Consider the following 72,089-nt stretch of genomic DNA (forward strand, 5'->3'; position numbering starts at 1 on the left):
GAATTTCAATGGTGATTGAGAGATTGAAGATGCAAGTGTGACAATTGTGTTGGAGATATTCTTAATTATCAATGAGCATTTCTAAACTCTATCTCATTCAATTGCTTTGTTTAATTTGATGTTTGTTTGGTTTGATTTTGATATTTGATGTTTGATTAGAGTAATTGTTCTTGATATTTTGTTGATTCTTGTTCTCTATAGTTGATAGTTGATAGTTGATAGTTGATTTGATGATGTTGTTTGAGTAGTTGTTGGCTAGGAATTGGGTGAAACTTGTATGATTGATTAATTGTGATTCATTTTGGAATTGTGTTGATTAATTGTTGAGATTAAAGTGATTAATGAAGGTTTGCATGTGTGTAATTCAATTAGGCCTTGAGAATTATGCTAGATTGCATTGTAATTGCTAATGACACGAACAATTGATTTAGTGATTGCAATTGTCTATTGGTTTTGATTGTGATTCTCTTGATTTGTTATTCATAGTGAACCCTAGCTTAACAATTAGGAGATAGCTCTTTGATTCCAATTGATTTCTCTTTTCATTAGTCCTCACAACCTTTGATTGGCATACTCTCCCAAGTTGTTGCAATTGACATGATTACTTGTTGATCCCCGTTCCTAGTGTTTTATTTCCTTGGTTACTTGTTTTGTTAGTTGTTAGTATTCTCTCTTACCTTCGTCTTTGACCTAGCTTAGGCGCATAATTGAAAGTGCTTGAACATTACCGTTCCTTTGGGTTCGACCCTTGACTTGCTTCTATACTCGTATTTAGGTTTGTTAAGTGTTTATAAATTTAGTTTGACCGAGGGAAGATTAGATAACGACCTAGTTTTCCCCTCGTCAATGGTTTGCTGTGTTATCGACCAGAATGTCAATGTGAGGTAGAGGGAACCCATCTTTTGGGCTTACTTTATTGAGGTCCCTGTAATCAACACACATTCTGACCCTTCCATCCTTCTTTGGAACTGGAACCACATTTGCTATCCATTCTGGATACTTGGATACTTTGATGAAACCTGCGGCTAACTACTTTCTGATTTCTTCTTTGATTTTGAGAGCTACATTCGGTTTCATACGGCGCAACTTTTGTTTGACATGCTTCATACCTGGAATGAGTGGTATCGTATGATGAGCTATATCCCTGTCAATTCCTGGCATATCTTGGTATGACCAAGAAAATACATCAACAAATTCACTAAGCAAGTTAATTAGCTCTTTGCGTTCATCTTGACTTAGTGTTAATCCAATTTTTACTTCTTTAACAGTCGTATCAATGGAAATATTAACTGTTTCTGTATCTTCAATAACTGCCGTTTTATTTTCATGTTCTTCCATTGCTTTTATTATTTCTTTGTCATTTTTATCATTAGCAAAGCAATATTGATCAGGGCTAGGGGAATGACACGCATCGTAAGCAAAGGTACTCATTTTATTGAATTCATCGGCTAATACATCAAGAGGGGCAAGGTCAGCTGCGACCTCACCGGAAAGAGAAGATTCAACAAGAGACTCAAGATTGGACTCTATAGCAGAAAGAGGGTCGGCCTCAGACTCTAAGGACTCGTCTACAGACTTAGACTCAGACTCGGACTCGGACCCAGACGACTCAGACTCATCAAACATAGGACCTTCGCCAGCGGTTATTTCCAACTTCTCTCCGCTTGGCGTAGTGATCCTCAATGTCTTGCGCCATCCCTTTGAAATATTATCAGCTTGGATGATTAACTCGGAGGGGTCAAAATCCTTGTTTGTTATAACAGCTTGAACAAGCTCGGAATCATCATTGCAGACGGGCTTAGATTCATTCTTCTCCATTCCAAAAAGAAGGTTGATGCCTAGATCATCAGAGCTTGGGCTAGCTGGTTTCTTAGCTGTGAAGAGCTCTTCGTCTTCATCAACAAAGTCACAATCGAGGAACATCTCGAATCCTGGTTCACGCTTCCCTTCGTGGACGAATGGCTCAGGGAATTCATAGCATGGGAAGTCTTCCCCTTCTTTGATGTACTAATGGATATGGATCCATGGCCATTTCTGTCTTCATGATTCGAGCGTTATTGCGAGCCTTCATCTTCAAGAGGGCTTGTCTCACATCTTCTTTTGTCGGTTTGAATCCTAAGCCAAAAGTATCCTTCTTGAGTGCACCAGGATGGCCCCAAAGTTCAGCCATTTTCTTTTTGAGCCCGAGGGTCATTCCAGGGAAATGCCCTTGCTTCTTCAAAATGGCATTAATATTGGTGTTTGAATAGGGATCGAAGTCGAGATGACACTTCTCCTCTTCTTCGATCACGAGAACATCATCGAGTGAAAACCCCCAAAGATCTTCGTCTTCTTCGTCATGTTCGACATGGATGATAGGAGTGTCGATAACTTGAATGCGCATAGGAGAGGCATCAATGGTAATTGGAACCCCTCCAACTATGGCTTTCACTTTCTGGTGCAGCGATGATGGAATCGCCTTTAGCTCATGAAGCCAAGGGTGTCCTAACAACAGATTAAAGGAGGCCTTAATATATACCACTTGAAACTTGGTGCGACGTTCAATGACCCCAGTAGTTATGTTTAGTGTGATAGTACCCACGGCTTGACGGCGGGTATTATCGTAAGTGCGAATCCCTTGAGTAGAGGGAGTCAGTTCTTCATTCTTTATGCCCAACTTCTTTGCAGTGCGGAATGGGCATACATTGATTGCAGAGCCGTTATCAACCAGGCTCATAGGAACATTCATCTACCTACACACCACAGTGAGGTGTAAGGCCTTATTATGTTGGTCCCCTTCCGGGGGCAGATCCTTGTCAGAAAACGAAATCAGATTGCTAGTACTTGGCAATTCAGTAGTGAGAAAGTTGACCAGTCCTTGAGGAGTCATGTCATCATCAACTCCTATTTTCACCAGATCATTCATCACAGCCTTTCGATGCTCGTGGGAGGTGGCCAAAAGCTTCCATACATTCATCTCCACCTTGGTCTTTTGCAATTGTTTGACCACATCGTTGTTCACAGGGTCGATGGGATCAAATATCGTATGTGATTGTGGTGGAGGTAGAGGTGGACTAGGTTGTTGCAACCGTCCACTTCTGGTGAGAACCTTGACCTCAAGGTCTCCCCAAACATCTTCACTTGTGCCAAGAGATGAACAGGCTATATCCTTGAGATAGACGTCTTCATCGTCACTATCCCAAATTCCATTCACTTCTTCAGAACTCGAGACAAATACAACTTACGGCAGAGGTTCATTCACAGGTTGAATGAGTATTGACAGATCAAAGGAGATTTTCATCTCCCATGATAGCCAAAGCATTAGAAAGAGGACCTGTTTGAATGTTAGGCTTCTTGCCCCCTGGAGGGACAGGAAGTTGATTGGCATCAATTAGGTCTTGGATCGCATCCTTCAACCTCCAACACTTCTCAATATTATGACCCTTGCCTTGATGAAACTTGCAATAAGCATTTGGGTCATAGCTAGCGGTCCTATTTTCTGGTCGAGGTTTTGGAAATTGTCCAATTGGCATAATCAGTCCTTGACCATGCAAACGGTCAAAAGCAGCATCATAAGTCATTCCCAAAGGCGTGTAAACCCTTCTTTGCCTTTGGAATCTTTGAGGAGGAGCATTAAGGGCCAGCACATCATTGATATTGATATTGATATTGTTGGTAGCATTATTGGGCTTGGAAGACGAAGAAGAAGGAGTGTCGTTCTTCTTGTTTTTCCAAGTGCTATTATTATTGTTGCTACCAGCAGTCTTCATCAGTTCATCCTCGATATTGATCCCAATATCTTATACAACTTCAAAGGTACTCAGAGGCAGAAACTTCAAGTGTTGCTTGTACTTATGAATCAGATTGGCAATGAACAAGCAAACCATCTCTTTTTCTTTGGGGGGATCCACCAAGAGCGCGACTGTTTCCCTCCACCTGCTTAAGTAAGTGGTGAAGCCTTCATTCTCTTTCTGTTTGAGAATGGAGAGTTCACGTTCAGAAGTCTTGGCCTGAATGTTACACTTGTAGCGATTCATAAAGCTTTCAGCAACATCCTCCCAGGTCGCGACATGTTTGGATTCCAAATAGTAGAACCACTGTTGACAGACATGCTCCAAGGAAAGAGGGAACACTGTAGGGAAGAGTGTCACATCTACTCCCTTAAGAGCCATGGTTGCAGAAAAAGCCTTCAAAGGGAAAAGCGGATTATCAGTAGACTTGAATTTGGGAATGTCAGCAGTGGAAAACTTCTCAGGAAGCTTGTCCCTTATGGACGAAGAGGTGACAGGTTGTTCCACATAAGTGAATTCTTCATAAATCTTACTCATCTGTTCCTTAATCTTGTCCATTGCAGCGGTAGTGACATTGTTTTGATTGTCTTGCTCTACCGTGTTGACTCTAGTGGTGAGTGTTTGCATCATGTTAGACAACATTTCAATTGTCTTGTTGATGTTCTCGATGTCTTCCTTAGTAGCCATTGGTTGAAAGTAGACTGGAGATGGATCTTGTGGAGATGATTGTGGTGGTTTCCTTGTACGCCTCTTTGGTATAAGAGGTTGTTGAGGTATTGACTCGAACCGTAACAATCTACCCCTGCTTCTTGACCAAGTGTTGTGACACCGAAACAAACACACCTTTAATGACCAAACTTAATCTTAACCCATCTGGATAAAAAAAAAAAGTTGAATTTTAAAAATCTATAATTTTGAAATTCTATTTGTTTATTATTATTTTTTTTTTAAATATCGGAGGATACTGTCCGACTTACTCGACTTACTCCAAAAAAAAACGACACAAAAAAAAGACTACCCTAAAATACGGTCAAAAAGTGGTGCACGACTAAAGAAAAAAGTGTGTGAACACGATATGTGAGTGATTAAGTGAGGTTATGGACGCGTGTTTTGACCGTACAGCTAGACATGACACCAAACTGGACATATAAACTACATACGTACGCACAAAAACCGAAAAAGGACTAACGGGACATTTCCTGGGCACCGTGTCACGGTGCTAACTGTCGTGACACGGTGCAGTCTATCGTCAGACGGTAGAAAGCCCCGTGTCATGGCACTGTTCACCGTGGCGCGGCAGAACATGTCGTGACACGGTGTGCAGTTCCAGGTCTATTTTGTGATTTTTCCAAATTTTAATCGATTTTAGGTCCGTACTAATTACTATGTGGAAATAATAACCCTCGGTCATGGGTTAAAAAAAAGAGTAAACACATGAAGGTTAGCACCAAACAACCATGTAGCATTTAGGCACGATGATGTAAAAAAAAGTTCGCAACCTAGAGTCAAGATCTATGTTCAACTATTGGTCAAGTTGTGGGTGTCAAAAGGGTACCATGGTTAAGAGTTTGGACGCGTTAGCAAGGCATCCTCCCTTGAGGGTGTATGCCAACGGGCGGCTCCGCGAGTTCGTGATGAAATCGAACTCGACTCCATGGTTTGGGTGGATTTAATAACTCGGATGAACCCTTATTGCCATGAGCGTTTTTGGGTAGATAGAGCTTAAATCCCCCGGGGCTAAGACGTATGTAGAACACACACGTTTTTTCAGAAAAATCGAAGGAAGTTGACTGTGAGAAGAGAAAATAAGCCACCAGACTGATTTTAGGACTGCCGTGACACGGCAAAAATTCCCGTGACACGGCAGATCCTGCCGTGGCACGGCAGTCAAAAAATCTGACTGGTGCCCAATTTTCCTTCGTACGCAATCAAGTTATTCAATTTCTCCTACGGGACAGACCTAAATGCGACGTTAAAACGTCTATGCATATGCAAATTCAAGTCTCATCCACTCATCTTAATTTGAAATAAGAAGGGTAAGATAGTGTTTAGGCTAGAGCATAGAAGAGAGAAAAAACTAGAGAATTAATTGATGCCCCGTACATCAGAAATGAGGGGGTATTTATAGAAAAAAATGTGTTGAGGGAACACACGGAACCCTAAAATGATAAAAACCCTAAAAAAGTATCCCACGACACGGAAAAATATACCGTGACATGGGAAGTCCCACCGTCTGACGGGAAACATTCCCGTGACACGGTTTAATTTTTGAGTGACGCGGGAAATTTTTAGTAAACGGGGAAGAAAACGCGTTAAGGGTTTACGCGGAAAGGACACGGAAATTCCCGTGTCACAGCAAGTTTCCCGTGTCACGGGAAATCCCACCGTCAGACGGGAAAGATTCCCGTGACACGGTGGATTCCTGCCGTGGCGCAGGAATTTTCAGTCCGCTTTTCCGTCTAAATACATTTTTAACCCTAATTTCGTTCAGCATTTTAAGTGCCGATTGATAATTTCGGGCTTTTTTCTGATTTATTGTTATCTGGGCTAAAATAAGAAAATAAGCAAATAAAATAAATAAAAGGTTTGGGCCAAAAATAAATAATAAAACAATAAAATAAAAAAAAGGTTTGGGCTAAAATTAAATAATAAGTTTGGGCTGAAATTAAAACTATGCTTTTACCAAACATCAAGACTAATCCATGGACTGTTCAAAAATACGAATTTAATTAAATACAATTTTTTAAGCACTCTCGAGATTAAATACTGAACCCGACCAATAGCGGCGGTGAAAGGTTGTTCATCATTGGGTTGGGTTTTGGGGAGCCATTTTTAGGTGTCTACAGTAACCGATTTGATGTTGCTTCTATTATTTTGACGACCTCCTGCCAAGAGAATGTCATCCCGCTTGAAAACCGCTACGCTTGTAACTGCTTCCAATATTGAAGATTGCTTCGCTTGAAACGATCCTCTTCCGCTTTGATAATATTCCACGTCTAAGGGAATACTATCGAAGATTGCTTCGCTTGAAACAATCCTCTCCCTCTATGTGACCATCTTCCACGTCTAAGGGAACATGATCGAAGATAACTTCGCTTGAAATCACCTTCAGTTGTTTGTGACAACTCTCCACAATCTAGGGAACGCCATCTTGCTGTTTTGATGTTCACTCGTCTCTGAAGAAAGAGCTACTTTTTTTCGGATATGTTCACGCGCCTCTGAACAAAGAGCTTCTTTTTTTTTGGATATGTCCACGCGTCACTGTACAATAGAGCTTCTTTATATTTTTTTAATATGAACTTCTGAATGATGTGTCCACGCATCTCTGAACAAAGAGCTTGATAATAGGATGCCCACGCTTCTCTGAACAAAAGATCTTTGATGATATGTCCACTCGTCTCTGAACAAAAGAGCTTTGATGATATGCCCACGCGTCTCTAGAGCAAAAGAGCTTGATGGAAATGTTCACGCGTCTATGATCCAAAGAGCTTGAAAATAGGATGCCCACGCGTCTTTGAGCAAAAGAGCTTTGAAAGAAATGTCCACGCGTCTCTGAACAAAAGAGCTTCGATGATAATATTCCGAAGAAAAATTTCCGAAGACCAACGCTTGCCGATCTCTAAAGCTCGCTTGAACTTTGCTTCCGTTATGCTAGTACGCCGGCGGTTTGCTGCTTATGAACCATTATGTCCGTGTCTCTCTGTTGAGCCAAGGCTTAGGCTCTTTAAGCTAAGTGAGACGATCTTTCGTCAGGTCGATCACTCAGACTGTAATCAAACCGACTACTTAATCATGTGAAATTGCTTATAGGGGCTAACTGGCGTACCAAGGAACCCGAAATTGCTGAAAGAGGTTGAAATAACTGCTCTGAGTGGCTTCAATCTCTGTCGTTGCTGAAATATCTCTGGCGCCAAGAATTGGCTCTGTTGCCAGACGTTAGGATCTAGCGCCAGGCGCTAAAACCTGCTGCCAGACGCTAGATGTTGTCATCTGGCGCTGGAGTAGGGCCTTCCCTATTCTGCTGCACCTATATTTATTTTTTACTATAGAACTTTTCTAATCTCTTTAACTATCTTAGGATTGACCTAAGGTTTAATGTCGCTTGACTCATTGACTTGACACGACTCAAGGTATAAACTTGACTCGCTGTGATTGACTCGAAGTTGACTCGACTCGAGGTGAAATGACACGTGTGACTCATGACCCGTGTGTGCATAATGTTGACTCAATGTGACTCAAAAATGCAAAAAAAAACAAAAATTTTCCGTCATTTTTGTGGAGGGTACCGACTTTCTCCCGAAAAAGAAAGACGCGAAAAAGAATCGAAGTTTTCGAATGCATGTTGAATGAGCTTAGTCAAATGTTGTTTGATACTATCTCTCAAGGTGCAAGGATTAATCCATCCTATGCTATCTCAATGGTTGACTCAATAATGAAAGTATTTGGGTAGCTTAGGCACGGAGGCTAAGCACTTCATACTTCGATGTGCAATGATGGTTATGATTGATGAGTGATTTTGATATGACAAGGCATGCTTCAGTGTTATGTTAAGATTTCATGACAAAGGGTTCCTAAGGGAAGTATATTTGGTTATGTATCTGTGATGTGTGTGATAGTGACACTAAAGTTAGGCCGCAAGGGCTAAGTGTGAGGAAAGATATTATTTTAGAAGAGTCAAATGATGGTGACTCTTAGGCTAGGTAAGCTAATGATGTAAGGATCAAGCCCCCAAGTCTAGCTCTAAGTAGATAGGGATGAGCATAGGGTATCCCTTGATATGACCATGATGTGTGAATGCATTTTTATTACGGCCGCACCTCGATGTGAGGTTGCCTACGTATCCGTTAGGAATCAAGCCAAACGTAGCTCTAGCCGAACCTCGTACAAGTGTGTGTATACCTCAAAAAGGTCTTTTTAAGGGTTGTAACGTGGTTAGGCTAAAGGTTTGAAGAAGAAGGGGATAAAGGCTCAAGACCCTAGATAAGCCCCCAAGGTGTGCAACCTTGCTTTTGAATATTTGTATTTTTATGCTTGAGGTTTTCTACTCTTTTTTAGCTCTTTCTTTTGATGTAGCATTTATTTCATTTTTATAAGTGTGGGCAATCCCGATCATGCGGTCTATCACTCACTTGGCATTCATGTTTTTCAGGCACGGTACCGAGCACTCGATAAGAGACGTAATCTGAGACGTGTTCATATCAAAGACATGTTCATATCAAAGACATTGGAACACTTGCTATTTTGTACACTTTTTTTTATTTTTTTTTTGCTTATTTTTTTTATTTTGATCTTTTGAAATCACTCAAGCTTTTGAGATTGCATAAGTTACACACCATCCCATCTCAAGGTTAGGTAGATGTGGGTTGAAAAAAGAAAGGTCTATCGTTAGACGAGGCTCAAAGTGGTTTATGAAGAAAGGATTGTAAATTTGAAGGGTGAAAGCAATATGATGTGGCTACAAGAGGTGCCTCAAATCATTGGTATACCTTGTGCTTAATTCGACAATGATTTTTTTTTTTTATTATAATGAAACTATTATATGAAAGAAAATAAATGCTCATTTTATTAAAAAGGGGAAAAGAAAGAATCTACAAAATTAATCTAAGGGAAAAGAAAGATGCCTATGCTAGACTTATTGGGGAAAGGGTAAATAAAGAAAAAGAAAAAAAAGATGTCATGAAATCTCGTCATTGAAGCTCGCCTCTGTTGTTTGCTTTATCATCACTCGCTCTTCTTGTTAACTGGAAGTATGGGAAGCTTGTTATTATCAATCAAATGTTGGATAGCCTCCTTTAGCTTCCAACAGCTCTCAGTAGCATGACCCCTACCTTGATGGTACTTGCAACGTACATTTGGATTCCAACTAGGCAACCTCTTCTCAAGCGAGGGATCTTGAAGAGGTCCAATAGGAGTAATAAGTCCCTTGGCATGGAGTCGATTGAAAGCGTCATCGTAGCTAATTCCAATAGGGGTAAAATCTCTTTTCGGTTGCTTTCTAAATCCTCAATTATCCATGGCTAGGATCTCATTAAGGTCGAAAATACCAACACTGTTACTAGAGTCGGAAGAAGAAGGATAGTCGTTCTTCTTCCCTTTACAGCCACTATTACTATCGTTACTAATCTTAGCCTTCTTGTCGCGCGAAGGAACATGAAGGAGATTTGAATTAATGAAGTCTTGAATACAATCCTTGAGGGCGAGACACTTTTCAGTAGTGTGACCGCGACCTTTATGGTATCGACAATAGGAATTTGGATCCCAATTGGAAAAACGTTTTTCAGGTGGAAGGTCTTGACTGGGACCAATGGAGTGAATATGACCTTGATCATGAAGACAATCAAAAGCTTAATTGTAAGTTATTCCTATTGGTGTGTATTCTTCAATGGTCCGTTTTGCCCGTGGCTTAGGAGCATTGAGTTCTTCATTAAACCTTTGGCAAGGATTTTGTTCGATGACCATCACCCAATTTGCTAGTCCTTCTACCACGTTCAAGAGCATGGCAACGACATCTTGCAATCTTCGAACGTCCTCTGTTAGACTTGACGAGTCTTCCCTGGTATTATCTAAGAAAAGACTTTCATCCTCCCCAAACATGGCCACTTCATCGAGAGAGGTTATATAAGCTGTCTCGATCATGGGCTCTCCTACAGGTGTGATAAGAAGTGATGGATCGAAGGATTCTTGATCTTCATCGATGGCTAGAATTTCGGAAGTTCCATTGTTATTAATCAGATCTTGAATAGCTTCTTTAAGTTTCCAACACTCCTCAGTGTCGTGACCCTTTCCTTGGTGATATTTGCAGTGCTAATTAGGATCCCACTTAGGTGGCATGGCTTCTGGAACCGGATCTTTGATAGGCCCTATGGGCATGACTAGTCCTTTGTGGTGTAGCTTCTCGAAAGCTATTTCATAACTCATACCAAGTGGAGTGAACACCCTTTTTAACCTTTGGATTCGTGATTTAGAGGCGTTCGTGGCATGTACTTCATTAATGGGAGAGGAAGAAGAAGGATGGTCGTTCTTCTTTCCTCTCAAACTATTATCTTTCAGAAGGTCATCTTCAATGTCAATGCCTATATTATAGACAGCCTTGAAAGTATTCAAATTGTGTTGGTACTTTAAGTGCCTTGAATACTTCCCTTGGAGATTCTTGATAAACATCCTCACAGATTCTTTTTCGATGGGAGCCTTGGCCATATTAGCGGAAGTTTCCCTCCATTTGTTGAAGAAAGAAGTGAACCCTTCGTTTTCTTTTTGTTTTAACATCTCAAGTTGTCTATGGTCTGTTTGGTCTTGAATGTTACATTTATATCTATCTATGAAAGCGTTTGTTATCAACTCCTAAGAAGAGGTTTTCTCTTTGTCAAGGGAAAAGAACCATTGTTGACAAACGGTCTCGAGAGATAGTGGGAACAGAGAGGGGAAAACCTTCTTATCGATACCCTTAATGCTCATTATAGTTTCAAAAGCTCTTAGATGAAAGTAAGGGTTATCTGTTGCCTTGAATTTAGGGATGTCAGTGGCGTTGAACTTATGCGGAAGAAGTTCCTTGTCCAGCGAGACCCCTTGTGAACTAATGCCCTGAAATTTATAGTCACTAGATAGCTTGCTTAAACTTTCTTGCATAAGGTTCATTTGTTGTTGCTTCACAGGGTCATCAATTTTGAGGGTTAAAGCCTTTAACACCTCAGTCACATCATTCAATTGATTCCTAAGTTCATTGACCTCTTCTTGACTTGCCATTATCTTTTTAGCCTTCCTCTTTTGACGAATTGATTTATCAAAAAGTGAGACTTGAATAAAGAGGTTGTGCTTGATTAATCGCCCTTCTCTCTCGACCAAGTACTGTGGAAAAGGAATTTAGGGATATTCATTGTTAATTATTTGACTCAAACTTTATTCAACATGCAATGGATGGAGGAAGTGAAGAAATATTGGAATAGAATGTGAAGAAAAATGATGTAGATGGAGGGATATGAAGAATTAGGAATAGAATGTACCCCCAACTCAAACGACGGAAAAAACCGACTCATGCATGAACCTAAGACATGGTCATGGTGATATGTACTCAAAGTGCGTGCTAAGACTAGTGAGTGTAGGTGACATGTTGAGACTCGTGTTATGACAATGGGACTTAGTGCCTAGACTCAATTAATGACTTAACAAAGTGCTATTAACAGCGAAATTTAATCGAATTAATTAGCAAACTGTTTAATTAGACACTAGGTGATGACTAGAGCAATAAACTGAACTGTCGTCAAAACGACAGGACTGGCGTCGCACTGTGTAGTGTAGCGCCAGACGACAGAGTTGTCGCTAGGCGCCACACTCCACAGAGTGGCGCTACAGTTCAGACTTTGGCGCCATTGCTGGAGCTTCAATCTGGAACTGTTTTCGGAGTTATTAATCAACAGGGGTATGCCTAAAGTCGTATTAGGTCAATTCTGATTAAAAAATTAGACTTTATTTACTCAAATTAATCAATTAATTAATTAATTAGGCAAAGTTCTTTTAATTCATTAATTTATTTAATCTCAACACAAGTCAAACAAACGGTTAAAAGAAACATAAAATATATGCACAACATATAATGCACAATTAGTCAAGTAGGCACAATATGGTGCAATGAGTTTGCAACCTAACCATGGCTCTAGCTCTCTAAATTTCGGGATATGGTTTAGTCAATAGTGGGTCCATGGTTAATTGTCTGGATGCACCGCGTGGAAGCCTAACCGTGAAGGGTTGGCGCGAGTGGATGGGACATCGCGAGTTTTAGAAAAACTCGCTTCCATGGTTTGGTGAATTCAACATTCTCGGATGTACCCTCTGTTGCTCAGAGCGTTCAATCAGGTAGATGGAGCATGAATTCCCAGAGGGTTATGTCCATATGTAGAACACATATGGGTTTCAGAAAAGTGAGAAAAATTCAATTAGGAAGTAGTATCGAGCAAACAATGCGAAAAACTGGTCAAAATTAGAACGTATATTTCTGGCTCGGTATTGGAAGAATTTGGCGCCAGCAAACAGAGGTTGGCGCCAAGATTTAGCTGTAGCGCCTGGAGACAAAGCTGTCGTCTGGCGCTACAGTTAAATGTCTGGCGCCAGCTTCTGTTTGCTGACGCTAATTCCTACATGCCTCAGCAGCTTTCTGTGCTCGATAAAATTTTCCAGTTTCGCGCAGTGTTATTTCGGTCCTAGTTGTGAAAGATATTTCTCAAATTTCCTACGTGTAAAATCCTATGTTTTTAACTCATTACGGATGGTCTTTCCAATGAGATCTTTTTTATGCATATGACAATAATGTTAATTAAAATTACGCACATGAAATACTTAGAACGTTTCGAGTCTCATCCACTCATTCTAAATCATTGCCGAAACAAATTCAGGAATTAAAATAGAAATCCTCCCTAGTGGAGTCGCCAAAAACTGTAGGGAATATTTCAAGCGTTAACCCCTAGCTTGAACCCCACTGTGATCATACACTAAAGTACGGTGGCGTCCAAAGGGAAAGAAGATAGAGCAAAAGAGTCGCCAACAAGTTTTTTAGGAACTTGTAAACCGTTCACGAGGTGAAGGTTACACCCTTTAACGATCCAAGAGATCGTCAACTCTATAAGGTCTTGAACCAAATAGGGTTCGGGGATGAAGGTACAAATACAACCTAAAAGAGATTGAACCTGCCCTAATAATAGGCCTCTACTTTATTCTGATCGTATTCATGTGCGCTTTTTTACTAACATGCCATCAATAGGATTAACCCTAAACCTGTTTATCTATGTTGGTTGAATATTAATGCACAAATAAACTATTATTGGCGATCACTTGAATTATAATCACATTAACCCTAACAAGATTATTAATTATCTTATTAAGCGTGATTACAAGTACCAAATTCCCTTTAAACATGCATAAAAGGCGTGATCAAGCAATAAATAATCATCAAGCAACATAATAATAATCATCATAATAATTATAATCATAACAATAATAATCATGATATTCATGTTAAAGCATAATAATGATAGCAAGATCCTAGGCATGATACTAACAAGATTAGTAACAAACCCTAGCATGTCACTAAACAATAAAGATCAAATATTTAACCCTAACATGATACTAACATGAATATTAGGAAAGAAAATAGGAAGCATCGCAGGAATCACAATTGTCATATTTGATATTAAAGTTACCCTAAACATGATACTAGGAAGATCAAAACGCCCTAACATGACACTATGAATCATAATAACAACCTAAGCATGATTTCTATATCATAATATCAATAAATCAATTAAAATCACTTACTTGGATGCCTCGTACTTCTTTCTAATAACAAAATACACACGTTAGTAACTTCAAGGAAAATAATAATCAAAGAATTAAATTAAATAATTGAAATAAAGATTTGGGACCAAACCCTCAGAAATTAAAACCTTTCACGTCTAGAGCGAAGACAACTTCGAACAATGCTAGGTATGTCTAGTGCTAATATATGAGGAATTGTGTTTGTAAAAGGGTAGTTTAGAAAAGAGAGAGAGAATCAAGAAATTCTTGATGAGAGTTGGTGAAAATGAGAGAGAATTGATGAGAATTGATTAATGGAAATTGATGATCGAAAACGGAGTTTTTACGACGTTATTTATAAAGAAAATCAGCCAAAAAGATAAAATATCAAAAATAGAGTTCTGGCGCAAAAAAAAAACCGAGTTGGCGCCAAACGCTGACCTTAGCGCCAGACGCTAAGGTTGGCGCCAGGCGCCAATCATAGCGTCAGGCGCTACAGCTGGCGTTTGGCGCTGACTCAAAAATCCACACGTTTTCTTAAAATCAGATAAAAATTGCCGTACAAGAGGATTAAATCGTATTTCCCTCAAAAAATGTTCTTTGATTCTAATTAAAACTCTAAAAAGTCAACAAAAGTCAATTTATCAATGCTAATTGAATTAGGAATGAAAAGAACCTTCTAGAAGAATCTAGAAGACTAAAACCATTCCTAATTGCATTAGGAATGATAAATCTATATTAGGCTCTCCCCTAGATCATTGGGCCGCATATAAGGCTCAAACCGGGCCTAGTTAAGTAATTTGGCCATAACTTCCTCGATATTCATCGAAATTGAGCTTATAATATATCGTTGGAAAGCTCTTGTCAAGCCCCATCCAACTACACTACTATTGGACCCATATCATGGACCAACCAAACTGGATTGGCTGTTTTCTTAAAATAAGTTTTCAAAAACAGAGAGAAGAGAAAAGAAATTAAAACTATCCGCAACACTAGACTTTCCACACTTTCACCTCATTCGATTATGATTCGACGTGAAAGGTACTCATCACTGGGTTTGGTTTTGGGGAGACACAAATGGGTGTCTACACTAGCCAATTATTTAAAACTGACCTAAACTGAGCCGATAATAATTCTAACCCGTTAAAAACTGACCCGCTACAAACCAAAAACTGATAAACCGGACCGCAAAGCCGATTTACACCCTTATTAGTATCCTATCTTACAAAAAAAATATCCTAAATCAAAAGACCTTACGTAACACTATTTGTATCAATGATATGTTTTAAAATTTAGCATGTAGATAAAAAATTTATAATGAAATTTAATAAACAACCCGGACACAAAATTAGTTTGTCATATAATGCTAAGGGTCTTCCTTTTTCATCTTAAGTTAATTATAAAAAAAATTGATTATTAACTTCACATAAGTGCAAACAAAATAACTTTAAATTATTTTTCTCAAACAATTTCATACAAAAGCACACCTAAAGCAATTTTAGAATTTATAAGTTCAAATAAAAAAGTTGATACAATTGTCACAATTGACAGCTTTTATACCAACAATTTGACGAAGGGATTTTAAGTTATACTCCCTTGGTTATGAATTACCCACAACAATTACTAATAAAAATGGCTGGTACACATTACTTGCAACAAACTTTTTTCTTTCCTTTTTTAGTAACTTTTTAAAAGTGAAATGACGACTTTACCCTTACTTTTATTTTTTATGTTTGTTTAACATGTTATAATTACACTTACTTAACACTTAATCTAATTAGTAACTTTAACCATTCCCACCAAAAATTGAACCCCTCCATCCTTATTTCATCAAAGATCACTCATCTCCTCAACTACCTCATTGAATGAATTGCATTCAATTCCCCTTGAATATGCTGCCGAATATAAACTTCTTCTGGAGATTTCTCTAGAAATTCTACATAAACCCTTAAACCTACTTCTGTTTTTCCTCTTCTCTCTCCTCTTCATACTTTCTTCCCCCTCTCATTTTCTCTGTGAAACCCTAAATTCAATTTCTTACTCTCTTCCACACACCATGATTTCATCCCAGATCCAAATGAGTCCCTTCAATGCACTGAGAAGGAGAATGACCCTCTGTTCACATGCTACAGGGCGCAACAAGGAACTAGAATGATGAAACTAGTTCGTCGGTGCACTGCTTCGTTCTCGAGGTTCACCAATGGCAAAATTGAGGCTAAACTTGCTGCGTACAGTTCCAGTGACGATGAAGAGGAGGGTTTGAGGGGAGATACATCGGAAAAGGAGGCTATTCATCCTACACTGGGTCCAAATCTTTCGAATGATGGTGCCTTGGTTAATGTCGGTGTCGTGGTTAAAAGAGGACCCAACTGAAGTTGTTGTTAAGAAGAAAAACCATTCTGGGGAGTTAGATCTGGTAGAGCAAGGTGGGTATGAGGCAGCTGGTGTAGTGGCGGAGGTTCTTGACTCCTTTCGTGCTTACCTGGCCTCTATGAGGGACAAATACCCTCATGACTTCCCTCCCTCTAATTGTTCTTGCAGCGTAGCTATTGCTAAACCTTACTTGTTTATTGTGATAAAATTATACTTTTATTAGGTGAAATTGATTTTGATTTGGTTATCATGTTGAGTGCAGTGTCCTTGATTCTGGTATCGCATGCTAAATCTGAGTTCCTTCATTTGTTGCTTGGTTGCTTATGCTGATTGTTATTGCTGGTTGTACTTGTTATGATGTTGAATATGTTGTATAGTCTTTTAGTAGCCCGGTGAAATGTGGTTGATGGTTACTGATGGTTGTTGGTATATTATGCTGATTGATTTTAGAGTTTGGTTTTTTTTTATGGATGATGGTGGATGTTGTTGGTTTTTTTTTCTTTTCTTTATGCTTGTTGATTGTGTTTATTGTTTGAGACCCTAGTTCATGTTTTATGTATATGAGTCCTAACTGTTTCCTTGTTTAGTTAGGGGAATGTTGTAGTACATGGATGATGAGCGTAATTCTTTCATTATGGTCCATTAAATACTATGGTTGAGTGTGCTATTTTCTAGATTATTTGAGTCCCAAATGTTGTTTTATGTTGTTGGTGCATTGAGTCCCTCTCCATTCATGAATCAAAGTGTAATGTATATCCAGATGATAAAGGGACTCATCTGACAGTAGTCCCTTAACAAAGGATGGCTCCAACACATTCATAGAGATGTTGTTGTTAAGGTTCCTTGTTGAGGGAATATGCTATGGTTAACACAATCCCATCTGATGGATATTGGTACCTTAGTCAATGCAATAATAGAACAAGCATATGTGCACTTGTATTTTTGCATTTTCAAATTATTGAGACTTTACATAAGTCCTACTTCATTTACACTATACTGTCATGACTACCATACTAATATTCCTAGCCTATTTACCAATATACACATAACTAATACAAAAACAAACAAAATACAAGTTTAACTGTTACTGGTTATGTGTGGCAGTTCATGAGTTAGTCTAGAGGTTGTTGGTTGCATCTTCATAAACAAAAACTTGTGTTTGGCATCTTCATCTTCAAAAACTTGCATCCAATTCAAAAGGTCGTTGTTTGCATCACTACTTCATCAGTCTAAATCCACTTCCATCTCTTGTGTTTTTTATTGCATTTCTGTTGTTAGAATGAAAATGGTGTTGAGGTAGTTCATAGTCTGAGTTATGAGCTCCCTGCTTACTTCCAGTATTTCTTCCATATTCATTTTCCTGTCTTGTCTTGCCTTTGACATGTGTGGTGGATTGAAGTTATTTCCACCCTCTTTTCCCAATATTTTTATCATGCATGATTGGAGAATGATCCAGGAATACTTGTTGAGTGTTGGATCAAATACCTCAAATGCCTCTACCACTTTTTCCAAAAGTTCATCCAAATATTTTTGGAATGACTGTTATTGGATTGACTGTATAACCCTAAAGTGACCAAGATCCAAAACAAGGTCAGGAATTGGGCACGTTGGGATACAAATTGGATGTTAAATCCATTTGCTTGAGTGACTGCCAAAAAAATTCCTCATCTATTGGAATTTGATGAGGCCTTGCATTGTCCCATTGTATGATTATTTTTTTTAACAACTTTGATGGTCACTCTATATGCATAGTTGGAATGATTTTGTGTAACAGCATGCCCCTTGTAGCTTCTTTGTTGACACTCTGAATTGCTTTTGTTTTCAATGTACTTGCTCTATTTTTGCTAGTCTTCTTGGCCCTCTCATATTTGACAAAAGGAAAGAGACCATACTTTTTTGAGTGAATCAGAGTCCCTTGTTGATCATATTAAGGCTTGCCAATCATTCCCATAAACATTGCCTTCAACTTGAACCTTTTTTTTAATTGTTGTGCTCTGTATGGGGTTTCTTCATTTGGTGCTAGGTAAAAGGTCCTTGTTTCCAGGTTTAAATAGAACCACTTCTCATCAATGTGGATGAAATGTTGCATATCCACAAAAGTAGGGTCACCCTCTTTAGGAAGAGGGTTAACATGATTAAGCACCCGTTTCAACCTTGCCACTTTGTGATTGTCACTTAATGTAGTGTGATAAGTTTCTATGACTGCCCTGAGTATCCCCTTTTTCTTTAACCTATGTATGTTGACATGTGAAACATTCAGTGTTGCACCATAGCTCTTATTTGTGATTCTCTTATATAGAGACACATACATAAGCCACTCATCTGAGTATTGGGCTTGGGTCCTGTCTTGCCTAACTTCTTGCTCCTGACACCTACAACATTCTCCAGTTGAATATGTTTTTTTATTTTTTTAAACCATCTGCTTGTAGTACATCTGTGTACAAAGTGCTTGATTGCTAATGAGGTCAGAAGGCCTCCTCCCTCGTGGAAGTGAGTCCCCTTCCATATTGAGCAGGATGTCATCAACTATTTGTCTCTTCTCTTGGATGTCAAGTGAGTCCTAAAATTCTTTAACCACGAATTATAAAATTTATGTCCTACAAATCCCTCAATTGTATAATATTTGCAGAGGGAAACAATCGAGGGATCTATAGGACATAAATTTTATAATATTTGCCTCATCTCTTGGATGTTAAGTGAGGGATTTGAGGACAGCTAAAAAAAGAGAGGGGAAAAAAAGGACCCTTAAAAAGTGAGTCACATGATTCCATATAAAAATTGAGACCACAAAATTTCCCTCCCTTTTTACACCCTTAGTTCAGAAGCACCCTCTTTGTTGCAAGTAATTCGTAACGGAGAGAGTATTTATAGGAATATCAATTTGATTAATTGGCCAAAATTGTAAATGAACTACTTAAAACAAACGGAGGGAATACTCTATATCAAGGACTTCTTGCACCCCTCTTTTGTACTACCTCCGTTTTTTATTAGTTAATACGTTTTGAATTTAGCACTATTCATACATCTCCCTTTGACCATGTTTTATGATTCATATGTGAAGAAAAATATAGTCGAATGAGATCTTATTAGATTCGTTATAATATATATTTTCAAAATATCAACTTTTTTTTAATTTTATTTTATTGGCCATTAAATATATTAATTATATTAATGATTGAATTTGTACATTGACAAACGTGACTAAAGAAATGTGTCAACTAAAAAGAAACGGAGGAAGTAAATAAATAAAAAAGTTCCTGGAGTCCTCAGTCTCCTCACTGGCAAGAGAAATATGAAATCTGGCATTTACATCATCAGGCAACTTCGACATCATATGGACATATACTAATAACAGAAGTCGATGATGATTAAAGGGAATAATATACATTTAATGGGAGCATAGTCACATACGTTAGTAGTAACAATACACACAGGCATAATTAATACTCTCTAGCTCTCACAAGGACACAAAAGTTTGAATCTGAGCTAGGCAGCTAGCCCAAAATGCAGATGAGGCACATTGGCTGCATGATGACCAAATCAACACAGATCGCAGACGTAAATTTTATAATCCGTGGTTAAAGAATTGACAGCCACGTAACTCCTAAAGGCATGGCTAGGCAGTAAGCCTGGTTATTGGGCATGGTATGATACTAGTATGTGGCTGGATGTGGTGGTGCAGGGCATTTGTAGGCCGGGCAATAACATAGAATTGAGCATCTTCAAGCTATAGTCCACTTCAGGCTTCAGCAACAGAATTCAGCATATTCAAGTTGTAGACTTATATAGGCAGTTCAGCAACATGCAAATATTACAATTTACAACAGCATGTAGCACATCAGCGAAAACTGAAACATATTCCCAGGGCATACAGTAAATTGTAACCTTCACCAGAAACCGGTTATCCATGACATTTATTTGCTTCAGCCACTCAAGCTTAGTGAGTGTAGCATCAAAGAGCACAGCCGATAATCTGTACATGTAACTACAAACTAGTATAGAAGCAGCAAACTTTATAAGTTGCAACTGCTATCAGCTTTTAGCATCAGTCCAACTTCAACATTACATAACAACTCGGCCAGTTTAAATTCAACTCACAAACATAATCAACAACACTGTCGATGTCCTATTTTAGTCTGCAATTTCATTCTGCAACATCATCACACCACATTTTTTTACTTTTATTTTTCCAATACAGGCAAACAAACAGATCAAAATTCAAAGACTCACTAACTATGCTAAACATAACATCATAACATAGTCACTAATCATACAAATCCAAAAACTACCTTACTATGCCAACATTATTAAGCACAAAACACAACAGAAACACAATAGCAACAACCAAATAACAATTTTTCCTTCCATAAATAAACAATTAATCATATGCTACACTTATCTCCAATCAATTTTCTACTCTACCAATCAAACCCTGAGAATCTGAAGCTTATTAGAGAAAGCAATGGCAACCCAATCAGGCTGAGACGAGGACCACTGAAGCTGCTCAATCTCCGCCCCAGCCGTGTACGCCAAAATCGGGTCCAACCCACCTTCCACAGGCTGCCCCATTGAAGACAAGTCCCAAATCAAAGCCTGCATATCATCACCAGCAGTACAAATATGACAAGAACTATGAGGTGCCCAAGCAATAGCATTAGCACTTGCTTGATGCCTCTGCAACTCCACCACCGGAAGCGTCGGAAACCGAATATCCAGCACAACCACCTTAGGACTATCCATTATAATAGTTGCCATATATCTTGGGTCTTGCTTATTCCACCCTAATCTAACCAAAGGAGTATCAGGCTCAGAACTCTCGTAAATTATCGTCGAATGTTCTTTATCCCTCAAATCAAAAACCCTAACAGACCCATCAGCTGAAACCGACGCAAAAACCCCAGCACCACCCCAAGCAATATCATAAACCTCCTTATCATGCGCAATCAATTGAGTATCAACAGTTTCCCTCTCAATGTCCCAAATCGTACACGTCGTATCAATCGAAGAAGTCCCAATACGACGCGGTTCAGCCTCATTCCAATCAAACGAGGTTAAGGGTCCACAATACTCGGAATTTTTGTTCCCATTAAGAAGAGATTTGAGCTCAACAGAGTTGGAATCCGAATTGATGTGCCAGATTCGAAGGTAATCGGAGGAAGTAGCGAGGTAATCGGGTTTGGAGCAATCTTTGTCGGGAATGAAGATTGCTTTGGTGGGTGGGTAAGGGTGGTCAAAGGAGAGAGAAGGGTCGGCTTTGATTTCGCCGGTTGAATCGTCGAGTTGAACGATTTCGACGCGGTTTTGGGAGTGTTCGAGGAGGGAGGCGATTGCGAGACGGTATTTTTTGTCGCGACGAACGCTCCAATTCATGGAGTAGATGTGCCAGGGTGCTTCGTAGGTGTAGATTTCGGAGCGTTGTTTTTGTTGGTCGTCGGAAGAGAAGGGTTCTGGGTTCATTGGTGATGGTTCACTGCTTGCTCCCATTCTTGTTAATGGAGGCTTTCAAGGTTTCAGCTTTGTTTTGGGGGTGGAGTTGAATGTTGAGGATTTTTTTGAGGTGAAATGGGGGCCGGAGGTGGGGTTTTGGAACACCGGGTTGTTGCTCTCACTCTCTCAGTGTGATAGTAGAAGTGAAGATATTTTAATAAAGAGAGTTTTGAACTTTTGATAGGTATGTGGATTTGACTCATGGGTGTCAATTTGGGTGAATGGTTCAATTTTAAAATAGGATTATCGATTTTGGGTTATAAACTTATAACTAGGGATGAGATAAAATTAAAGGTGATCTTGAATTGAAATCTGTAAAGAACCGCAGGCTTCAAAACCAGAATCTGTAGATAGAGAACAAACCAGAGTTATTACAAACATCAATATAAAAAAATCATCAATATTCATACTATTAGGAGCTAAATGTTATGTCCCACAATAGCTATCCAATGTGCTTCTAAATTTGCCTCCCGATAGATATGGTGGATGCTCCAATTATGAAACCGTGAAAGAAGAGAAGAGCGAGTATCTTTGATAACATGTTCAATCTGCCAAGGGAGTGTTCAAGTGTTTTTTTATTGAGTTGATGACTAAAAGGTTGTCACCTTCAATTAAAATTTTCTAAATGCCGCACTAGAGAGCTAGCTAGTTGGACTTCTTTATGAAGAGATGTGTTTTGGGTGTTTTTGTCCCTTGGGAGAGTTACGTCACGAAGTCTGATCCGGCTGAGCTACACCTGCAAAATAACGGAGACTCCGGGTGGTTGGAGCTCCGCCTCCGACGGTCAAGTTAGTAACTTGAAACGGAATAAAGAAAACGGAAATTTAGGTGGCTATCTGCTCGGATTCCAAGCTCAGGTCTTTCTCTGATGTAAGAGAATAAAGGTGTAATAAATGATTGATTGTGTCCCCAAAATGGGGAAATATCTCCCTATTTATAGGGTCGTTGGAGAATGTGCCCCTATCTAGGTCACTTGACCTAGATTTTAGTGGGCTGCGCCGTTTTACGGCGCTCCTTGGGATTTGGGCCCTTGAAGGCCGCCATTTCAGAGGCGTATCTGAGGGCGCCAAGTGTCAAGAGGATGTTGAGCCACATGGGCCATCCTGAGCTCGACACGTGGCGACCTCTCATTGGTCCACGTGTCTAGGGTAAAAATCCACCCACTCGGCACTGCCTAGGACACTCAGCCGATCCCCCGGAACGGCTGAGTCTAGAACAGGGGGTGCCTCTTCTGGACTGTCGGAACCAATATGCTCATCTCCGAATTCCTCCCTCTCTGTGTCTGTGCAGGACACAATGGCCAGAATGAAACAGACGGCCAGGCGGTCTAAAAGCCGACGCACTATGAGAGGGCCAGCCGATGAGGTTTTCCCGGAAGGGGAACAGAGGGATTGGGAGGAGAGCGGATCTGACGAAGAGGCTCCCTCTACCTCCGGGAGCTCTGGAATAAGAGAGGTAGACGGCGAGGGAGCCGCCTCCTCTAATGAAGCCGGCGATGCTGAGGCCGGCCAAGGATCAAGAGCGGAATCTTCCGGCTCCGACCAGGGTGATTTTGCGGCTGACTATCAGCAGCCGCCCAAGGTTGCTGACAATCCCAACCCCAAAAGGACCCGGATGCTGACGAGTAACATTGCCCTTCTTAATAGCGGGTTCAGGGCCTTTAAAGAGAAACATCCCTTTGGAAGGGGTTGGGAGGTTATTGTCCCTCCGGCTGATGCTGTGATGGCCTGGAGTGACGACATTGACCATGCAGATGATTACTTCATCTGATATGAGGCGGTTATCGAAGCCGGCCTCCGGTTCCCCCTCCACCCCGGGATTAGGAAATCCTCAAGGGGTATGATATGGGGGTTTAGCAGCTCACCCCTAACTCGTGGGTGAATATATTGAGTTACATCGCCGCCTGCGAGTTTCAGAATTTGAACCCCAGTTTTTCTGCCTTCGCTCACATGCACTATTTGAGCAAGGCTCCAGGCGGCCATGGGGTATGGTATACGCTGACTACCTTACCCCAATACTTAATGACTTTGGACAAAGTGTCCAAATGGTCCGGGTGGAAAGACAAGTTTTATTTGATTTCCTCCCCCACCCTAAGACACAACCGGACACTGCGCCGGTACAACACCGAGCCGACTCTTCTAGGCCGGAAATGCCCTCTCCCGGTGCTATCTACTAAGGCTCGGGAGCAAATAATAGAGCCGGGATTTTTTGAGACAACAACTGAGCCCATGGGGAATGGGACTCACATTATAGTTCCCAAGAACTGGATCCCCCATCCGGACTTCTTCAAGGACGAGTGCTTCTTGTCCGCCTGCGGGCTGAGTACAATGTTTCCCAGGGGTAGAATACTTCTCATCCGGAATGATTGTTATTTCATTTTTATTGCAAACTTGCCTTAATTTTTTCTAACTTGAAATTCTTGCTTTTGCAGACGAAGCCTTGAGGATGGTTGACCAGGGTAAAACTCCTGCTAAGTCTGCGGCGCTGCTGCGCAAGGAGGCGACACTTGCCAAAAAGGCAGCCGTCGAGGCTAAGGATACGAAGAAAGGTGGGGTAAGACCGCTTGACTCTATATGTTTTTTTTTTTTATATATATATATATATACCGGTTGGGTATGCTTACATTTTGCTTCTTTCTCAGGAGTCCGTCAAGAGGATTCCACGATCATTCTCCAAGTTGCTCAAAAGGCAGGGAGATGATCTGGAGAAGGCTCCGGCTGCCAAATCCGCCAGGAAGGATCCCCCCCCAGAAACAAACATCTGCCCAATCCGGTCGTCTAACGACTGGGGGCAAATCCCCTGCTGTTCTGAAAAAACTCAGCGAAAGCTCAGAACATCAGAAAGCGCCGAATGTCTCAACGGCATCGAAGGGTGGCGAGACACCTAAGGTTGCAGGCGGTGCGGCAACCACTGGGGAGGAGAACAAGCCGGAGACCCATCCGGAAGCTCAAGGTAAGGAACGAACTGAAATACCTTGGCCACTTGATTTTATGAGAATCAAGACCAAGGTTGATCCTTCAAAAGGGTCAGTCAGCAGCCGGCAACAGATGAATGCCGACTACACTGCTTCTATCTCACAAAGCACTACTTTTGATGCAGATCTGACTTCTGACCAGCCGGATCTTGCAAGCTTCGCAAAGCGAATGGTGAGGACCCTCACCCGGTCTGAGAAGGCCTCCATACCTGATCTGCAGGTCGTGGACTTCGACCGAATAATGGGTTCTCTGGCTGAGGTAAATGATCCCTTTACCTTTATGTCTTTATTCTTTAATTTGACTAAGTAACTCATAGACCGGCTGTTATTGTCTCAGGCTATGGTGAGAGTGGACAGTCTCCGGGGCCCCTTCAGGCGGAAGCAAGAGGAGGTAAATGACGCCAAACGGAGGGCCCTAGAAAACCTCAACTTTGCTGAACATTCTGATTATATGTGTAATTTAAAGATTAAAGCAGTAGAGTTGAAACAGGAGGAGCTGATCCGGAGTTTAACGGCTGCAAACGATGAAGCTAACAGCCGGGCTGATGACCTTGACAAGAAGCTGAAAGATGCCAAATCAGATCTCAAGGCATTGGAGGATGCTGACAAGGAAAATGCCCAACTCCGGATAGACAATGACCGCCTGAAGGTCGAGCTTATGAATCTGCGCAACAAGCAGTCGGATGAGCTGGCCCAGGAGCAGACCCGGCTGACTGAGGAGAATGAACGGGACAACTTGGCTCAGCTGAAGATCACCTGGGGCCTCCTTTACCCAGAGATAGACTTTGAGGTCTATAAGCTGAGGTATGATTACGCCACTGCGGTGTATGATGCCCAGCAACTGGGTGATGCTCCACCGCCTCGCTTCAAAGACTAGGCTGCTGAGCAGGGATATGAAGTCTCTGATGATGAGGAGGCGGCGGATGATCATCACGAGGGCCAAGCCAGCCATACTCAGCCGGAGAAGACTCCACCTCAGCCTTAGGCGGGCCTCCCCACTTTCTGCGGCAGTATGCCATTCTGTTTCTTTACCGGCTTGTATGTCGTGTATTATTGTATCTTTACCAACTATGGAGTTGGGTTAACATTTTATCTTTCCTTCTTCACCGAATGTGTCCGGTTAACACTTACTCTGGCCCTTGTGCCATTTTAAATATTAATGAAGTATTCTGACTCAGTCGGTGTTTATATATATTTGTGTTTTGAGTTTTGCATCTGTTTGCAATTCTTTAATATTTTGCCTAACTTTAAAAAGCATGCGGCAATTTGCAATCCGGGTGCTCTTGCCCCTGGGCAGCTGTGTGGTTGGTTTTATTTCAAGCTGATTGATTGGCTTGAAAACACTTAATACTATGAGAAGTATGGAGTGTTTTTAGGCCAATCAATCACAATGGTGATTGCCCCAAACCAAGTGCACAGCCGGTCATAATACCGGTCACAATGGTGTTTGAGCTTCTTACCCATGCGGTAAATTCCGTCTGGGGTTAACGCGTAGCCATTACACCACCTTTTGCCCCAATAGGGGAAGTGAGTGCAACTTTGGAATAAATAACCCAAGTAAGAATTTCAACCAATGACCGACTGATGCCTTAGGGCATCCGGTACTTGGTTACTTAATTGTTCTTCATAGATTATTCTGGTCAGACAACTATGAGTTGACCAATTTGGTCGTTCAATTTTCGCAGTCTACATGGATACGTAGAACCGACAAATAGTCTGTTCTCTGTGACGATTGCACCCGGAGGGGTGTCCTCGGACGCCCTTGTCCATGTTGGGACAGGCGGTTTTATAAAATAAGCAACCATCCGGCCATATTGGCCTTTGGTCTTGTTTGAGACCGGTTGTATATAGCTACTAAGCGTTTTTGTGCTTAGTTTTTAATCGGATCATTTGGCCGAGAATAATTACAACATTGAATTTACACTAAATATCGAACTTAGCTTGTTGAACGAATAGTCCGTCTGAGTATTACCCAGGCGGTCCAGCAATTATTAAATTACACTATCAAACGTAATTTAAATAAAGAGTCCGTCTGGGTTTTACCCAGGCGGACAAACAATAAAAATGATAAACATGGCAAAAATAATGTTCAACCAAACTAAGTATCAAACTTAGTAAGTTAAACACTGGGTCCGTCTGGGTATTACCCCGGCGGACGAATGATAAAAATGGCAAAAATAATTCTGCAAACAAAGCCTGAATTTTCATTAATTGACTTACTGTTTACAAAAATTATACTTTCTCAGAAGTAGTACTTTTTTAGATTGTCTACATTCCAAGTTCTAGGCAGGCGGCGACCGTCCGGAGTTTCCAGACGGTAGGTGTCGTTCCTGACTTCTTCATAAATCCGTTAGGGGCCTTCCCAATTAGGGGTTAGCTTCCCAGCCTCATTGGCCCTACCGGTTGCCTCCATTTTTCGTAACACGAAGTCGTCCATTTTCAGGGGATGCTTGTGCACTCTCTTGTTATAAGCTCTGGTCATTCTCAGACGTTATATCTCATGGCGCAGGGCAGCGTTGCCCCTGCGTTCCGGGAGGGAGTCCAATGCCAGCCGCATGGCCTCCCAATTTGCCTCTTCATCATAGAGCATAACTCTGAGAGTCGGCTCATAATGCTCAATGGGCAAGACGACTTCAGCACCGTATACCATAAGAAATGGGGTTTCTCCGGTTGCCCCTTTAGCAGTAGTCCGGATGGCCCACAGGACATGAATTAATTCCTCTGCCCATAAACCACCAGCTCTTTCAATTTTCTTTTTTATGTCGTCTGAGATGAGTTTGTTGAAGGCTTCAACTTGGCCGTTTTCTTGGGGTCGGCCGACTGATGCAAAACAATGTGAGATACCCTGATCTCCCAACCAAGTCTTGAGCTGGGGGGTCTCAAATTGAGGGCCATTATCAAACACCATATACATAGGTACCCCAAACCGGGTGATGATGTTCTTCCAAATGAAGGAGATGACATCCTTTGTCTCGATGTTCTTAACCGGCTGAGCTTCTACCCATTTGGTGAAATAATCCACAGCCACCAAAATGTAGCGTTTTTCGCCTGGCGCAGGCGTATATGGACCCAAGATATCCATGCCCCATTTGGAAAATGGGACTGGGCTGTGGATTGCCGTCAGATCAGTAGCCGGGCGGCGAATCAGTGGGCCAAACCTTTGGGACTTGTCACATTTCTTCACCAACTCCTTGGCGTCTGCCTCAAGAGTGGGCCAAAAATAATGTCGTCTGGCTCTGACGGCTAGGGACTTGCCGCCTATGTGGGAGGCGCAGAATCCCGCATGCAGATCTTCGAGGACTTCCTTCCCCTTTTCAGGGGCGACACACTTCAACAGAGGTTTAAGAAAACCCGCCTTGAAGAGTTCTCCATTTTTCAACTCAAATCTTGCAGCTCGCTTTTTCAGGACGGCTGCTTCCTGTGGCGAATCAGGAAGTGTACCGTCTGAGAGGTAGGCCCGGATGCCATCCATCCAGGTATAGTTTCGGTCCAGAATTCCAATGGGATCCTCATAGATGCTTCTCTTTTCAAGAACTTCCCAAAAGACTGACCGAGGCGTATCATGGCAGGCGGAAGACGCCAGTTTTGACAATGCATCCGCCTGATTGTTTTCCGACCTAGGCACTTGACTCAGCCGGAATTCCTCAAGTGACTTGGTCTCTTCTTTAACTGCCTGAAGATATTTAATCATAGCCGGATGAGTAGCCTCGTAGCTTCCCTCATACTGGCTAACAACCAATTGAGAATCAGAGTAGGCGTCAATTTTCATGGCCCCTGCCGCCTTACACATGCGAATGCCGGCTAGCAGGGCTTCATATTCCGCCTCATTGTTAGAGGCATGAAATTTGAAGCGTAGTGCATACTCAAATCTGTCCCCTTCAGGAGACTCGTAGATTACGCCTGCACCACAGCCGTTCTTTTTAGAGCTCCCGTCTACATACACTTTCCAAACCTGATCAAGATTATCCGGAGCCACCGGACGGGTCATTTCAACAATGAAGTCGGCAAACGCCTGACCTTTCACTGCCTTTCTAGGTTCAAAAGTGATTTCAAGACTTTGCATTTCAATAGCCCATTTCAACATTCTGCCGGATGACTCCAAAGTAGACATTGGCCGCTTGAGGGGCTGGTCGGTGTAGATTACCACCGGATGAGCCAGGAAGTAAGGTTTCAATTTCTTGAAAGCCACATACAGGGCAAGGCCAAATTTTTCTACCATGGGGTACCAGAGCTCAGCATTTTTTAAGACATGGCTAATGAAATAGACCGGAAGCTGAACACCGTCTCTCTCAGCAAGGAGAACGGCACTGAGGGCATGATCTGAGACGGCTAAGTACATGTATAACACCTCCCTAGGCAGTGGACTAACAAGTCTTGGCAAAGAGTGGAGGTGTTCTTTTAGCCGTTGAAAGGCCGCCTCAGCCTCATCCCCCCATTCAAATCTAGTCTTCTTCCTGATTGCTTGGAAGAAGTAAAGGCATTTGTCACCTGATCGGCTGAGGAATCTCCCCAGAGCAGCCAGGCAACCGGTTAGTCTCTGTGCTTCCTTGACAGTGCGGGGTGACTTCATGTCAATCACCGCCTGTATCTTCTCAGGGTTAGCCTCTATCCCCCTTTGATCAATCAGGAATCCGAGAAACTTCCCAGACTCAACACCAAAGACGCATTTCTTAGGATTCAACATGACCTTATGCCGCCTGAGTGTGGTGAAGGTTTCTCGGAGATCAGCAAGGTGATCCGCCTGCTGTTTGGATTTGACTATCATGTCGTCAATGTATGCCTCTACATTCCTCCCAATCTGATTAATAAAGACAGTATTAATCATCCGTTGGAACGTAGCCGGCGCATTTTTCAAGCCAAACGGCATCACCGTGTAACAGAATAGCCCCTGATCAGTGACAAAGGCCGTCTTTTCTTGATCTTTCTTCCACAGGGGTATCTGATGGAAGCCGGAGTAGGCATCCATAAAACTCATCAAGGCATGCCCGGCTGTTGAATCGACCAGACTGTCGATCTTAGGAAGCGGATAACTGTCCTTGGGACATGCCTTGTTGAGATCTGTGTAATCAACACACATCCGCCAGGTACCATTCGGCTTCTTTACAAGCACAATATTAGCCACCCAGTCGGGGAAATTACATGGCCGAATGAACCCAGCATCCAACAGCTTTTTTACTTCGGCAGCTGCCGCCTGACTTCTTTCCTCGCCGTGATTTCTTTTCTTTCGCCGGATGGGCTTCTTTTTAGGGTCCACAGCGAGTTTGTGGACAGCAAGATCCGGGCTGACGCCTGGCATCTCTTCCACTTCAAAGACAAAAATGTCCTTGAATTCTTTCAGCAGAAGGTGCAAGTCTGCACCTAAATTAGCAAAGGCAACTGTCCCAACCTTCACAGTACGCTCCGGACGGCTGTCGTCCAGAGGTATGTCAATATGTTCACCAGCCGGTTGGGGACGGAGCTCATCTGACCATTCACCGGTCAGTGATTGCTATTTTTTCTCCTTCTTCACCTCCATCAGCATAGGTGCCTTTCTTTTCTTTCCGGCGGCTGGTGGGACAGGCGCTGGGTCAGCATCCTTGACATTGTCAAGGTCTATTGGTTCCTGGCCGCCTGGGGTTACAGTGTCTCTGACGGCTGAAAGATAGCACTCTCGAGCCGTCTTCTGATCCCCATTCAGGGAACCAACAGTGCCATCATCCCTCTCATACTTGATGAGCATGAGAGACGGGATGATTACTGCCTTGGCTATGTTGAGGGTTGGCCTGCCAAGGATAATGTTGTAGGCGGTCAACTCCTCAACGACCAAGAATCTGACGACAATGTGTCGTCCTTGGCCCTTCTCTCCCAGCCGGATGGCTAAGTCAATTCTTCCGGCTGGGTAGACCATCCCACCCCCAAAACCAACCAAGGGGTGGGTGACCGGATGCATGCTGCTGACATTGTATTTCAGCTTTTGCAAGCACCGGAGGCTGATGATGTCTGATGAGCTGCCGGTGTCAATAAGGATTCTTCCAACCAGTTGGTTGGCAACCTTACATTCAATGACGATCGGGTCATCATGCGGACGGCGGACGCTGCCCCTGTCCTTCTCAGTGATCAAGACGTCTGGGAAGGAGGTGCTTGCAGACGCCTGCTCATCATCATCCTTGTCCATCTTTCGAAGATGGCTCTTGGTGCCCCGGATGGTAGGGCCACCACAGGAAAACCCGCCTGCTATTGTGTAGACCGGCTCCTTGTCGGTATCCGAGCTACTAGCAGGCTGGGGGGTAGTCTTAGAGGACTGACCTTTATTCTTCTTCTTTGCCCCGGCTGGGGACTTAGAAATATAGGACTTCAGCATTCCTTTGTCAGCCAGACGATCCAACGCCCTTTGAAGGCTGAAACAGTCGTTGGTGTCATGGCCAACTTCCTCATGGTATTGGCAAAATTTATTTTTGTTCCTTGATTGAATGGAACTTTTCATTGGATTCGGCTTCTCTAGGGACAGCCGGTCCTTAATTTCCATGAGGATGGAATTGCAGTCCTTGTTAAACTCGTACTTGGGGACGTACGGTTTAAACTCTTTCTTCTTCTTCTGGGACGGCTGGTCAGAATCACTAACCGCCCAGATTTCTTTTCTCTTTTTGCTCTCTTCTTTCTTTTTAGCCGGCTGAGCAGGTCGGTTGTCTTTTTGCTTGTCGGACTTTTTAGAGTCCGACTGGCTACCAGGCGAGCAGAGGTCGGTAGCTTGAATGTAGCTTTTCGCCTCCCTCAGGGCCGCCTGTAGGGTGAAAGCCCCTTTTCTGAATAGGTCGAACTTAAAGGTCGACCCGTCAGACCTTTGAAAAAGTCTGTAAAAGCTACCTCATCAGACAGTCCCTGAATCTGAATTCTGATCAGATTTAACCGCCTGACATATGAGCGCAGCCCTTCTCTCTCTCCCTGCTTAACAGTGCTCAAATCAAGGCTTGTTTTCTTAGCAGGGATGTTCATTGAGAAGTTAGAAGCAAACAGGAAGGCTAGCTTCCTGAAGCTATCGATGGACCCGGCTGGCAGATTACCAAACCATTGTTGGGCAATGCCCTTCAATGTAGCCGGGAAACATCGACACCAAGTGGCATCATCCGACCCCTGCAGATACATGAGGTTGGTGTAAGCCATGAGGTGGTCTTCCGGATTGGTGGTACCATCATAGGCACCAACCAATACATTCTTAACCTTGGCTGGCTGGGCCGCCTCGGTTATCTCCCGGGTGAACGCAGAAGGCTGTTCACCCAGGCGCAGCAGACGAAGCTGCCAGTCCAATGGCTGGACATTTGGATATGCCGCCTGACCTCCAAAGAAGGTCGGCTGCATGAAGTGAGGAGGATACTGTCCGTAAGCCTGAGTAGGCACATACGGTACAGCTCCAATCATGTGAGGGCCAGAATGGACGGTATTACCGCCTGTCTGGCTCTCATGCAAGGAGGGTGCACTCCCTGCAGAAATATTGTTGAAGCTGTCTGGAAAGTTTGACGTTGAAGCCGACTCAGACAGCGATTGGTTTCTCTTCCGGTTAATGATCTCCGGGCATCAAGAGTTGATTTTTTACTTCTCACCGGCTGCTGAGTTCGGCGAGTGTTATTGGTGTTCTTCCCAGGAAGGAGAATTTGACCAATCAATGATCCCGGCTGCCTTCTCCTTTGGATGAGGAGTTGGTTGCCGGTCTCTGACTGACTTCCCCTTCTCTGGAGGGGTCTTCTTCGCCGACTGACCTTTACTTGGGCCAGCCCGGCTTTTGGTGATCAGCTCTTTAATTTCACCCTTGAAACTTGTCATGAATCTCATGAGTTCGTCTCGGGTGACAGGGGCTGTTGCTCTCACTCTCTCAGTGTGATAGTAGAAGTGAAGATATTTTAATAAAGAGAGTTTTGAACTTTTGATAGGTATGTGGATTTGACTCATGGGTGTCAATTTGGGTGAATGGTTCAATTTTAAAATAGGATTATCGATTTTGGGTTATAAAATTATAACTAGGGATGAGATAAAATTAAAGGTGATCTTGAATTGAAATCTGTAAAGAACCGCAGGCTCCAAAACCAGAATCTGTAGATAGAGAACAAACCAGAGTTATTACAAACATCAATATAAAAAAATCATCAATATTCATACTATTAGGAGCTAAATGTTATGTCCCACAATAGCTATCCAATGTGCTTCTAAATTTGCCTCCCGATAGATATGGTGGATGCTCCAATTATGAAACCGTGAAAGAAGAGAAGAGCGAGTATCTTTGATGACATGTTCAATCTGCCAAGGGAGTGTTCAAGTGTTTTTTTATTGAGTTGATGACTAAAAGGTTGTCACCTTCAATTAAAATTTTCTAAATGCCGCACTAGAGAGATAGCTAGTTGGACTTCTTTATGAAGAGATGCATCTTCTGCCATGAATGCTTTGGTGTTGTCGAGGTTGAAAGTAGAAGCCTTAAGAACTGCGTTTGCCACTACTGTCTCTAATGATTATCCCTGTTGCTACTGAGTTGTTGCAAACCGACCCATTGAAGTTGTTTAGCTAAAAGAAGTTGAACGACGACGGCTTCCTTGGAACAAGAATGAATGATGAGGAGGGTGTTTAATGGATGTTGTCTCACGGAATGGGAGATCCTATATAGAGGAAAACGTATTATAAAGAGATCTTTGGCACCTCTTGTTGAACGCAAATTGCACTCAATGGTAAGTCCTTAAACATTCAAAGGACTCATTGCGAAATATAATAGCATTCCGCTCTTTCTAAGTGCTCCAAATGAAAAAGATAAAAATTTTCTTGTGGTATTGGGATGTTCTTAGAAACTACAAGTATCAGTTAAACTTAATTACAAAAGAGATCGTACAATCTAACCACTTTTTTTTATTAGAGAAAGAGCCCACATTTTTCTCTAGCTCTAGAGCAATTGGAGAAAAGATGATCTAAAGTTTCATTTGGATGAATGCAAACTAGACATATTACTAGTGGGATTATGTTCCTTTTATGTAGAGTGTATCGAACGCCTAAACTATTATTAAACATTTACAACAAGAAAACCTGGATTTTGGGGGGAATATCAAGTTTCCAAATCCACAGATGGGGCCAATTATTATTTTTAACATTTAGATTACGAGTAAAACAAGTGATTGACTTAACCAAAAAAATTACCATGCGTAGTGAGGCGCAACACATGAGTTTTTCTCATATAATTAAGTGGTAATGGAATGCCTATCTATGATTTTGCGCCGTTATGTTTTTAGAAAGCAAGGCTCGTAATTTTTGTCTATTCCATTGTTTATTGGGTAAGATAAATTCTGAAACTTTATTATCAAGATTTATTTGGGTTCCATCTAAGTGTAAGATTACTAAAAGACTTTAATTAGCTACCCAATTGTCAAGACAAAAGAAAATGTCTTTGCCATCACCTATTTACCAACAGATACCCTTTCCAAATTCTCTCGTTGTGCTACGATCTTTCTCCATATATGTGAGATTCATTTAAACTGTGCTTATACTAAAAAAAAAGTCCTATTTACCCAAAAGTTAGTAGCATTTGTCATGATTTTTAACCTAATTTAGCAATAAAAGATTTTTTAGTGATAAGGTACGGCGAAGGCCCATCCCCCACGTACTCTTTGGTCTACAAATTTTCTCCCAAGCTACCAATGGCGTATTGTTTTTGTTGATGCCAAAAAAAAAATATCAATGTAATAAAGATTCAATCTTGGAAGCTACATCAATTGGCAAGAGAGAAGAGGTGCACAAGTAAGAGGGAGAACCTCTAAGTTACTCTGTATAAGAGTGTGGCGTCCACTTTAGACAAAAAATTGGTTTCCCAATGTTGGATTCTTTGTTCACTTTTATGGAGAAAAAAATTATAATCTTCTTTCTCGGGAATGTTAGAGCTAAAATGTACTCCAAGATAGCGACCCAGACATGATTAGGCGTCATATTAAATGACTGGAAAAACTAATACACCTTGAATTTTGATTTTTTTTTTTTTTTTTTTTTTTGGAAAAGTTATTGACAATTTGTGAGAATTAATTAGTTGACCAATAATCATGTAGAAATTATTTAGTAAGGTTTTCAATTTGTTGCAAGAACTAGACGTCGCACAACAGAAAATAAGATTATCATATGGAAATAACAAACAAGCGATGTTGAAGAAAGGAGGACAAATTTTGAAACCTATTCCAGAATTGTTCTCAGGGCTCTTAATAGAAAGTGTTTTTTTTTTAATGAGGAAAATAGAAAGTTTCCTAATTAATACTTCCATGCAAATGATAAAGAGGTAGGGGGATAGAGGGTCTCAATGGTGAAGGCCTCTTGACGGTTTAAACCATTCAGTGGATGTTCCGTTAATCTTGAAAAAGAGACTTTTGTTATACATTCTTTAACCCAAGCAATCCGGCCATTTTATATAAAAAAAAAAAAAAAAAAAAAAAAAAAAAAAAAAAAAAAAACTAAAAGCTTTTAGACTTTCCCAAAGAAAGTCTCATTCTACTCTATCATAAGCCCTTTCCATTTCTAGTTTGAAGGCACACCATCGTGTTTTATATATTATTGGACTTATGGAAAGTGTTTAAAATTTCTTGAACAATTAGAATGGTATCATGGATGGACCGATCTGGGGTAAAAGCATTTTGTAAATGATTCACTTTTTCTTTTAGAATTAATAATATAATACTAAAATAGGAAATCATGTCGTCACTTCCTGGTGCTGTTTTTTCTCTCCATCTTTAAAAAAAAAATCTAATTTTTTAGAATATATATATCCTGATTATATACAAGATTTTCCATAAATCTATTCAAAATTTTTTTAAAAAAAATTATATTGTAATGTATTTACTAAATAAGAAAATCATTGACCAACACTATACATAATATTTTGGTTGTGATCCAATGAGAAGGATCTAAAAATGAGAAGGAATCCTAACCCTTCAAATCTTTAAATCTAACTGACCGTGCAAAAGCTGGAAAAAAAATTATATTAAGGAAAATATATTCAGTTAAAAAATTATGCACATTCAGTATAAAAATTATGCACGTAATATAACGTCTCCTATGTAATTAAGGAAAATATATTAAACACAATATTTTAAAATTACGAAGTGTATTACTATAGAACCGATAAAAGTGTATCATATTATAATATTAGTTTGTAATAACCTATATCATTGTCTTCTTATTTTGGTACTCGTATTTAATCTGTATACAATTAACTAAAAATTTTGACATATGTTCAATAATATACTAGGTAAATTTTTATATATACTACTCCGTATTATATAAGGTAATTAGAATTACCTAAAAAAAAAGGTAATTAGAATAAGGGTCTGTTCACATTTACTGAACTTGAAATGATTGGAGTTGAACTGAACTGGACTGAACTGAACTGAAATAAAGTTTATCATGGACCAGAAGTCCAATGAAATATGGATTTTTAAATCCACACTGTATAGTGTCTTGTATTATTTAGAGTCTAATGTATGTTCATATACATGTTTGAGTCATAGGTTAATGAATTATTCATTGCATATGTCGAAAGTTATTAGATGCATTACTCATTGTAATTTTGTTTAATATGTTATCATGTTCAATTATATCTCAAATTGCATGCATTAGTTTCTATATAATATTTATGGTATATGTAAATGTTCATTATATATATAGAAGGCATATTTACAACTTTGATGGAAAATTAGAAAGACATATTTATATTCCAATGGGCTTATAATTATGATGAAATTATATATGACGTTGATTTAATATTATTTATGAATCATGTAAATAAATTTCCCGAAGAACTTATATACAACGTATTTATAGCCTTACAAATTTTATATTTTGAATATTGTAATTATTATCAAACTTTTAGTCTATGTGATTATATCATTGACATCTCAACCCGAAGATTGAGAATATGAAAGTTAGTGAGAATTACTATTTGTATTTTCAAGAGAACTATCATATCAAATATGAATATTCTATATAAATATATAATATCAACGAGATACTTATGCGTGAGACTGTTTTATTATGGTCTAGAAGAACCATGATCAATGTATATAATTATGGGTGTTATATTAATTCATAAGAGATTGAAGAGCAACATTAATAATATCATGTGTTGCCATTAAGAAATGTTTGATCAAATAATGATCATCAATTTCTTTTATTCACGACCTCCAGAAAAAGGCGTAACCGCATAAGTTTAGCTTTTAAAGTAACTTTATTCAAATAGAGGTTTGGAATGATATAGAGATAAATCCATACATGGTAAAACGAAGACACTTTATATGTTCATGTGAAGACTTGAAGGTACAAATTCAAATTAGGAGGGTTGAAGAGCAAGGAATGATATTCTACTACATATGACAAGACTCCTAACCATATTGGATTCATTGCAGCACTAGATAATCTCAGGTTATCTATTCATCAGGGGGAGAAAATACGCGCTGCACTCTTTTTCCCTTAACAGTGGTTTTGTCCCACATTGGGTTTTCCTGGTAAGGTTTTCAATGAGACAGCATCCCAAGCATGTTACGAAGAATGTTGTACTCTTTTTCCTTCATTACGTTTTTCCTAATAAGGTTTTAACAAGGCACACTCTTCGATAACAGACATCCAAGGGGGAGTGTTATGAAATATTGTGTGGATATCCATTATCCTCCTTCATCATTCCGGAATATTCTGATTAGGGTTTATTGTTATCTAAGCAAACCCTAGTTATAATGTATGTATATATATATCCGATCCCCACTCTATGGCATAATGTAGACTAATCTATTTGTTCCCAATTTATCTTCTATTCCCCTTTATTTTATAACATTATCGTAATACTAATAATATCAGTGAACAACTGATAGTTTGATTGGATAAATTGTACTCCCTCCGTTTATATATTATACTAGTTTAAGTCCCGTGCGATGCACGGTTTTTACTTTACCTAATTTTTAATTACAATATTAATTTAACAAAAACTTGAAATAGATACTTGAATTTCTTTAATAATAATAAAAAAAAAAAAAAAAAACAAAAAAAACAAAACTTGAGTTTAATATTATATCGATGTCAAAAGTTATTGATCATTAAACATTTTTTTAAAAAAAACACACAAATTTAATAATTATAGGATTTTACATAAGAATTAATTTTATGTTAATTATAACCCGTAGAATGTACTTTTTTTAGAGGAACACGTGTAATGTACATACCTCAACGTCCCAATTTTGTTGGCATGTTTTGACCGGCACAATGTTTTATAGCTTACTTTGACCGATATAATGTTTTATACAAATTTAATTGACTTTTTTTTTTATAATTAATAATCAAGGTTTTTATTTTTATTGTTTATTTTTATTTATTGAATTGTAGTGTTATTATTATAAATAAATCAACAAATATATACTTCGTAATAAAAGTTAAAGAGTCCATCCAGGTTGGAGAAAAAAAAACTTCCAAAGAAAAAAATGTGATACAAAATGATATGGAGTAGTACATTATTATTGTAATATATTATATGTTTGTTTATTTTAGGAAAAAAATACCTATTATAAAATAATGAAAGATAGGTTAAAATATTATTAATTTATTATCATTGAATGCATATAGAATATACTTTGTATATAATATAGTTGCCAAATTGAAGGATAAATATTCTATTCTAATATATATAAATTAATATTCACGAAGATTTGTAAAAAGAAAGGAAAGTTAAAAATGGCGGGAAAATTTTTAATCAGAACATGACAAGTGTCATGTTAGATTCACCTTTAGTATTATGTTATTGATATCCATTAAGAGTAGTCAATCTGCGCGGGTGTTCAAGGCGAATTAAGGTCGGGTCAAATCTAGTCATGAGTCTAGCTCAATACGGGTCAATCTAGACCTATATTGAGTTTACGTTCAAGTAAAGACAAGTTTGATTAATTTCTAGCTATGCTTGGCCGTTTACCCTTTCAGCTACATGTCAAGTTTGATTTAAGTCAAATTTTGGTCAGATTCAATTTCAAATTTTGGTTGTATCGAATTGTTTTGGGTTAGGGCTGAGAATCCCTGACATGACCCGACCCGATAACTTGACTCGACGTTACTGAGAGAAACCCAAACCCGATCCGATTTGACCCAAATTTCATAATAATATTAAGTTTTACACTATTTTTGATAGTTTCTAAGCATAACCGAAAATCGACCTGAAATCTGACCCAAACCCGACCCGCTGACCCGAATTGTCACCCAAAGTAATTTGGGTGACATATGATGGAAATTAAATTTAGATTTGGGTTAGGTTTGGGTCGAATTGTCATCAAGTTGGGTTCTTATTGGTTTTGGGTCAAGTTCAAGATGGATTAATATTAGGGATGACAATCCCTGACCCGACCCGATAACCCGAACGAACCCGACCCGAAGTTACTGAGAGAAACCCGAACCCGACCCAATCCGAACCCGAATAACCCGAATTCGACCCGATTTGACCAAAATTTCATATTTTGTAATAATATTAAGTTTTACACTATTTTTTTTATTGTTTCTAAGCATAACCCGAAATTGACCCGAAATCTGACCCGAACCCGTCCCACTGACCCGAATTACCACCCCTAATTAATATCAATCCGCTCAAGTTGAACTTATATAATACACCTTCAACTATTCGATTAAGCGTAATTACAATTATACTATTAAGGGCATGTAATGTTCAGGTTAATTTTAATTCATTTTCGTTCAGTTCCTAATTTCCTTCTCTCAATTCAATTCTATTCAGTTTAACCCTAATCATTTCAGTTCAATTGTTTTCAGTAAATCGGAACTGACCCTGAATCAATATAATTGCAAACAAGAGGTATATGACACGAATAAAATGAATCAACTGCTATTTCACCAAATGCCACTGATTACTTAAAAAATTCACCAAACCATCAAGGTTTTCAAAATTCACCAAATGGCATCGAGCTTTTAAAAAAATTCACCAAATGCCATTAATGACTAACAGCCGTTAACTCCGTTAGTCATTAAGATTAAATCTTGACACGTGTAATACTATGATTGATTCATTTTAATTATTTATTTTAAAATAATATTATTTTTCTTCATTTTCATGGCAAAATTGCTCGGGCATAGTTTTGGGGGTAATTTTGATCCATTATGGAAACAAATTAAACTCGGAATTGACAAAAAATAACGTAAATGCTCTGTTTAGTGTGTTGAAAAATATTTCGATTAGCGTGTCGTTATATTATAACCATCAATTGATCGGGTAAGGTTTTGGGGGTTATTTTGATCCTTTATGGGCACAAATTAAGCTCAGAATTGACAAAAAAATAACATAAATGCTCCGTTTTGTGTGTTAAAAAATATTTCGATTAGCGTGTCGTTATTTATTAACCATCAAAATTGATCGGGTAAGGTTTTGGGGGTCATTTTGATTCTTTATGGGAACAAATTAAGCTCAGAATTGACCAAAAATAACATATATGCCCCATTTTGTATGTCGATATCGTAATTTTTATTCCGAAAAAAATGTGAAACGGGGTATGTATTTATTTTTTTTAATTTTTTTTTGCCAATTCCGAGTTTAATTTGTACCCATAAAGGGTCAAAAAGACCCCCAAAACCTTACCCAAACAATATTCGTCACGAAAATCGAAAAAAATATTATTTTTATTCATTAAAATAAATAATTATTGTGTATTAATTTTAAAAAGTAATGACATTTATTAAAATAATTTTCTAAAGTAATGGCATTTGGTGAAATAAGAATTGCATTAACGGAAAACTAACGTCCATATGCTTTTAGTGGCACGAGGTGTCATTGTATTGTTTATCAGTGACATTTGGTGAATTATGAAAACTTTAATGGCATTTGGTGAATTTTGTAAGTACTCAGTGTCATTTGCTGAAATAGCCGATGAATCAATATGCTATTAAGCCATCGCCAATAACGCATTTATTTCGAAACGTGGGGAGTTTTAATCTAAATCTCACGTATAACCAAGTCACCTACCAACCTGGTGTCCATACTATTGGCAAAGATAACAAAAATATAAGGGCCACCCCACCCCATAAGTTTACCCAATCCGTGGGGTCCAAAAATCCAACTTATTTTTGATGTAAACCATGCAATAAACTTGTGTTCTATCTTTCGTTCTTCTGCCTAAAAAACTCTCACCTCACCCATTTTGGCCATATACATACCTTAACTTATCATTGGCATTGCTTATCAACTTCTTTCATCATCTTCCTCAATCTACCATTTTCATATTCAAAACACAACTTCCACCATTGTTTCCCCCATTTTTTCAATCTTCAACTTTCCTCCATAGTCAACCCAACACCCTCATTTCCGTTTTTCTACGTTTGTGTACCGTATCATTTATTTTACTTTTCAACCTTCAATTTTTCATTTTCCCTTAAACCATCATTATTAAATTAAACCATAATTACCCTATTTCTAAACCACCCAACTTGTCATAAAAATCAATTAATTAACCTCATAAGATCTAAACTTCTTATCATCTAGTCCATAAAAAAAAATACCCCTGAAAATGATATGTATTTAATTTAATCTCTCATAGTTTTAGATCCCAACTTCATGGTTTCAATTATCTTATTCATTAGTATTATATAAGCAGGCCACCATACATTATACATCAAATAATTATTTATTTAATTGTAAGTCAAACAAATTTTCTTACTCTTTCCAAAGAAAACACCCAAACACACCCTCGTGAGAAACGATGCAGTCTCTCTCCTCTCCTTACAGTAGTAGTCGTGCGTTATTATATAGTAGCAGTAGTAGTAGTACCCAACTACCCAAACAGAATAATATAAAAAAGAATCACTATTTTTGCGATCTGGGAAATTTTTTTAACGAAAAGGGTCGCCGGAAAATGACTACGGAAAATCATCTCCGGCATGTTCAATCTTTGCCTGTTTTTCCTTCTGGTGCTGGGAATATTCCGCGTTTGAATGCTGTTATTCTTGGTGAAGCTTTGGCTTCTGAAGAAAATGACTTTGTTTTTCCTAGTCCGGAATTCTCTCGCAATGCTCATGTTTCTTCTCCTTCTGAGGTGATTTTTGTTCTTTTCTGGGGTTTTTCTGTTTTGGGTGTTTGCTGAATTTAACGAGTTGGGGTGTTTTCCGTGTCTGAGTTTGTCGTAAAGGGCAATGATGTAGACGGAATTTGATTCTGGTTGTCCTATTTAGGTTGATCATTCAAGGATATGTGTAATTTGATGATTAAGTTTTGGGAGTTGGGGTTTTTTTTATGTGTCCAGTTAGTTGTAAAGGGTAATGATGTAGACGGGGTTTGATCCTGGTTCTCTTATTTTGATTGATCATTCATGTATATAGTAATTTGATGATTTAGATTAGGGAGTTCGGGTTTTGTGTCGAAAGGGTAATGATGTATACGGGGTTTGATCCTGTTCATTTCATTTTGATTGATCATTCAAATAAATTTGTAATTTGATGATTTGGTTTAGGGAGTTGAGTCGAGTTAGTCACAAAGGACTAAATGAGATTTGATTATATTGATGGTTCATTTGCTTGAATTTGGAATTTGACGATTATATTTTTGTTGTTTTTGTTTTATTTGTGAAGTATTCGGACATGTACAAGAGGTCAGTGGAGGATCCATCAGGGTTTTGGGGAGATATAGCTTCAGAATTTTATTGGAAACAGAAATGGGGAAAGGAAGTTTGCTCAGAGAATCTGGATGTGACAAAAGGAACTGTTAACATTGAGGTGAGTGATAATTACTTTATATTGATCACTCACTTCTCAGGATAATAGTGTGTGATTTAAATTTGATTTTGTGAGCATTATTTTGAAATGGGCAGTGGTTCAAAGGTGGGATCACCAACATCTGCTACAATTGTTTGGATAGAAATGTTGAGAATGGAAATGGTGATAAAATTGCATTGTATTGGGAAGGAAATGATCTTGGTTTTGATGACAGTTTGACTTACAGTCAGCTCCTGGAGAAAGTTTGCCAGGTAATTGTGGGTGTTGTTTGTTTGTGTCTTTATTTACAAGTTCGATTCGAATGCAAAGGGAAATTTTCCAAAGGTTATTTTGTTCTTTGTCAACAGCTTGCAAATTACTTGAAAGATGTTGGGGTTAAGAAGGGTGATGCTGTTATCATCTATCTGCCTATGCTCATGGAACTGCCAATTGCAATGCTTGCTTGTGCTCGAATCGGTGCAATCCACTCGGTACTACTCATTTTACCATTGTTTATGATGCTTGAATAGAATTAATTCAATGGGTTTTGACATTCTTCAGCCTAAACTGATCAATTGCTTGTGACTGCTACTTTCTTTTCAATTTTTTGGATGTATTTCTGTAGGTTGTCTTTGCTGGTTTCTCCTCAGAGTCACTTGCTCAAAGAATTGTAGATTGCAAGCCAAAGGTTGTCCTTACTTGCAATGCTGTCAAAAGAGGAGCAAAGGTAATCGGTCTCAAAGACATAGTAGATGCTGCTCTTGCTGAATCAACTAAGAACGGCGTTTCTGTAGGTATAGACTTGACTAAATGGTTTTTATGATACTACTGTGCTACTTTCAGTAATATTCTTCCACAGCACCTTCAATGTTATCTAGAAACTAAAAATAGATGTTCTGCTGCATTGATCTGTAAAACAAAATTCAAGGTGCATCTGAATGGCCAAAATATTCTGTTCTTCATAGTTTGCTCCTCAGTTTACCGCAGATTTGATTTCACATCCTTGTCTATATGATGGAGTAATGTTGCAATACAACTCTTTTCCTATTTGTTCTCTAGTTGCAGTTAGTAGCTTCAGCTCAGTGTATAAAATGGTCTATTCAAGCTTTGCTGGAATCATATGTGACATACCAACTCTGGTCCACAGAATTTAATCTGACTTTATGATAACCAATAAATTTATTTTCTAGTGGTGGCCTGATTTAATTGAATGAAAAGGATGGAATGTGTATGACTAATTGATTGATGTGGTACTCGATTATTTATTGTAATTTGTTTCTGTGTACTCAGTCTCTGATTATGTGAAAATTCGGTTACTTTGCATGAAGTGTGATTGTTAAAGTAAAGACTGTTTATTGCAATTTTGTGTAATTCAAATGTAAATTTTGAGCTATGGTTTTTATTTTTGTGATTGAGCGCTGCATTTGTTAAATCATGCCTGATTTTCTGGTATTTTATCATTTGAGCAGATGTATGCCTAACATATGAAAACAAGTTAGCCGTTAGTAGAGAGAACACCAAATGGACGGAAGGAAGAGATATCTGGTGGCAGGTTGGTATGCTTATCTTGTGGTGTACATATTTATGATATTATTCGACAGTGTCCTTAGCTATTCTGGCCTTTTGGGTCTGTGACATGCATGTAACAATTCAGCTGACAATTGCTGGAAGTTAAGTGCACCATCACTGTAAATATAATTCTTGTGACCTGTTTCATTTCTGTTTATTTTTGTAAATTTAAGATGAATGTTATAAGGAAAATGAATTTTCTTTTCTCCCTCTAGGATGTTGTTCCAAAGTACCCCAGTACTTGTGATGTTGAATGGGTTGATGCAGAAGATCCACTATTTCTGCTTTATACTAGTGGAAGCACGGGAAAACCCAAGGTATTTGAGATTGCCATTGCTGTGTAATCAATGCTTCTTTCTATTACAATCTATACTTATAAACATTAAGCACACAAATTCTTAATGGTGCTTGATCATTTTTAGGGTGTCGTTCATACAACTGGAGGCTACATGGTATATACTGCCACAACATTTAAGTATACATTTGATTATAAGCCTTCAGATGTATACTGGTAAGGCAACCCTTTATTATTAATTAACAAGTGGTTATTTGTGTATGTTCATCATCATCATCTCATCATTATGCGTAACTGTTTCATTCTGTATCAGATTGTGCGATCATTATTACATTTTAAAGATTTATAGCTTACTTTTCCTTGCATGTGATAGGTGCACTGCTGACTGTGGTTGGATTACTGGACACAGTTATGTAACATATGGCCCTTTGCTCAATGGAGCTTCCTGTATTGTTTTTGAAGGGGTAATAACGTGCCTCTTTGTTACTGAAATCTATTTTGAAAGTGATAAGAAAACTGCAAATACCTGTTTATTTACAGCTGAAGCATCTGATTGTTATTAAATGCCTGATTGATTGTCTTATAGGCTCCAACCTACCCAGATGCGGGTCGCTGCTGGGATATTGTTGATAAATACAAAGTGTCAATATTCTACACTGCCCCAACACTGGTCAGATCTCTCATGCGTGAGGGTACTGAGGTAAAGCCAACACAATTACTAGTTAGCCGTCATAGTTATGAACATGAAACGTGTATACATATGAGTTTAATATTTGCGTGTATAAATTGCAGCATGTTACTCGTTACTCACGCAAATCCTTAAGGGTTTTAGGAAGTGTGGGAGAGCCAATCAATCCTAGTGCATGGAGGTTCACCAACTCTGGCTCTTTCTGTTTGTTGATATCAATGATTAGATTTGCTCTTATTAACCTTGAGTGTGCGTCCTTCCAGATGGTTCTTTAATGTTGTTGGAGATTCAAGGTGTCCTATATCTGACACTTGGTGGCAGACTGAAACTGGTGGCTTTATGGTGGGTAAATCACTTTTTCCCCTGCATTCCTATTTCCATTGCCCATTATTACTCTTTATGGACTACAATTGGTATAGAGTGTAATATGTTGTCCACATTGATGCTTTGCAGATAACCCCTTTACCTGGTGCTTGGGCACAGAAGCCAGGTTCTGCCTCATATCCTTTCTTTGGAGTTCAGGTAATGCCTCCAAATATATATATTTCTTGTTATATTCATCTCAGCCTCATTATTCATACTGTAAATGATTTCATACTGACTTTAGCATCTTTTTTTACACCATTCTACTTCCAGCCTGTCATTGTAGATGAGAAGGGCAAAGAGTTAGAAGGTGAATGTAGCGGGTACTTATGTATAAAGCACTCATGGCCTTCAGCTTTCCGTACTCTATATGGTGATCATGAAAGATATGAAACCACATATTTCAAGCCATTCCCTGGTTATTATTTTACCGGGGATGGCTGTAGCAGGTAATTAATATCGTTACATAAAATATTTCATCATACAAATAATTGCCAATGTGTATCAATTGACATTGGCATATTAAGTTAATGGATTTGGATTACCACATTTGTTTGTTGAAGTCATTTCTTGTATGTCCCAGGGATAAAGATGGTTACTACTGGCTCACTGGAAGAGTGGACGATGTCATCAATGTCAGGTAACTCCTGATACCACATTGTTTAGTGATCAGGTTTATTCTAGAAAATGCGCAAGATTTTGAGGACCTTTTCTTGCACTTTTCATGGATGTTTGTATTTTGTACAGTGGTCACCGTATTGGAACTGCTGAAGTGGAATCTGCCCTAGTTTCACATCCTCAATGTGCCGAGGCTGCTGTGGTTGGTGTTGAGCATGAGGTATAATGGGTCCTCCCACCTCATTTTTATGCAACACTGCTTTTGTATACTCGTGATTGCAAGTAATGCCACTATCCCATCCTTCACTGGAATCTTCACAAGTTTCTGTTGTCTTGTTCAGGTGAAAGGGCAGGGCATTTACGCATTTGTTACTTTGGTTGAGGGTGTTCCCTATAGTGAAGAGCTTCGCAAAAGCCTTGTCATGGCTGTTCGTAGTCAGGTTAGTTCCCCAATTTGTGTTTGCTTCTGCCAGAAACTGTGGCCAAATTATTCCAAGAATAATTGGCTTGATTCAATCAGTGACATATTTAGCATACACTTGTATAACTATGAAGAAATTTTGGTTGGCCCAATGTTTAAAATGTCAATTTTTTTAGTTCCTGTCAAATAAAAGAAGTCAGTATTATACTCACTTATACATTCAGGATTTAAAAGTTAAAACATTTGGTGCAAATTTATTTAGTTCTATGTTCCATCACTACATGCATATTTGGTGCGAATTTGTTTATTTCTATGTTCCACCGCTACATGCATACTATAATTTTGGATTAATCAATTGGACCCCTTCAATAATTTCAGATTGGGGCATTTGCTGCCCCAGATAAGATTCACTGGGCACCTGGACTCCCCAAAACAAGAAGTGGAAAGATAATGAGGAGGATTTTGAGAAAGATTGCTTCAAGGCAACTCGATGAGCTTGGAGACACCAGCACTCTTGCAGAACCAGCTGTTGTAGAACAGCTTATTGCCCTTGCTGACAAATAGAACATTCAAATTTAGAGTTATTTCAGTGAATCTTTAAATGGTGGCTCCGTTTTGGTGCTTTCTCACAGTAAAATTCAAATTCTTTTGGGCTGAAGGTTCAGAAGTTCTTGCTATCAATCTGCTTTGCAGATTATTGCTGGATTTGTTGTTGTGATGCTGTCATTCTTATAGCTTTTTGTACCATAGCCGTTGTTCCATTATGATCTAATAGGGGAGTGATTCAATTTTTCGGTACACATTTTTGTGCGGAAATTTTTTTTATTACCAATTACAGTTTAGTAATAAAGCTAGTCCTGTAAGGCGTGCATCTTTTTTGCAATTATTGAGAACGATTGTAATTGATCCTTCTATGTTTGTGCTGTGAAATGTGAGGGTAAACAAATTTCATCATTTGTTGATTACAATACAATTAACTTGTTTTTCAGTATTTAAATGATACAAAGTTATGGAAATTATGTTTGCTGCGCTTTGTGCTAAGATTATGTAATCTAGACACCGTCTTTTATTGCCAGGTTAATTCATTTCCATATTCACATCTATTTGGTTGGCTAGGATCTCATATGCATTCTGTCTAAGTGTCTATTGATGTCGCTGGTACTTGCTTAATGAGTTTTCCTCTAATGATCTAGATTGAATGAGGTTTGATATTAAACTTTATTGATAATATAGTATAATGATAGCATCAAACGTAAAACAAATTTGGGCAAAATTAAGATGAATGCTACTCCCACCACCATAAACGTGGTTTAACAGCTCGCAATTTATGGGTTACATATTGGTTATTGTAACAAAAGATAAAATATCAACAGCTTAGACAAATATTAATGCACCAAGATCATTAATAGTCTAATCCTCAATGCTGAAAATGTTTCACGTCCAGTATCAGATATTCCCGCCAACTTAAAACCCTAAAGATACTGCTTTGCCGAAGATGTTCACAATCTTCACTCCTTGTACCCCAAGCCTGCATAAATTAAACAAATAAATTAAAAAAGTAATCAAGTTGTCTAAATTAAATCCTGTCTGGATTTTAATTAATTAATCAGATCTCATCAAATTTCTAAGATAAGCAGGTTGAGGCGGGAGCTTGCCACATGAAGGTATAGCATGATTATGCATATGGAGCCAGCATTCAGGAAGAATTTTTTAAAAAATAAAATAAAAAAACATAAAAGGCAACAGTGGAGCATGCTGTATGTACGCATACTTTAAGCTAGTGGCATCTCTACCAAACATACATCACAGACGAGGGCAACAATGAAACACTTGGTTGATACTAAAAGAAGACTCATTGTAGAGGCAATCATAATTTATTTGCAAGCCATTCCCAAAGTAAAAGAGACTAGACTGGTACAAGAGACATCAACATTTCAGCAACCATATCTTGAATAGATAACATCCACTAAACTCCAATTACACTAAATCTTCCAGTGTGCAAAGTCAGCGCAACCACAAAACTCAAGAATAAATTTCCCACTGTTAAGGCCCTATAAGGCAAGAAAAACCACTCATCCACTCAATGGATGTCAGCATGTCACCTTTCCTCTTTCCATCTTTCCTTTCAAAGTTTACTACTCAGAATACCTTCAGCTTTCTTTTTCTAAAATCATTCTCTTCCACATGTTCAGGTGAAGGGTTTAATATAGACTATATGCAGATATGTAGCGACTTTGATAGCATGCATAATGCAGCAGTTCATTCACATGACAAGATGCTGAAGGACACTCATGACCTACGCAAATAGAAATTCTCAATTTCCTTGCAAGCTGATGCATAACCCTTAAAAATCACCCAGGTTATCCTAAAAAGATTGCCCCAATTCTATTTTTAGTTAACATTGCCTGTACAATACCTCTCTACTTTATCTAATATTGCAGATACTTAAAAATATATATATACCAACCCACTCAACACAGCTCTTAATAGAGTGAAAGAAAGTAAATTGGGCAAACTTTAAGGGATGGAGAGAGCAACAAATAACAAAATCCATCTCCAAATACCATAAACAAAACCTTGCAGCAGAAACTCAAGAGTTTCTCAAAATTCAAACCCATCATATCTTCTATTTTATTGATATATTACAGGACACAATCAAGTATACGTAACAACAATGATCAAACAAATTCTCTCACAAATAGACAAACAAATATCCACCTTATGTAATGACTTGCATGGGCAAAAACTTGGTAAGGCTGAGCATTGTTGTCATTTTTTCAGCCAAGGGAACTTCCACATAAGATAAAACAAAAAATCTAAAGCTCAGATATATTCAAAAAAAGGCAACAAAACATAATGTGCTGTAAATTATAACACCATAACCTAGGTAACATACTGTCAAACTGAAGTTATGTTCAAAAAAAGATTTACATGAACAGCATGCAGATTAGTAAAAAACCAAAACAATTGACCATCTGAAGTTCAAGGCAGCAGCAACTATTAAATCACAGCCTAAATTTCATCTACAGCCAATATAGGAAACTCACCATGCTCTTAACGTGCACCAGGCGCATTCATTGCCAAAAGCATTTGATTTCCATTAGGCAGGTAGGTCACGTTAGAACTCCTTCCCATTGTCGCTGCATTCTCCTTCATGGCTTCAATCTTCCTCAATTCAATCAGTCCCATTCCTGCAGATGCAGTTGCATCAGAAATCAATTTAGCAGACTCACTTTCTCCCTCAGCCCTAATGATTGCTGCACGCCTCTCTTGATCAGCTTTCATAACCACATATTTGGACCTCTCAGCCTCCTGCTGTGCCACCTGCTTCTGCTCAACTGCCCTTGAGAATTCTGCACCGTATGAGAGGTGAGTAATTGCCACATCATCCAATATGATGTTGAAATCCTTTGCCCTGCACACAATAGAAAAATAAAGATAAAATTCATTAACAAAATTCAAATTATTTCTTTCCAAAGTGTGTTCCAGCTCAAATTTGGTAAAGGAATTTTAAACAGAAACCATATGAATACAATCAATCATTCTTTTTTTCAATCTTGCACCTTAAGATTGATTATCAGACAGTTAAAGTGGTGCTTCTAAGCAAATAATTCCCAATTCTCCAACTATCCACAACCCACAAATCATTTCCATCCCCCCCCCCCCCCAGTTGTTCCTAAAACCAATTATTTTGCACTTATACAACCAGAAGCATGAGACCAATATCATAAAGAGAAAAGGAGCTATCAATTTACAAAATCAAACCACATTCGCCTAAAAAAAGTTAACTCGAAAAAAAAAAGAAAAAATCAGAATAGGTTATCACTTCAAAATTCCAAAAGAAGTAACCACTTGTGTTTGTCAGTGTGTGTGTTGGGGGAGGTGGTAGGAAGCACGCAGATTCATGAATACATTCAGTTCACCAAAATTACAATTATCAAAACCTACAAGCCTTTCTCCGGGAATCACCTACATTGTACGAACTTAGTGGCACTAACGAAAACTTATTTTAATTACTAGATTGAGCTCCGCATTACTCTCATCAGAGCTTATTGACCTTATTCCAGTGCTTATTTGCTGTTATTTGCCCCTATCTAAACGTCATTGACCTTAATCAGAAATTTTCAAGGTACAGTCGTGCAATCAAAATGTTCCCAACAAACACACAGCTAGTCGCAGGATCAATCAAAATGTACAAGTCAGAACTTCAACTACACAATCAGCTAACTACTGCAACATAATAATCAGGGAAAACAACAGCAATAGCATAAAATTTCTATTTCTACCAATTAAACACCAAAAAATTCAAATTATCAAACAAAAAAGACCAAGAAACAATTTATGCGCTGAATAAAACCCTAACCCAAGATCTCCAGAAAAAAAATAACAGAAAAAACAAAATGAATACCTCTTAATCAAGCTGTCTCTGACAAGAGCAGAAACCCTAGGACGATCAGTAAGAAGCTGGTCAGCATTAAACTGAGCAACAACAGCCTTCAAAACCTCATTACCAATAGAAGGAAGAACCTTCTCATCATACTCCAATCCAAGAGTCTGAAAAATATGAGGAAGACGATTCTGATCAGGGCGAGACAAAACCCTAAGAGTAAGATTCACCATCTGAAGATCCTTAGTACCAGAAATTGATGAAAAATTGTGAGGTCGAGTACGAATATCGAAGGTGTAAGGCTTCTGGAGCCATGGAATTCGGACATGAGTACCTTCGCCGACAGTTTCATCGAGAACTCCGCGAAAACGGTCGAAGATGACGGCCTTTTCGCCGCCGTCGACGGTGTAGAGGGAGTAATTGGCGAGGGCGCCGATGGCACCGAGGCTGAAAGCTGTTTTAGCGACGCTGTTGAGGATGTTGGCAGCTTGCTGGCTTCCCATGGCGGAAAAATGGAGAGAGAAAAATGGAGGTTGAGTTTTTAGGGTTTAAGGGTTTGAAATGGGGGAAAATTGATCAAGTAGTTAAAACCCTAAGGAGTGCGTAACTCACTGACTTGGGAGAGGGGAAACTGGAAATGTGTGAGGATTTATTTATTTAATTTATTTTTTTTGGTGTTGTTTGGGCCTCATGGGGGTTAGCAATCTTAACATGGGTCGAGGGTCGGGTATCCAAAATATTATCAATTTATCATAACAGATTAACATGATCGGGTTCTCGATAACCAACACTAACGATAATATATATGAATCAAAATATCAAAAAAAATCTAATATATATATATAAAGGGGAGTTTTTTCACGAGTTTTTAGAGAGCCACGTAAGATTTAATTTTTTCAGCGCGCCACGTAGGATAATAAATTTTAGTAGTAGCCAATTAAATACGAGATTTTTTTTTTTTTTTGACGGGAAGAGTTGAGATTAGTATTAATTAGAAGACGGGCCTAAATCAGCCATTACAACCTCATGTATCTCAATGGGATACTCTTCCAACCAAACTCTAAGAGAAACAAACTTCCTACTAAGCTTAGCAAGACTATGAGCAACCTGGTTTCCTGTTCTCCTCACAAAAGCAAAAGAGAATTCATGGCAAGAGCAAGCAAGCTTAATAATATCCTTGGTAATTAAACCAAAGGCAGTAAGATCCTCCTTCTGCTTACTCAAGCCATAGTAGAGCTTGATATTATCCGTCTCGAGGCACACTCTCAAAAAGCCCGACTCCATAGCAATTACTAAAGCATGCCGCATTGCCATTGCCTCCACCATATCCACATCAAAGCTTCCTGCTACCTGCAAACACGTAGCAGCAACAACATCCCCCACGCTATCTAGCATTACCCCTCCAAGCCCCACCTTACTCGACTCAAAGATAGCCGCATCAGAGTTCACTTTTATAACTCCCTCGGGAGGAGATTTCCATTTGCACTCCAGAATTTCAGAAATAGAGTTGCTGCAGCCTTGTTCATTTGCGGAGTCAAACTCACCAACAATGCTAATTGCTTTGTGCAGTACTTCAGTTATCTCTCTCTTCTCCCCTGCGAAAATCCAGTCAGTTCTACGCAGCCACACACCCCACAAAGTGCTCCAGAAAATATTCCACCACGAGTGATCCTTGAAAATCAAACGCACCCCAGCACACCACTCAGCAAAAGTGTTGCCATTATACTTCCCAACTTCCAGACGCAAGGGAGATAAGTACCACAAAAGCTTTGCCTCCTCACAAAAAACCAACATATGCAAGATAGTCTCTTGAGCATCCCCACACATAGGACAAACAGTATCAACAATCATACCTCTATGCATCAGAGAAACACGAGCAGCAAGGCCTCCCCTGATTGCACGCCAGCAGAAATTTTTAATTTTTGGGGGGAGGTCAGAATTCCAGATGCACTTCCAATCAAAAGCAATTGGGGGATTGGAATTGGAGGCTTTCGATTGAGCATGCTCCATACTCAACAGATTGTAGGCAGACTTTACAGAAAAGCATCCATTTCTTGACCAATGCCAAGACCACGAATCTGAGCTATCAAATAAGGGAATTGGGATGTTGACAATTTCCTTCACTTCAAGAGCTGAAAAATTAGAGTTCAGAACAGCCAGGTTCCAGCTTCTGTCAACCATCAGATCACGGACAGTGAATGGATTATCATCATTTGAGTTCCTATAGCTCACCACACGAAAATTTGGAAGGCTAGGCACCCAAGGATCCTTCCAAACATCAATAGTAGCACCATTTCCCACATTCTTCCTAATACCTTTTAAAAGCACATCCCTTGCACTCATAATCGATCGCCAAGTATAGCTCGAATGTGAGGCTATTTTCGCATCCATAAAGGAAGAGTTAGGAAAGTACTTGCCTTTGAGGACCTTTGACATCAACGAGTCCTCCTTGGTATGAATTCGCCAAGCTTGCTTTGCGAGAAGGGCTCTATTAAAAGCTCTCATATTGCGGAACCCAAGACCACCTTGACTTTTCGGAATATACAACTTTTCCCACGCCACCCAATTCATCTTTCGTTCTTCCCCTTTTTGACCCCAAAAGAAATTCCGGCACAATCTCTCAACTTCATTAAGTATGCTCACCGGGATGGTAAAACATTGCATAGAATAAGTAGGGATCGCTTGAGCTATTGACTTGATTAAAACTTCCCTCCCAGCTTGAGATAAAAAATTTTCTTTCCAACCCTTCAATTTTTTCCAGATACGATCCTGAATGTTTTGGAAAACCTGCTTTTTAGAGCTACCAATATATGTTGGGAGCCCTAAATATTTATCGTGACCCTCGACTGCCTTAAAAGATAACTTCATCTGAAGAATATTTTTCCGTTCTTGCTCAATGTTTCGGCTAAAGGACACCTCAGATTTATCCATATTCAGTTTCTGACCAGAAGCAACTTCGTAGGTTGAAAGAATTCCAAGCACATTTTCCACCTCTTCTTCATTTGCCCGCACAAACAAGAGACTATCATCCGCAAAAAATAAATGAGAAATCGGATTGACATTCCGACCAATTTTAACCCCATGAATAAGTCTCCTATTTTCAGCATCCCTAATCAGAGCAGATAAACCTTCCGCACACATAATAAACAGGAAAGGTGATAGGGGATCACCTTGCCTTAGCCCCCGGCTAGGCTTAAAAGATTTCGAAGGTTGACCGTTCACAAGGACATCAAAAGAGGCAGTCGTAACACAATTCATAACCAAGGCCACATAGTTAACCGGCAAGCCCAATTTCAACATTATTTTCTCCAAAAAACTCCATTCAACCCGATCATAGGCTTTGCTCATATCAAGCTTCAAGCCCAAGTACCCTTTTTTCCCTTTTTTCTTCTTCCGGAGGTAATGAAAACACTCATAAGCAACCAACACATTATCTGTGATTAGTCGACCCGGAACAAATCCACTCTGTGATTCATGAATGATTGAAGGGAGAACCAATTTCAACCTATTTGCAAGCACCTTAGTGACAATTTTGTATAACACATTACATAAACTGACAGGCCTATAATCAACAGGAGACACACATAATTTCTTTTTCGGAATAAGCACAATGTGAGTCTGATTAATCGAACCTATATTGCCACCGTTATTAAGAATATCAAGTACTTTCCCAACAACATCAACACCAACTATCTCCCAAAATTTCTGAAAAAAGATAGCTGACATACCATCGGGACCAGGCGCTTTAGTGGGGTGCATCTGGAAGAGAGCAACACGGACCTCATCGGCGGTGAACGGGGCAGCAAGAGTAGTACACTGTCTATCTGTCACCTTTTTCTCCACTTTGGAAATGACCGGTTCAACTTCAATGTGACTATTCGAGGCAAAAAGATCAGTGAAGTAATCAACAAAAACAGCCGAAATTTGCTCTTCATCTTTATAAACATTACCGGCCTCATCAGAAATTGCATTTATATTATTTCTCTCCGCTCTTTGCTTAGCCTTAGTGTGGAAAAAGGTTGTGTTTTTGTCCCCATTTTTTAGCCACTCTTGACGGCTCCTCTGCTTCCAATACAACTCCTCACGGCGTTCCAATTCATCCATACGATCATCCAACGCTCTTATTTGGGCTATAACCTCATCAGTTTGAACCTCACTCATAAGGTTCTCCATCCTTGCTTGGCAGTCTTTTAATTCCTTCACAAAATCCCCAAATTTCTCCCTGCTCCAAGCACTCAAATTTGCCGAGGTAAAAGCAATTTTTGAGCATATATCACCACCCCTGTCCCACACATGACTAACAATCTCGGCGCAATTCTCATCCCGCAACCACATCTCCTCAAACCGGTAAAGCCGAACCTTCTTCTTCTTCTTCTTTGGAGTACTAAGGGCTTCCTTCACACAGAGTAAAATGGGAAGATGGTCAGAGCGCCTCTTGACGAGATTATTAATTTCTTTTAGAATTAAATAATTTAATTGACACGTAAGCAAAATTAGCGAATGAAATTATGCAGTTTAAATTAATTAAATATAAAATATTATCTTTTAATATCAGGAATTTTATCTAAATATTTAACAATTTTTAGCACATAAATATGTATGTAAAAATATTATTTTAAAAAATTCAAACAAACCGTGCATCGCACGGGCTTCATCTAGTATATACAAATAAAGTAGGCATTTTTGGAGACCATTCAGAGTGCCACATAAGCAAAGGTATATTTTCAACCAATTAAAAATTAGATTTATATTTTATTTTAGAATTAAATAATTCACTTTCCACCTAAACAAAAGTGACGAATAAAATTTAAGAATTTTGTCATGTAGGTATAAACAACGAATAGTGATTTATTAGAATTTAATTTATTTTAAAAACTAAAAATTGTCTTTTAAAAAAGGGAAAAGATATATGCAGCCCGCATATAAGAGCAACTACAATGGTTGACCAATTTATTTAATAGCTTGGCATGCCACATTGACAGGGTAAAGTCGTATCCCCAAATCAAAAGTAATTCCTAAATCCTCTAACTAATGTAGATAGGGAAGTAGGGTTGAATCCACAGAGAAACGAATCTTTCTATTCCTAATTAACTAATATAATCTAGATTATTAGGTAACCAATATGTGAATTTGAATGTAAAACTAAACTACGAAGATTAAGAATATATAAGGAGAGAATAATATATAAAAGGATTTAGGGCATAGGTTCACCAATAAATAATATTCCAGGGTAGAATATAACAATCATTCATCAATGCATATATTAATCACATTATAAAGGGCTTTCGCTACATATTATAATCACACAATTAATTTACCGGTATTAAATCTCATCTTTCGAATCTCGACCTAACCATTTATAAATTAACCTGCCTATTGAAACTAGACCTAAACATCAATTCTCATCTGTCGAATCTCGAATCAATATTGTCAAACTCATGCATAAAAGATCAGGCCTAATCTAGTCACAGAGCATTAAATCAATCAATAGAAAATTAGTTAAGCATTGACAATCAACAACAATAAATTACCCCTTCATATTATTTATGGATCCCCATAAACCCTAGAAAGAAAATTACTCACACATAATAGAGACTAAACTAATCAAAGCAATAAAGCAAGACATGATTAAAGGAATAAAATAAACAACTAAGATTAAGAGAAGAGAAATCGTTACCAAAATAAATCTGGAATTAAGAGTAGATTAAGAACAAAGGTTTTAGAGAAAGAAAATCTAAGAAAACAATTAAGAGAGTAAAGAAAGGGTAAAAGAGAGAGAGAGAGAGAGAGATAGAGATAGATAGATCCTAAAATCGTATTACGGAGGAGTATTTATACTCCGTACAAATCCTAAACTAAAACAAACTTAAACGACGAAATTGGTATTATCAAATCTCATTTAAATGTGTAGAACTTCAAGTAAAAGTCGTAGTTGGAGTGTTGTGTAGAAATGTATAACTGTACATAGAGTATGTTCTAATAGACTCAGACTTTGATTAATTTTAAAGATGGTTATACTTATAAATGTACTTGATATAACATTTAAGACTTATACTTATAAATGATTTAATTACTTTAAAAAAACGTGGGATATTAGGATTTAAATTATTAAAAAAAATAAAAATTATCTTACAGAATTAATGGTTCTATCTAAAAACCTGATTAATAAGATGTTTTTTTCATAAAAAAAATTAAAACTTATAACACAAGAAAAAATTGTGATTTAGGATTTAAATTATTTTTAAAATAAAAAAAATTATCTTTTCACATTAAAGATTTTATCCTAATCTATTTACATTTTAACTTAAGTCCTAAGTAATTCGCTTTCTTAAAACAACGAAATTAACTCCTAATATTTACAAACTTTGGAGTGTATTCGCTTTCTTTAGGCCTTAACCGGTTACTAACATACTATAACAGGTTATTGGGATATGTTGCATCATGTGATTTGTTAAATTTTTTTTAACATAAAAATAAATTTAAAATATAATTACACGTATACGGTTACTAATTAATACACTAACAAAATGAACTAAGATGTGGGGGGGATAATAATAATAATAATAATAATAATAATAATAATAATAATAATAATAATAGTAATTTGAACAAAAATAATAATAATAGTAATTTGATTGACTTTGTAAGTATTTTGATATTTTAGTAGTAGTAGTAGTAATAGTAATTTGAACAAAAATAATAATAATAGTAATTTGATTGACTTTGTAAGTATTTTGATATTTTAGTAGTAGTAGTAGTAGTAGTAGTAGTAGTAGTAGTGGTAGTGGTGGTAGTGGTGGTAGTAGTGGTGGTAGTAGTGGTAGCAGTAGTAGTAATCCGGAGCAGTAGAAGAAGAAGAAAACAAATAACATCACAATAACAACTACTGTAAGAAAAACAATAACAATGTGGCCTGCCTTTCCTTTAATTTATGAGATCATAATAAGCTTACAACTTTGATCTAAGTTGATTACTTAGGACTTAAGTTAAAAGTATTTTCAAGAGAAGGAGAGGATAACCGTCTTTCATTATTATACATAAGATGTGTCGCATACATATACAAATGAAGACTTTTCAGTTACATTTTTTTATTAAAGAATGAAACACAATTAATGATTAATTTTTCAATGGAATTAATCATATCTTGATGCTAGTCTTGTAAGAATTTGAGAAGAAATAATAATACATTTATGATAATTTTATACTACGTAACAAAAAAGCTCCTTTGGCAAGTAAACTAACGCTTTTTAATTGTTCGAAGGTGATCCATCGACAAGATTTATATTATTTTCTTTATTATTTTGCTCGTGTATGACACAATGAAATCTTACACTTAATGATTATTTCAATTGCTAAAAACTTATTATTGCTAAGATTTTCCATTTTGTTTATAACTAATTTCATGAATCAGCATTTCCTGTTACTAATTAAGAAAGTTATTAAATTAAAGTTTTACTGTTACAAAAATACGGTTACTAATTAATATACTAACTTATCGAACAAAAATAGGGTGAGTTTGGGGGGGGGGGGCTTAATAATAATAATAATAATAATAATAATAATAATAATAATAACAATAACATCGTGACCTGCCTCTGCTTTATGAGCTCATAAAAAACTTACAACTGACTTTGATCTAAGTTGATTAATAAGGGCTCAAGTTTAACAATTTTTTTTTTTAAAAAAAATTATAATACTGATAACCTCTTTACCGTCTTTCAGTATTTATATAAGATAATCGCATATTAATAAGGACTATATACAAATGAAGGCATTTCAATCAAATATTTTATATGTCGAATGAAATACAAGCCAATGATTATTTTTTTCAGGGGACCTTATCAAATCGTGATGCTAGTCTACTAAGGATTTGAGAATAAATAATATATTTATTACAATTTGATACTCGGTAACATAGAAAGTTTCTTTGACAAGTATACACTTTTTAATTGTTTGGAAGTGATTCGTCAACAAATTTATAGTATTTACTTCATTATTTTGAATTGGCGTATGGCATTTTTCACAATAAATGATTATTTGAATTGCTAAAAATTCATCATTGCTAAATTATCCATATTCTTTACTTGATAGGGTGGCCTTTTTTCCTCTAAACGTGAATGCATTTTAAAGAAATACAATTATACATGATGAACGCCACTTTAAAATTATAAATACCTTTTTTTTTATAATTACCAAAACAATAATTACACAAGATCGCTATAAAGGTAACAACAAAAAAATAAAATAAAAGGGAGAGACAAAGCTTTCAAATAATCACGTAAATCAGAATCGACATGTTCTTACCAAATATACTTTCCTATGTTAGTGAAAATCAAAGTATGAATTGTTGTATCGTTTTCAGATTTTTGAGTACCAAATATAGTTTCCTGAGTTACTAAAAAAATATCTAATAACATTTTTTCGAATATTTTGGGGGTTTTCCGTCATCGTCGTCGACGACCTAAGCTCTTTTTCAACCATTGCTGTTGTCGGCCTTCAAATCTCTTAATTATCTAATATTCAATGTGCAGTCGATTACTTATGTGCCTTTAACAATTATAGTATTCGAACAAAAAATCCAAATCCATTTGAATTCGATAAGAAGAGAAGACTCATTTCACTAATTCAACTTAAAATGAGTATTATGCAGACATACCCATTTACGAATTGGATACGATTAATGGAGGAAGAATAAGTCAATTACAAAATAACTCTGCAAATAATATATACACCCTTTACATAATTAACTGGAATAAATCCATTTCGTAAACCCCCAAATCGAAATTAACTCGATTTTTCTCAATATTCTCGGGTAAACAACGATTAGTTTGTTCAGTTAAACCGAATAATCTTTGCGGTTGATGTAAATTTAAGCAGTTCGCCATATACTAAAACAGCTTCAAGGTTTTTTTGTTCATCTTCCAATAAATATCCATCGTCGCCCATTTCATCCATTCCTTTCTCCTCTTCGCTGTTCATGTTGCAGAAATGAATTTTTTTAATTTTGTTTATTAAAAATAATATTAAATTAATTGCATGGGAAATGACAATTAATTTGAATTTCAAACATCTGAATTTTCATTCAAATTTGAATGAAAATTGAAAATAAGTGGATATTAGGGCCCATCCAAAGAACCAATGAAATGCTGCCAGCTTTGAATGTATGTAAGCTCCACATACAGTGAATGTATGTGTAGCTTTTTCGCTTTGAAACGCATTGCATATGATGACTGGATTTAAGTTACAAATTTGGGTATGATTCTTAACTTGTTGGTGGTCTGCATAATTTTTATCAAGGCATAAAGCTGATTGCAACAAATCTTGGGAAATTCTTAAATCCTATCTCTATCATATATATTCATATTGAATATCTATATTTTGCCATTTCTTTCATTATTATGAAAGGAACAACTATGTTGAATGACGGATAAGTCTATTTTATGTATATTTTTATTTCCCGTCCCATGGTCATATTTGTGCTAATTTGAGCTCTGCAGAGTTATTTTTATTACTAATATACGTTTTCTAGTGTTTTTGTAGAGTTGGTATTATTTTGTAGGAATTTGCAGATTTCTAGCAATTTCCCGAGCTTATTAAACCACTTTGAAGATATTGGAGAAGGATCGTATTTTTATGACCGTAAATTTAAAGCTCTCAAGGCCGTGCTAAATAAATTTGGTTTGGTGATTAAGGGCTCAATTAAGTGAAAGAAGTCTAATGTTCCTGCAGGAACTACGGACCACACTAATGGAGAATTTAGACTCAAGTTAACCAGGTACAAGTCAAAAGTCCAAAAGTAAGAACCAACTTTCGGAAGGTGTAGCCGACCCAAACAAGCAACTGAGCCCGACCGAGCACTTGAGAGTTCTTTGTTGCTGCGTGACTTTTATATTTGGGCTCAACAATTGGAAGCCCATTAATGTGGGCGATGATAGTAATACCCAGTAGGAGATTTGACGCAGCCGCCTTTGCTTTAGGGGGAATTAGAAGTTGTCAGTTGACTTGGATTAAATCATCTTTTTCTTTCTTATAAAAGGGGGATGCAGTGCGTAGCTTTGGGGTTCATGAGTTGTAGTTTTAGTTTTAGGTGGTTACTAGGTTAATCACCAAGCTAATCATTCAGATGGACAATAAGGCGTGTATCGAGGCTCTTCAAAATGACCAGCTTCTAGGTGGAGAGTGTGTCCACCTGCTGAGTGTTTGCCGCAACATCATCAGCTCCTTTGATAATAATATTAGAATGTTTCATTGTTATAGAGAAGGTAATAAAGTAGCGGATAGGTTGGCTAATGTAGGAATAGTCCGAATTGAGGGTATAACGTATTTTGATGTCCCCCCGATTGAGATACGTGACACCCTCAGGGAGGATGTTATAGGAGTTACTACTCCTCGTTTTGTTGCTTAATTCTAGTTTGTACTAAGGGCTTGACCCTCCTTTGCATCAAAAAAAAAAAAAAACTAGGTTAAATCCCGTGCAATGCACGGTTGTTAAATATTTTGGACAATTTTATTATAAATTTTTTTAGATAATAACTTGAGTATTAAAAAATAAAGAGTATATTAAAAATAAAAGCATGTTAGAGAAAATATTTTAAAAAAACATGTGATAGTTATAAACTTATAATGGATAGTTTAATCTTTTAGGGAAAGATTTATATTTTATATAAAACAAATTATGTCATAATTTTTTTTCTTAAGTAACAATAATTTTTTTAGAAGGTACTTTTGGAGGGAAATTTTTTAATAATACATTGACAAGTGTGTTTTAAGATTCGCTTTTAGTAGTATATAATTGATTAGTTTAGTTTTAGTTTGTTTAGTTTTTCCTTAATTAGTTTTTAGATTAGTTTAGTTTTAGTTTTCTTTTCTCTTTCCCTCTCTAACTTTTCTCTCTCTCTCCTCTTAATTAAACTCTTAGTATTACTTTCTCTCTTATTTTCTCTCTAAACTCTTTATTTATGCAATTTTATATTTCTTTGTTTTGGTACTATCTCTTCCCTTCTTATTTACTTATTTTCTTTGCTTTGATCTTAATCATGTCTCCTTTAATTTCTTTGTTTAGTTTATATTTAGTTATGTCTGAGTAGTTTTCTTTCTAGGGTTTATGGGGATCTAATAAATAATATGAAGGGGTAAATTTGTGATGGTTGATTATCAATGCTTGGTTAATTTCCTATTGATTGATTTAATGCTATGCAATTAAGTTTGGCCAGATTTAATTGTATGAGTTTAGCAATATTAATTCGAGATTCGACAGATGAGAATTGATGTTTAGGCTTAGTTTCAATAGGCGGACTGATTTATAAATGGTTAAGTTGAGATTCGACAGATGAGATTTAATATCGGTAAATTAACTCCTTGATTATAATATGTAGCGAAAGCCCTTTATAATCTGATTAATCAATGCTTGATGATTGCTTATTATGATTTGCTCTAGATTATTGTTTATTAGTGAACCTATGCCCTAGGTATTTTAATATTTAATTTCTCCCTACTTTATTTCCTCCGATCTTATTCTTCGTAGTATAGACTTTATTTACAACAATATTGATTACCTCGATAATTTAGATTATAATAATTAATTAGGAGTAGAAAGACTTGTTTCCCTGTGGATTCGACCCTACTTCCCTATCTACTGTAGTTAGAGGACTTAGGTAATTAATTTTGATTAGGAGATACGACTTTACCCTGTCAATGACATAACTTAATTTACTACTCTCTATGTCCCTGATTAATAGTCATTTTTGAAGAAAAATTACGGGAATTAAGGAGAATTAAAAAAAGTACATTGAATAAGTAAATTTACATTGAGTATGCAAAAAAGTAGAGAGATAAAGTAATTAAAGACTTAAAGTACATGGGAAAGTAATATTTACATTGGAAAGTTAATTTTGCACAAATATTTTTGCAAATGTTAAAGAATTTTGGTAAAAAAAAAAATATTAATAGTACTTGAAAAAAACAAATGTGACTAACATTTTGGGTGCCAAAAAATGGCATTAGTGACTATCAATCAGGGATGGAGAGAGTATACGACAAAAGCAGGTTTTATTGGCTTTTCTTTTGACAAGGCTTCTCATATTTTACCGATCTAAAATAGAATGGTGGCATTATCAAAAGAGTGAACATAATTGCTAAATAGTCAACAATTTTATGAACTAAAATTAGAAGACAAATCTCATTCTCAGCTGCATATGATAGAGCACCAGTATAGGATAACTTTTATTATGCAGATGAAACATATGATGATGCTCACAAATCATAAGCATGTATTTATAAGGTCCAAATGATTGAGACATTGGTTGACACAGATTTTAGTCACTTATACCATTAATCATGGTACTCAATGTAAGGACTCAGGAACTTGAATACTGCAATGCTGACGGTGTTTCTGATATCCACTACACAACTTACTTTTTTGTTCGGCAACAGGCCTAACACCACCGCAATTTTATAAAAACCCGAAGCATAAATTAATGAAATCTTATGTGATCATCTAATATACAACAGTAAATTGCATCACAATTGTTGGAACATAGAAAGATCTCTGTTTATGGTCCTACCGGTCCTAAAATGGGACAAATCATGTCTAACAAAGAGTGTGACATAGTTTCTCAACTGAACTGGCACAGAAACATGCGCATCACTTCCAACGAGCACCCCCTAATCTAATAACCTCTTCAGCACCACTATCCTTGGTGTACCCTCTTTCCATGCTTGCATCACCTTTCTGGTTACCTAAGTCACCATATAGGTCCTTGAGCTTGGCCAGATTGCTTGATGCTGACGTTCTCTCTTTTTCTTTGCTTTTATCACTGTTAGTGCTTGAATAATGATCAAAACGCTCTGTACGAACAGGAGATGGAGACCTACGGCTTTTGCTTCTACTTCTACTCCTGCTCCTCCGAGAGTGGTAATCATCATAATCGTCTCTATCCCTTCTGCTGCCCTCTCTTTCAGAATACCTGCTTCTATCATAATCACGCCTGCGGTCTCTCTCTCGGTCATAATCTCTTTCTCTATCATGGCTTCTTTCTCTGTCCCTATCGCGGTCCCGGAAATCTCTATCCCGGTAGCGATCTCGGTCCCGATCTCGATCCTGATCACGGCTCCTCCCTTTCCCCACATCCCTGTCAAAATACTCTCTGTCAGACAAATCACGACTCTGACTACGATGCCTGCTAGGAGACCTCCGAGGATCATCGCTACCACCCCGATCATAAGGAGGTGGGGGTACAGCACGGCGAACAGGAGAAGAGTCTCGAGTTGATGCCCGATGTGGAGCACGTTGTCCAAAAGAAACAGAAAGAGCTGCCTTAACAGAAGGAGGGCGACGTGCAGTATCCTCAGATCCAAGCCGACTATTCTCTCCAATTGAACCTGATGACTTCGTCGGGAGCTTCATCTTTTCAAGGTAGGAAACAACTTGCCGCACTACAGTTACAGGTATACGAGGGAAAAGGGTGTCAAAGTAATACTGCAATAACAAGCAGAAATTGAGTTCAGTTCCATAGTCAGATTATAGAGAAATACCCACTAAACTAAAGCACGTAGACACACTGTAATGTATCACTGTATCATCAACTTCTCAATGGAAACTGACTATCTATCCCCTTCTGGCAATGGCATTTTTTCTGTTTTTAGTTCACATGAATCAAGTACCTAAGGCCATTAGAATCTAGCAACTTATTAAGTGTGAATTCAACATAGCAGATGAGCAGCAAGATAAAAAAAAATAAGACATTCGCCTATTTAACATCATCATTGTAATGAAGTGTGAATTCAACATAGCCGCGCGGGGAGGGGGTTACATAACTAACAAGTTACAACACATTCACCAAATACCACTGCTGTCGACTAGATCAGGTTGTCTTAACTCTTAATTAAGATGAAAAACTAATTTCAACCATTAAGTGGCTATTAAAATACAAATACAGAAATATCTTCAACTTGACACAAACACCAAGTCATCAATCTTTGACAAACTATGCATCACTATTAGAATATGCACATCTGACATTAGTTGAAGCCTCAGCATAGCTTACAGAAATAGCCACAAAAATGACAAATAAGAATAGTAACAAGGATACCAACTAACAGTCAAGCCTAGTCCTTAATTAAAAATTCACCCCTCTTCCACAAACCTTCCATTTCACAAAATGTCCCAATTGACTTTTCACAGCTATTTTGCGGAAAAAAGCCAATCAGAATCACTTTAGTTAAAAAGATGCATTAGGTACATACAGAAGACTAATGATTAGAGCAATCGATTTGAAACATGCCAAAATAAAAAAGCGGATAATCCATGGAGTGTCATACGGACTTGACAGTAAATCTGATATGAACATCAGGATGAACTCTTTGAAAGAATGCCCAACTACCAGCAAGACATTTGATTACAGATAATTACCCTTGCAACTGCAATTTAAACAAGCCTTCACTCATCTCACCTCTGTTTAAAGTAGAAACAAGTGATTAACTCCCTTCATCTTCCTCCACATTTTCACCAATTCCTTCCACCTAGTCTCTTTGGCTGCCTCATTTGTTACATTATCAAGTTCAGTAATTAATAACATCCCCCTCCCTCTGTATCATGTGCTCTTCTAATGAGGCTCTCATTAATGTCCTCTTGCATTTTTCCCCTTTTTATCAGCAAGTCTCTTAGTAATGTCTTTATAGTCCAAAAGAGGGAATCGAACACATTACTCATACTATGAACCACAAAATTAATGTTTGATGTTCATTATAATTATTTTCAGCAATTTGCGTCAGTCTTTAAAATAAGCAACGTGTAATCAGTCCTAGCAAACCTTTCACACCTTGATTTTATGAGGGATGTGTCAGAAGTATCCTGGCACAGAGAAAAAATTCTTTAAAAATCATTTCAGTAAGCAGTAAAGAGTAAAATCAATTTGTTTTAAAAAAAATAAATTTGAATCGACATAATTAAAATAAAATTAAGACATTACAACTTTAAATGGGTCAGCTTCTACAAAACCCAAATATTCATTTGCATATGATTAAAAAGTAAAATGGTGGTACTAGATAAGTAAATGAATGTTGACCATCATTTTTTTTAGAACAAAGTGATGCTAAGGAGGAATCGAGAGCATAATTTATGGTTCATGCATCAAAAGAAAAGTTTACATAACCAATACACAGAAGTAATAAACAAATAACAAAAATCATTCAAACATCTAGTGCAGGTTATATACAATTTGTATAGGGGGGAAAAAAACAAAAAAAAAAACCTGGCAAAAGTAGACGGAACGACAAACTGCAGAGGTATACATACAGAGGAGCCCTGGCACATTGCTAGATAGCTTAGGCTCTGAAGAATCACTCCAAACAATGCATTCCTAATATAAACATGGAATAAAGCTAACAAGGCATTATCTAAGCGCACATCTAAGGGAAGTATGTGGTCTCTCAAAGCATAGCAAGAAGGATTCCTCCACCTTGTTACTTAAAATGGTGGTTATGTACAAATGAATGAAACGACACTCAAGTTCATTACCTGTCCAAGAAGTAAGTCCCGCACATACACACCCATAGTGGTCATCTTTCCACTAGAACCTGGCGAAAATTCCTGCAAAAGAACCAAACTGATTCAAAGCTTGATTAAAAGGAAAGAGCTAGGGAGCAGAGGGTGATAAAGGCAGCAAAAATGAAAAAAAAAAAAAAATGAGATCTCTAAGATCTCCGCTCCTCTTGTTTAACGTAACCAAGAAGCAGACACAATACATATAAGGAAACACACAGGACGAAAGAGGGAGGTGTTTATATTTGAGCACATGGCAAAACCTTATCATTCTTGGGATGAATGCACCCAACCACTTCACTGTTGATGAAACTGCAACTGTCAAATCTTGAAATAAAATCAGTACCAAATAAATGTTTCTATTCACCTTCAAGAAAAAGGCTGTGAAGTTGATAGAAGCATTTAGACTTAAAACAGAGTGCAAACTCATTTACTGTCTTTTTGTCATTCATGGCACTGGACAACTTTAAATTATAATGACCAATTTCATGCAAATCTCGTGATCAAACATATATGATAGTCAGATTAAAAATTCCCTTTAAAAAGTAAACCACTCATCAATGGTGAGGGCCCCAAATATTGTACCAAATGACAGCTGCTAGCCTGCTACCTAAAGTGATGGCCCCTATGCAAGGATTTTGAGCTTTTTGTTACAAAGTATATGGCTACCATAGATGCACACTTGAAACAAAACAACATCGAATACAAAAATGCATTACAATATTGGCTATTACTCCTATAGTTACCAACTATTTACCTATAGTGTGGTTGTGAGCCAAAAGTGATAGAGAATACAGCATTATGAGCTCAAGACACTTAATGGTATTGGAAGATTCTATAAAGATGAAATATTTTGAAGAAGAAGGTGTTAGTGGATTTGAATAGGAGAGAGATGAAACAAAGGACAAGGCTAACATTAAGACTGATAGCTGCCAAAACTTTATAATTGCATCCCCTGGTCACCATATTCCTTTAATTCATCAATCTTTTGTTAAAATCAAACTCTTTGCAATTGTGTAAACACTGGGCCACTACACTAAAAGTTGTGGAAACTTTTAAATTTACAAGAAAACAAATCACAACACCAAGAGAAGAGGTTCATAGCAATACTATGAACCTCAAGCCTTCATAATTTATACTGAACAAGTAAAAAAATCATAGACCTAAAGCTTAACAACAACTATTGGCACTTCTAAGGACGATGAACACAAGACGAGAACCAAAACAAGACCAAAATCATCCAAAACCACATGAAATTGCCTAACAACCGAAGCATCCTCCATGGCACAATGAAAAATTTACACTTCATCATGAAGAACCATAAGATTCCATAACCATAACTAATTCCAATACAAAACCCAAAGTAAAATGATCCAGGGAGGAATAATAATTCACCAAGCACTAAAATCACTCAATCAATGTAACAAGACTTAAGAGTGATTTGTGGTGTGGCTAGGCCCCTCAAGGAACTTTGTTGTATTACTCATTTACTCCATTTTAAGCAGGTTGGCAGTGAAGGATTAAGGTGTCAAAATTGCATGGCATGGCTCATTATGGTAAATGCCCAAAACCTTTGTTACTCGAACAAGAGTATGAGTGACGTGTGTGGGTAATAAACAAGTGTCACACATTTCAAGGATGGGAATTCCAGACACAAGGTCATTGTCCAATGGATGGGTGCGGGGACATTGTCCTAAAATTGGACGCAGGTACAGGTACACTGCATTACTGGAACATAAGCCTGTTTTTAGAAGTTTTTTTTGCATAAACTCTAATGTGCAGATAAACATAAACATAACATTTCACATTAGCTTGACTGTTAATTCCTGTTGAAAACTTATCTCAAACCCATCAGTGAGCACATAACCCACTAAACCCACACTCCTCCTAAAATTTCATGATTCAAGAAAATTGAAGTATATGGGTAAGCAATGAAGTATTGGGTAAGGATTTCACACCCTTGTCAGAGTGTCGTGTCCAACATGGGTATGAAAGACAAAATGAATAATCGAAGTATCATAATCCACAACCCTTCCTCCTCCCAAAAGAGGGAAAAGTGGACCTCACCCAAGCTAAGTTCTCTCATAGTATACGAGAAGAATATCATGAAACTATAGGAGGCTATAATTGAGGGAAATTAAGAACCCCCCAAATAACAAAATGGTTTTGCTTTTTTTTCACAATAGCATTAAAAAACCACAAAATAACTCCACTTCTTTGGTTGTTAAGTGCAAGGTGATCAGATTTCCAATCAAAGTCGGTAGTGACTAACCCTAAAAATTGTAGGAGGTGAGCAATGACTGTCAAAGAAACTTCTAGTTATAAAAGAAAATGTTATTTCAAGAGTTTTATTAAATAAAGAAATTTTATGGACTAGACAACATAAATATAGAAATCAAGCATTTTCTTAGTATATAGATCTTAGCGGCTATAGTCTAGCACATCAAGTCAAAAGTGCCTCAAAAGAGAAGTTATTAGCCACATACTCAAGAATTTATATTTATTAAAAAAAATAAAAATAAAAATAAAATAAAAAAAAAAGAAGAAGAAGAAGACACTGAAACAAGGTCAGAAGATTATTACCTCATCATCTTGAATATATGGTTCAAACCAGGTCCACAATGTTTTTGGGTCTGCTGCATACCTAAGGTATAAGAATCCAACCTGTAAGACAAAATTAACCATAAATCACAGTATATCAGACAATGACATCTTGAGGCAGATGCAAAATACCATGATCAGAAACTAACGAATGGGGATGCCCAAATCAATGTCAAAAACTAATTGCCAGAGCATAGAAGTAAAAAACAAGATATGAGTAAAATTCCTTGAGTTTTCTATAATAGTTAAATCCTCAATTTTCAAGTTAGAAGAACTACACTTCCTACAGTTCTACTAACTAGGAGTTATAAATAAGAAAATCTTTAATAGGTCTTAGCAAATACATCGTCTCAATTTAATCTCAGCCCTTCACCAAACTACATGAAGGCAGAGACATTTAGAGCGCAGATAACAGTAGTGGAGCATGCTTTCCATGCTATAGAGTGCAGATGATAGTACTCCTTTTGTCCCACAACAATTGCCTCATTTTCGTATTTGGGATGTCCTAAAAGATTGTCTCATTTCCATTTTAGACCTAGTTGACTAGTTCAGTTAAGGTTAATTTTTTCAAAGAAGGGCTAATGAGTTCGGTTAAGTGCTAATGAGGTCAAAAAAATGAGGTCAAGTTAGTTTTTATAATGAATAATAAAGGCTATCAAAGTTCTAATTTACAAAGTTCTAATTATGGTGAATGCGTGGGAACACTCTAAGAGATAGAATAAAAAATGAGGTTATCTGCAAGAAAGTAGATGTGGCAGGCATTGCATATAAACTAAGGGAAAATCGCCCGCATTGGTTAGGGCATGTAAGACGGAGACCTGAAGAGTGAAAGAGTGGGACCATGAAGGGGTTAATCGAGGGAAAGGGAGACCGAAAATGACTTTGTTGGAAGGAGTTAGAAAGGATATGAAGTATAGGGATTTGCATTAGGATGAAGCATTAGATCGTAAGGGATGAGGAAGAAGATTTATGTCGATGTCTACAAAGAATAATCAAATTTGGTTCATGTTAGCCGACCCCACTTATGGGATTAAGGCTTTAATTGATTGATTGAATAAGTTCTAATTAGGTATAACATGTTCAAGTTTTGATAAATTCAAGTAAGTTCATTTATGTTCAAAAAAGTGAAATTTGGGTGAAAAGAACGCACCCTTAGTTAGCAAGGTCCCCACAATTTCTATCTACATTATTTACTACCCCGCATAATAATACTAAGCAGCATATTTATCCACCCACACAATAGAACTTTAAACAAGTAAATAATAGGGATGGAAAATACTAAACAGAACAGAGGAGTAAATGAGTATACTTTTCATCCTTGAGGCTTGAGTAAGAAAAGGAAGTGGGCTCCCTAATCACCTTAGTACCTTTGAACAGGCACTTTACACATTAGCATAAATACGTAGTACAATATTCCTGCAAATAATGAAATCTAATTTTCCTGGCTTCACAATCTAAGCTCCAATTTCCAAATTGAAATTATGAAAAAATAAAACTGCAATAAACAACTAATAGCACAAAGCATAGATTCTGAATAGTGTCAGAAGAAGCAGAATACTCACAGCTCTGATGTAAGGAGAATCTGGATGCTTCAATAGCCCATGCATTTGCTTGGCAGTCAGCTTCATGGTAAAAAACTTGTACAAGAGACAAAATGCCGTAGAAGGTCCCCGGCAGTTTCCAGTCATCCATGGCTCCACATGATCAACTTGATTGTATATCTCATCGATCACCTCATGGTATGTCTTCAAACGATAAAGGTCACGGAAATAATCCGAAGAAAGAATGTTCATACACAGGACCTTCTCCAAGAGAGAATCAATTGGCTTTCCAGATAATTGTATATCCCCCATGGATTACTTATTTATAAAAATCAATTGCCTTTTCCAAATGAACTACCGCGGCAAATTAAATACCCAAGAAATGTTTTCAGCAAGTTCCCATTCCTGAAACAAGCAGAACATTTGCAAAAACATGTAAGCTTACAAGAAACACAACAAATTGCACAAAAAATTTAGCTTCAGTTCACCCAATTTAGATTAGCTGGTAAAGATTAAACCAGGCCCGTCCAAGAACCAGGGCAGAAGGGACGGCCGCCATCGGCCAAAGGAGAAAAGGATTAATTTTATACTTCAATCATAACATTGAAGGAGTATAATCAAAATCTTGCAACAAAAACAACCAAATTTGACTCATTAGGCTCTAAATATCACAAAAAATTCTTCTTGCTTAAGAAATATCAACAAAATCACTCGTTAACATCATTCACAACTTCATTAATTATAAATATGATGAATAATAGTTCAATAATCCACCTCAGAAGAACCCTAAATTGACTGACAATTAAATCAGCAATAAAACCCTAGATTGTGAAATTGATATTCGATTGATTAATTTTAACAAAGAAAGCAATCTTACCTCGGGATCTGCTTCAATGGAGGAGAGTAAGCTAAGAAGGTGCTTCAATGGAGAGCTCGAAATACGCTTCAATGCAGACTGGAGAGATAGAAAGGGAGGTGCAGCATACGGAGTAAAAGCGAAGCGGAGAGCAACAAAGGGCCTAAACAAAAAAAAAAAAAAGAAAAAAAAAAAAAAGAAAAAACGTAGGAGGAAAATAATTGCACGCATAAAATGTCAATAGTCAGATCTAATACGTATCGTCACGTATCATCAAGGAATCGAGGGTGAGAATTTATTCTCATTTTGGCGTGTTTGGATCGGTTTTTGGTTTCAGTTATTTTATTTTATTTTTTTAATTATTAAATAAAAATAAGTAAATAATTTTAAAATAAAAAATAATTCTGTATATATGTCAATTTTAAAACTATTTTCCGTGATACCGTACACGTAGGATTAGTGCAGGGTTGTAAAATCCCCATTAGCGGTTCTTTTTTAAAAATCCGCTATTGTTATTAGTGGTTTATACTTAAAATACTCAGTAACTTATTGGGTTTAATATTTAGGTTCTTCAAATAGAACCGCTAATGGTATTAGAGGCTCTTCAAATAGAAC

At 37.9% G+C, this 72,089-nt stretch overlaps 4 protein-coding genes and 1 pseudogene across 4 annotated transcripts; 1 reads left to right on the plus strand and 4 right to left on the minus strand.

The window, feature by feature from the left end:
• Positions 1 to 20,502: 20,502 nt before the first annotated feature.
• Positions 20,503 to 22,056, minus strand: LOC145577679 (WD repeat-containing protein LWD1 pseudogene; annotated as a pseudogene).
• An 18,985-nt stretch (positions 22,057 to 41,041) lies between these two features.
• On the plus strand, positions 41,042 to 47,502 carry LOC145643023 (acetyl-coenzyme A synthetase, chloroplastic/glyoxysomal-like). Its single transcript, XM_081694188.1, has 18 exons — positions 41,042 to 41,939; positions 42,472 to 42,615; positions 42,711 to 42,866; positions 42,963 to 43,085; positions 43,220 to 43,388; positions 44,064 to 44,146; positions 44,379 to 44,480; positions 44,586 to 44,674; positions 44,832 to 44,922; positions 45,045 to 45,158; positions 45,251 to 45,327; positions 45,410 to 45,488; positions 45,600 to 45,668; positions 45,783 to 45,958; positions 46,093 to 46,149; positions 46,257 to 46,347; positions 46,469 to 46,567; positions 46,927 to 47,502. Exons 1-18 carry the CDS (start codon positions 41,607 to 41,609, stop codon positions 47,110 to 47,112), a joined length of 2,238 nt encoding a protein of 745 aa, XP_081550314.1. The 5' UTR covers positions 41,042 to 41,606; the 3' UTR covers positions 47,113 to 47,502.
• Positions 47,503 to 47,794: 292 nt separating this feature from the next.
• LOC145643030 (prohibitin-3, mitochondrial-like) lies at positions 47,795 to 51,562 on the minus strand. Its single transcript, XM_081694196.1, has 3 exons — positions 50,957 to 51,562; positions 49,596 to 49,963; positions 47,795 to 48,076 (listed from the first exon to the last, which is right to left on the minus strand). The coding sequence occupies exons 1-2, from the start codon at positions 51,436 to 51,438 to the stop codon at positions 49,603 to 49,605; spliced, it is 843 nt and encodes a 280-aa protein (XP_081550322.1). The 5' UTR covers positions 51,439 to 51,562; the 3' UTR covers positions 47,795 to 48,076; positions 49,596 to 49,602.
• Positions 51,563 to 51,922: 360 nt separating this feature from the next.
• On the minus strand, positions 51,923 to 55,270 carry LOC145630519 (uncharacterized). The gene has a single exon (XM_081682781.1). It carries the CDS (start codon positions 55,268 to 55,270, stop codon positions 51,923 to 51,925), a length of 3,348 nt encoding a protein of 1,115 aa, XP_081538907.1.
• Positions 55,271 to 63,184: 7,914 nt separating this feature from the next.
• On the minus strand, positions 63,185 to 71,655 carry LOC145643037 (pre-mRNA splicing factor SR-like 1). The gene is made up of 5 exons (XM_081694203.1): positions 71,496 to 71,655; positions 70,640 to 71,023; positions 69,060 to 69,140; positions 66,453 to 66,524; positions 63,185 to 64,412 (listed from the first exon to the last, which is right to left on the minus strand). The coding sequence occupies exons 2-5, from the start codon at positions 70,928 to 70,930 to the stop codon at positions 63,579 to 63,581; spliced, it is 1,278 nt and encodes a 425-aa protein (XP_081550329.1). The 5' UTR covers positions 70,931 to 71,023; positions 71,496 to 71,655; the 3' UTR covers positions 63,185 to 63,578.
• Positions 71,656 to 72,089: the final 434 nt, after the last annotated feature.

This window comes from Chenopodium album, chromosome 1 (assembly GCF_948465745.1).
Source record: "Chenopodium album chromosome 1, dcCheAlbu1.1, whole genome shotgun sequence".
NCBI lineage: Eukaryota > Viridiplantae > Streptophyta > Magnoliopsida > Caryophyllales > Amaranthaceae > Chenopodium > Chenopodium album.

Coding starts and splice junctions, on each gene's coding strand:
- LOC145643023 (XM_081694188.1), top strand. CDS start 41,607: ATGCAGTCTCTCTCCTCTCCTTACAGTAGTAGTCGTGCGTTATTATAT. Junction 43,389..44,063: donor TAAGAACGGCGTTTCTGTAG/GTATAGACTTGA, acceptor TCATTTGAGCAG/ATGTATGCCTAACATATGAA. Junction 44,923..45,044: donor CCTGTATTGTTTTTGAAGGG/GTAATAACGTGC, acceptor ATTGTCTTATAG/GCTCCAACCTACCCAGATGC.
- LOC145643030 (XM_081694196.1), bottom strand. CDS start 51,438: ATGGGAAGCCAGCAAGCTGCCAACATCCTCAACAGCGTCGCTAAAACA. Junction 49,964..50,956: donor AGAGACAGCTTGATTAAGAG/GTATTCATTTTG, acceptor TATTGTGTGCAG/GGCAAAGGATTTCAACATCA.
- LOC145630519 (XM_081682781.1), bottom strand. CDS start 55,270: ATGTGGTTGCGGGATGAGAATTGCGCCGAGATTGTTAGTCATGTGTGG.
- LOC145643037 (XM_081694203.1), bottom strand. CDS start 70,930: ATGGGGGATATACAATTATCTGGAAAGCCAATTGATTCTCTCTTGGAG. Junction 66,525..69,059: donor CATATATTCAAGATGATGAG/GTAATAATCTTC, acceptor GTTCTTTTGCAG/GAATTTTCGCCAGGTTCTAG. Junction 64,413..66,452: donor GGGACTTACTTCTTGGACAG/GTAATGAACTTG, acceptor TTGTTATTGCAG/TATTACTTTGACACCCTTTT.